Source organism: Hordeum vulgare, chromosome 6H (assembly GCF_904849725.1).
Source record: "Hordeum vulgare subsp. vulgare chromosome 6H, MorexV3_pseudomolecules_assembly, whole genome shotgun sequence".
NCBI lineage: Eukaryota > Viridiplantae > Streptophyta > Magnoliopsida > Poales > Poaceae > Hordeum > Hordeum vulgare.
In genome coordinates, this window is record NC_058523.1 from 536,566,305 (window position 1) to 536,638,393 (window position 72,089).

The 72,089-nt window shown below is 44.6% G+C and overlaps 1 protein-coding gene and 1 pseudogene across 1 annotated transcript; one reads left to right on the plus strand and one right to left on the minus strand.

The window, feature by feature from the left end:
* Positions 1–18,687: 18,687 nt before the first annotated feature.
* LOC123405793 lies at positions 18,688–19,383 on the minus strand (annotated as a pseudogene).
* A 4,105-nt stretch (positions 19,384–23,488) lies between these two features.
* Positions 23,489–38,186, plus strand: LOC123406275 (nudix hydrolase 3). Its single transcript, XM_045099760.1, has 21 exons — positions 23,489–23,827; positions 23,928–24,107; positions 24,649–24,726; positions 24,983–25,079; positions 25,661–25,794; positions 32,010–32,091; positions 32,166–32,252; positions 32,434–32,540; positions 33,291–33,462; positions 33,628–33,869; positions 33,953–34,034; positions 34,228–34,293; positions 35,116–35,193; positions 35,261–35,356; positions 36,041–36,147; positions 36,269–36,437; positions 36,839–36,922; positions 37,122–37,216; positions 37,320–37,410; positions 37,491–37,637; positions 37,764–38,186. The coding sequence occupies exons 1-21, from the start codon at positions 23,751–23,753 to the stop codon at positions 37,821–37,823; spliced, it is 2,331 nt and encodes a 776-aa protein (XP_044955695.1). The 5' UTR covers positions 23,489–23,750; the 3' UTR covers positions 37,824–38,186.
* Positions 38,187–72,089: the final 33,903 nt, after the last annotated feature.

Below are 72,089 nucleotides of genomic sequence, written 5' to 3' on the forward strand. Positions count from 1 at the left end.
GGTGGTGGAGATGTTCGTCGGGGCGGCAGAGTCGTCTGTTGGGTGGATGCTGACCTTCTTCGTCTCTCCCACCGACTGGAACGCGGACTCAGAAACTGGTTTCTTTGAGCGCATCAGGTTGGCAGGGTCGACTGTCTTCTTGTATTCGTCGAGCTCGAGTACCGCCATCTGCTGGTCAACGATTCTTGATCCCTCCTGCAGACACTCCTCGACTCGCTGGCGGTTGCCCGTGATGGTGATAACTCCTTTTGGGCCGGGCATCTTCAGCTTCAAGTACACATAGCATGGACGTGCCATGAAACTCATGTATGCCGGGCGGCCCAGAATTGCATGTTAAGCGCTCTGGAAATCCACCACCTCAAATGTGAGCCTCTCCTTGCGAAAGTTCTTGTCGGAGCCGAAGATGACGTCCAACGCGATCTGGCCGAGTGACTTGGCCTTCCGTCCAGGGACGACTCCGTGGAACTGCATACTGCTCTCCCTGAGTCTGGACATCAGAATGCCCATTCTCTTGAGAGTGTCAGCATACATGATGTTCAGTCCGCTAGCGCCGTCCATGAGGACTTTGCGCAGTCGGACTCCTTCCACCACCGGGTCGACGACCAGAGCCTGTCTTCCTGGGGTGGGGACATGCGTTGGATGATCCGACTGATCAAAAGTGATCACAGTCTGAGACCATTTAAGGAACTTGGGAGCAGTCGGAACGGCCATGTTGACCTCTCTGTTCACCAACTTCAGTCGACTCTTGCTTTCGACGTCAGCAAAAATCATGAGGGTTGCATGGACTTGGGGGAACGCAGCCTCCTTGTCCTCCTCATCTTGTTCAGGATTCTTCTCACCCGGTTGCCCTTCGCTGAATCCCTGGATCAGGAGACGACACTGTCGAGTGGTTGCTTCGCGTATATGGGGTTGCCTTCTTCGTCCATCTTCGTGTGAACCGGACAAGGCTGGTCCAGGATGGGATTGTTGAACGGCTTCTTCTTGGGGGCAGACTGCGCTTTCCCTTTGCCCTTGAACTTGGCGCTGGTCACAGCTGCAGCTTCTGCCTGCGGTGTGGGAGGAACTTTCTGTTTTTGCTTCCGAGTGTTACTTCCGTCGGCATCGCCGACTGTCTTGTGTTTGCCACTCCGGATGCGGTCCTCTTCCTCGCCATTTGCATAGCGAGCCACTATCTCCATCATTTTGCTCATGGAGATGTCGCCTGTCCGGCCGAACTTTAGGTACAGCTCCCTGTACCGTACGCCTGCCTTGAATGCGTAGACCGCTTGATGCTCGGTGACGTTCTCCACCGTGTGGTAGAGAGTTGTCCATCGCTGGATGAAGTCGCGCAAGGGCTCATTCGGCTTCTGGACACAGTGCTGAAGCTCCACAAGGCCTCTAGGGCGTTTGCACGTCCCTTCGAAGGTCCTGACGAACACTTGGGCCAGATCTGCCCAACTGTAAATGCTTGAGGGGGCCAACTGGTTCAGCCAAGCTCGCGCCGAGCCGTCGAGCATCAGAGGGAGGTGCTTCATAGCGACATGGTTGTCCCCTCCTCCGATCTGGACTGCCACTCGGTAGTCATCTATGTTGGAATTATGCCCTAGAGGCAATAATAAATATAGTTATTATTATAATTCCTGTATCAAGATAATCGTTTATTATCCATGCTATAATTGTATTGAATGAAGACTCATTTACATGTGTGGATACATAGACAAAACACCGTCCCTAGCAAGCCTCTAGTTGGCTAGCCAGTTGATCAAAGATAGTCAGTGTCTTCTGATTATGAACAAGGTGTTGTTGCTTGATAACTGGATCACGTCATTAGGAGAATCACGTGATGGACTAGACCCAAACTAATAGACGTAGCATGTTGATCGTGTCATTTTGTTGCCACTGTTTTCTGCGTGTCAAGTATTTATTCCTATGACCATGAGATCATATAACTCACTGACACCGGAGGAATACTTTGTGTGTATCAAACGTCGCAACGTAACTGGGTGACTATAAAGATGCTCTACAGGTATCTCCGAAGGTGTTCGTTGAGTTAGTATGGATCGAGACTGGGATTTGTCACTCCGTGTGACGGAGAGGTATCTCGGGGCCCACTCGGTAATACAACATCACACACAAGCCTTGCAAGCAATGTGACTTAGTGTAAGTTGCGGGATCTTGTATTACGGAACGAGTAAAGAGACTTGCCGGTAAACGAGATTGAAATAGGTATGCGGATATTGACGATCGAATCTCGGGCAAGTAACATACCGAAGGACAAAGGGAATGACATACGGGATTATATGAATCCTTGGCACTGAGGTTCAAACGATAAGATCTTCGTAGAATATGTAGGATCCAATATGGGCATCCAGGTCCCGCTATTGGATATTGACCGAGGAGTTACTCGGGTCATGTCTACATAGTTCTCGAACCCGCAGGGTCTGCACACTTAAGGTTCGACGTTGTTTTATGCGTATTTGAGTTATATGGTTGGTTACCGAATGTTGTTCGGAGTCGCGGATGAGATCACGGACGTCACGAGGGTTTCCGAAATGGTCCGGAAATGAAGATTGATATATAGGATGACCTCATTTGATTACCGGAAGGTTTTCGGAGTTACCGGGAATGTACCGGGAATGACGAATGGGTTCCGGAAGTTCACCGGGGGGGTAACCCACCCCGGGGAAGCCCATAGGCCTTGGGGGAGACACACCAGCCCTTAGTGGGCTGGTGGGACAGCCCACAAGTGCCCTATGCGCCAAGGAGAAGAAAATCAAGAGAGAAAGAAAAAAAAGGAGGAGGTGGGAAGGAAGGGGGACTCCCTCCCACCAAACCTAGTCCAACTCGGTTTGGGGGGGGAGAGTCCTCCCCCTTGGACTCGGCCGACCCCCTTGGGGCTCCTTGAGCCCCAAGGCAAGGCCCCCTCCCTCCCACCTATATATACGGAGGTTTTAGGGCTGATTTGAGACGACTTTCCACGGCAGCCCGACCACATACCTCCACGGTTTTTCCTCTAGATCGCGTTTCTGCGGAGCTCGGGGGGAGCCCTGCTGAGACAAGGTCATCACCAACCTCCGGAGCGCCGTCACGCTGCCGGAGAACTCTTCTACCTCTCCGTCTCTCTTGCTGGATCAAGAAGGCCGAGATCATCGTCGAGCTGTACGTGTGCTGAATGCGGAGGTGCCGTCCGTTCGGTACTAGATCGTGGGACTGATCGCGAGATTGTTCGCGGGGCGGATCGAGGGACGTGAGGACGTTCCACTACATCAACCGCGTTCACTAACGCTTCTGCTGTACGGTCTACAAGGGTACGTAGATCACTCATCCCCTCTCGTAGATGGACATCACCATGATAGGTCTTCGTGCGCGTAGGAAAATTTTTGTTTCCCATGCGACGTTCCCCAACAGTGGCATCATGAGCTAGGTTCATGCGTAGATGTCTTCTCGATAGAACACAAAAGGTTTTGTGGGCGGTGATGTGCGTTTTGCTGCCCTCCTTAGTCTTTTCTTGATTCCGCGGTATTGTTGGATTGAAGCGGCTTGGACCGACATTACTCGTACGCTTACGAGAGACTGGTTTCATCGTTACGAGTAACTCCGTTGCTCAAAGATGACTGGCAAGTGTCAGTTTCTCCAACTTTAGTTGAATCGGATTTGACCGAGGAGGTCCTTGGATGAGGTTAAATAGCAACTCATATATCTCCGTTGTGGTGTTTGCGTAAGTAAGATGCGATCCTACTAGATACCCATGGTCACCACGTAAAACATGCAACAACAAAATTAGAGGACGTCTAACTTGTTTTTGCAGGGTATGCTTGTGATGTGATATGGCCAATGATGTGATGTGATATATTGGATGTATGAGATGATCATGTTGTAATAGAAATATCGACTTGCACGTCTATGGTACGGCAACCGGCAGGAGCCATAGGGTTGTCTTTATACTAACGTTTGTGCTTGCAGATGCGTTTACTATTTTGCTAGGATGTAGCTTTAGTAGTGATAGCATGAGTAGCACGACAACCCCGATGGCAACACGTTGATGGATGATCATGGTGTGGCGCCGGTGACAAGAAGATCGTGCCGGTGCTTTGGTGATGGAGATCAAGAAGCACGTGATGATGGCCATATCATGTCACTTATGAATTGCATGTGATGTTAATCCTTTTTTGCACCTTATTTTGCTTAGAACGACGGTAGCATTATGAGGTGATCTCTCACTAAAATTTCAAGACGAAATTGTGTTCTCCCCGACTGTGCACCGTTGCTACAGTTCGTCGTTTCGAGACACCACGTGATGATCGGGTGTGATAGACTCAACGTTCACATACAACGGGTGCAAAACAGTTGCGCACGCGGAACACTCGGGTTAAGCTTGACGAGCCTAGCATGTGCAGACATGACCTCGGAACACATGAGACCGAAAGGTCGATCATGAATCATATAGATGATATGATTAGCATAGGGATGGTTACCACTGAAACTATACTCAACTCACGTGATGATCGGACTTGAGCTAGTGTAAGTGGATCATGAACCACTCAAATGACTAGAGAGATGTACTTTTTGAGTGGGAGTTTAGCGAATAATTTGATTAAGTTAAACTCTAATTATCTTGAACATAGTCTAAGTCCACTTTGAATATATTTGTGTTGTAGATCATGGCTCACGCGACTGTCATCCTGAATTTTAATACGTTCCTAGAGAAAGCTAAGTTGAAAGATGATGGAAGCAACTTTGTAGACTGGGCTCGTAATCTTAAGCTAATCTTACAAGCTGGGAAGAAGGATTATGTCCTTAATGCTGCGTTAGGAGATGAACCACCCGCTACGGCTGATCAGGATGTTAAGAACGCTTGGTTAGCACGTAAGGAGGACTACTCAATAGTTCAATGTGCAGTCTTGTATGGCTTAGAACCGGGACTTCAACATCGCTTTAAGCGTCATGGAGTATTTGAGATGTTCCAGGAGTTGAAGTTTATCTTTCAGAAGAACGCCCGGATCGAGAGGTATGAGACCTCCGATAAATTCTATGCTTGCAAGATGGAGGAAAACTCGTCTGTCAGTGAACATGTGCTCAAAATGTCTGGGTACTCAAACCGTCTAGGTGAGCTGGGGATTGAACTCCCGCAAGAAGCTATCACTGACAGAATCCTTCAATCACTGCCGCCAAGCTATAAAGGCTTTGTGTTGAACTACAACATGCAAGGGATGAACAAGTCCCCCGGCGAGTTGTTTGCGATGCTGAAAGTCGCAGAGTCTGAACTCCGTAAAGAGCATCAAGTGTTGATGGTGAGCAAGACCACTAGTTTCAAGAGAAACGGCAAAGGCAAGAAGGGCAATTCGAAGAAGAGCGGCAAGCCTGTTGCCAATCCGACGAAGAAACCCAAAGCTGGACCTAAGCCTGAAACGGAGTGTTTCTATTGCAAGGGTATGGGTCACTGGAAGCGCAATTGCCCCAAGTATCTGGCAGATAAGAAGGCGGGCAAAGAAAAATCAGGTATATTTGATATACATGTTATTGATGTGTACTTAACCAGCTCTCGTAGTAGTGCCTCGGTATTCGATACCGGTTCTGTTGCTCATATTTGCAACTCGAAACAGGAACTGCGGAATAGGCGAAGGCTGGCGAAAGATGAAGTGACGATGCGCGTAGGAAATGGTTCCAAGGTTGATGCAATCGCCGTCGGCACAGTGTCACTTCAGTTACCGTCAGGATTAGTGATGAACTTAAATCATTGTTATTTAGTGCCTGCGTTGAGCATTAACATTATATCTGGATCATGTTTATTGCGAGACGGTTACTCTTTTAAGTCAGAGAATAATGGTTGTTCTATTTCTATGAGTAACATCTTTTATGGTCATGCACCGAATGTGAGAGGATTGTTCATATTGAATCTTGATAGCGATACGCATATACATAACATTGAGACCAAAAGAGTTAGAGTAAACAATGATAGCGCCATATTTTTGTGGCACTGCCGCTTAGGTCATATTGGTGTAAAGCGCATGAAGAAACTCCATGCTGATGGACTTTTGGAGTCACTTGACTTTGATTCACTTGACACGTGCGAACCATGCCTCATGGGCAAGATGACTAAAACTCCGTTCTCCGGAACAATGGAGCGTGCAAGTGACTTATTGGAAATCATACATACCGATGTGTGTGGTCCGATGAGCGTGGAGGCACGCGGCGGATATCGTTATTTTCTCACCTTCACTGACGATTTGAGTAGGTATGGCTATGTCTACTTGATGAAGCACAAGTATGAAACATTTGAAAAGTTCAAGCAATTTCAGAGTGAAGTGGAAAATCATCGTAACAAGAAGATCAAGTTCCTACGGTCTGATCGTGGGGGTGAATATCTGAGTTTCGAGTTTGGTGCTCACTTAAGACAATGTGGAATTGTTTCACAGTTAACACCGCCTGGAACACCACAGCGTAATGGTGTGTCCGAACGTCGTAATCGTACTTTATTAGAGATGGTGCGATCTATGATGTCTCTTACTGATTTGCCATTATCTTTTTGGGGCTATGCATTAGAAACAACTGCATTCACTTTAAATAGGGCACCATCTAAATCCGTTGAGACGACACCATACGAACTGTGGTATGGCAAGAGGCCAAAGTTGTCGTTCCTTAAAGTTTGGGGATGTGATGCTTATGTCAAAAAGCTTCAGCCTGAAAAGCTGGAACCCAAAGCGGAAAAGTGCGTCTTCATAGGTTACCCAAAAGAGACAGTTGGGTACACCTTCTATCTCAAATCCGAGGGCAAAGTGTTTGTTGCTAAAAACGGAGCTTTTCTCGAGAAGGAGTTTCTCTCGAGAGAATTGAGTGGGAGGAAGATAGAACTTGACGAGGTTGCCGAACCTCTCATCCCTCTGGATGGTGGCGCAGGGCAAGGGGAAACCCCTGTCATTGCGACGCCGGTGGAGGAGGAAGTTAATGATGATGATCATGAAACTCCAGTTCAAGTTTCTGTCGAACCACGCAGGTCGACGAGACCACGTGCTGCTCCAGAGTGGTACGGTAATCCCGTCTTGTCAATCATGTTGTTAGACAACAATGAGCCGGCGAATTATGAAGAAGCAATGGTGGGCCCAGATTCCAACAAATGGCTAGAAGCCATGAAGTCCGAGATAGGATCCATGTATGGGAACAAAGTGTGGACTTTGGAGATACTACCTGAGGGCCGCAAGGCTATTCAGAACAAATGGATCTTTAAGAAGAAGACGGACGCTGACGGTAATGTGACCGTTTATAAAGCTCGACTTGTGGCAAAGGGTTTTTCACAAGTTCAAGGAGTTGACTACGATGAGACTTTCTCACCCGTAGCGATGCTTAAGTCCGTCAGAATCATGTTAGCAATAGCTGCATTTTTCGATTATGAAATCTGGCAGATGGATGTCAAAACGGCGTTCCTTAACGGTTTCCTTAAGGAAGAGTTGTATATGATACAACCCGAAGGTTTTGTCGATCCTGAGAATGCTAACAAGGTGTGCAAGCTCCAGCGATCCATTTATGGACTGGTGCAAGCATCTCGGAGTTGGAACAAACGCTTTGATGAGGTGATCAAAGCATTTGGGTTAATACAAGTGGTGGGAGAATCTTGTATTTACAAGAAAGTGAGTGGGAGCTCTGTGGCGTTTCTAATATTATATGTGGATGACATATTGCTGATTGGAGACAACGTGGAGTTTTTGGAGAGCGTAAAAGATTACTTGAATAAAAGTTTCTCTATGAAGGACCTAGGAGAAGCTGCTTACATTCTAGGCATTAAGATCTATAGGGATAGATCAAAATGCCTGATAGGACTTTCACAAAGCACATACCTTGATAAAGTTTTGAAGAGGTTCAAAATGGAACAGTCCAAGAAAGGGTTCTTGCCAGTTCTACAAGGTACGAGATTGAGTAAGACTTAGTGCCTAGCAACTGATGAAGATAGAGAGCATATGCGCTCCGTCCCCTATGCTTCAGCCATAGGTTCTATCATGTATGCGATGATGTGCACTAGACCGGATGTTAGCCTAGCCATAAGTATGGCAGGTAGGTTCCAGAGTAATCCAGGAGTGGATCACTGGACAGCGGTCAAGAATATCCTGAAGTACCTGAAAAGGACTAAGGAGATGTTTCTCGTGTATGGAGGTGACGAAGAGCTCGCCGTAAAAGGTTACGTCGATGCAAGCTTTGACACAGATCCGGACGACTCTAAGTCGCAAACCGGATACGTATTTATTCTTAATGGGGGTGCAGTAAGCTGGTGCAGTTCCAAGCAAAGCGTCGTAGCAGATTCTACATGTGAAGCGGAGTACATGGCTGCCTTGGAGGCGGCTAAGGAGGGTGTCTGGATGAAGCAGTTCATGACGGATCTTGGAGTGGTGCCAAGTGCATTGAATCCAATAACCTTGTTCTGTGACAACACTGGTGCCATTGCCTTAGCAAAGGAACCACAGTTTCACAAGAAGACTAGACACATCAAACGACGCTTCAACCTCATCCGCGACTATGTCGAGGGAGAGGACGTGAATATATGCAAAGTGCACACGGATCTGAATGTAGCAGACCCGCTGACTAAACCTCTTCCACGGCCAAAGCATGATCAACACCAGAACTGTATGGGTGTTAGATTTATTACAATGTAATTCACATAGTGATGTGAGGGCTAGATTATTGACTCTAGTGCAAGTGGGAGACTGTTGGAATTATGCCCTAGAGGCAATAATAAATATAGTTATTATTATAATTCTTGTATCAAGATAATCGTTTATTATCCATGCTATAATTGTATTGAATGAAGACTCATTTACATGTGTGGATACATAGACAAAACACCGTCCCTAGCAAGCCTCTAGTTGGCTAGCCAGTTGATCAAAGATAGTCAGTGTCTTCTGATTATGAACAAGGTGTTGTTGCTTGATAACTGGATCACGTCATTAGGAGAATCACGTGATGGACTAGACCCAAACTAATAGACGTAGCATGTTGATCGTGTCATTTTGTTGCCACTGTTTTCTGCGTGTCAAGTATTTATTCCTATGACCATGAGATCATATAACTCACTGACACCGGAGGAATACTTTGTGTGTATCAAACGTCGCAACGTAACTGGGTGACTATAAAGATGCTCTACAGGTATCTCCGAAGGTGTTAGTTGAGTTAGTATGGATCAAGACTGGGATTTGTCACTCCGTGTGACAGAGAGGTATCTCGGGGCCCACTCGGTAATACAACATCACACACAAGCCTTGCAAGCAATGTAACTTAGTGTAAGTTGCGGGATCTTGTATTACAGAACGAGTAAAGAGACTTGCCGGTAAACGAGATTGAAATAGGTATGCGGATACTGACGATCGAATCTCAGGCAAGTAACATACCGAAGGACAAAGGGAATGACATACGGGATTATACGAATCCTTGGCACTGAGGTTCAAACGATAAGATCTTCGTAGAATATGTAGGATCCAATATGGGCATCCAGGTCCCGCTATTGGATACTGACCGAGGAGTCTCTCGGGTCATGTCTACATAGTTCTCGAACCCGCAGGGTCTGCACACTTAAGGTTCGACGTTGTTTTATGCGTATTTGAGTTATATGGTTGGTTACCGAATGTTGTTCGGAGTCGCGGATGAGATCACGGACGTCACGAGGGTTTCCGAAATGGTCCGGAAACGAAGATTGATATATAGGATGACCTCATTTGATTACCGGAAGGTTTTCGGAGTTACCGGGAATGTACCGGGAATGACGAATGGGTTCCGGAAGTTCACCGGGGGGGTAACCCACCCCGGGGAAGCCCATAGGCCTTGGGGGAGACACACCAGCCCTTAGTGGGCTGGTGGGACAGCCCACAAGTGCCCTATGCGCCAAGGAGAAGAAAATCAAGAGAGAAAGAAAAAAAAAGGAGGAGGTGGGAAGGAAGGGGGACTCCCTCCCACCAAACCTAGTCCAACTCGGTTTGGGGGGGGAGAGTCCTCCCCCTTGGACTCGGCCGACCCCCTTGGGGCTCCTTGAGCCCCAAGGCAAGGCCCCCTCCCACCCACCTATATATACGGAGGTTTTAGGGCTGATTTGAGACGACTTTCCACGGCAGCCCGACCACATACCTCCACGGTTTTTCCTCTAGATCGCGTTTCTGCGGAGCTCGGGCGGAGCCCTGCTGAGACAAGGTCATCACCAACCTCCGGAGCGCCGTCACGTTGCCAGAGAACTCTTCTACCTCTCCGTCTCTCTTGCTGGATCAAGAAGGCCGAGATCATCGTCGAGTTGTACGTGTGCTGAACGCGGAGGTGCCGTCCGTTCGGTACTAGATCGTGGGACTGATCGCGGGATTGTTCGCGGGGCGGATCGAGGGACGTGAGGACGTTCCACTACATCAACCGCGTTCACTAACGCTTCTGCTGTACGGTCTACAAGGGTACGTAGATCACTCATCCCCTCTCGTAGATGGACATCACCATGATAGGTCTTCGTGCGCGTAGGAAAATTTTTGTTTCCCATGCGACGTTCCCCAACAGTCTAGCCATGTTTCAGGCTTGGATTCCCCCGTAAATTTACCGATTCCCGCTGCCAATCGGAAGTTGGGCGGGATGTCAGCCGAGCGGATGGCTCGACTAAAACACTCGGGGCCGGACACGATGGTCCTGCTGCCACTTGGACGATCCAGATCGTGACCATCGCGGTGGGCTCGACCCCTGTCGACTCTTCGCTGGGCGATTCGCCCTCTTGCATCGGGTCTTGGGTCGTAAGTGTCGCCGACTGAACGACGATCATCATGATGTCGGGACCCATAGGGCCCACCCCGCGGAGGGGTGCGCGAGCGGCGGCGATCTTCACGGATCATGGAACGGCTGCCTCCCCTGTGGTGTTGATGGGAACCGGGGCTGTGAACCGACCGATGTGTGTTTGCATGGACGGAACTATTGTAGGTCCGATTGTGCGACTGGGAGACTGCCGAATTCTGCTGTTGCGCCGTGTGCAACAGAGCACGGATCTGCTCGATTCCCCTTCCTGCCTCTGAATCAGTCGGCTGGAGGGAATCAGCGATCTTGGCAGCCGCAGCCAAGTTGAGGAGAGGTGTGCGGAACAACTCCACGTTGCTCCGTCGGGTGTGCCGACTGGCAGAACGATGAGGCGGACGGCGTGCACCGGATGCTTCACCGATTTCACGCTCGCTCCGGCCGGTCTGACGGGGATCTTCATAGTAACAACAATTCTAAAGTTAAATCAAATGATGTTGTTACTAGTAGCTCTCTTGATTCCAGTAATGATTCTCTTAGCAAAGTTACACTTGAGCAAGAAAACAATTTATTGAAAGGGATTGTAGAGAGAGGTGTCTTCAAGAGTCTTGCCAGAAGTAAGAAATTTAAGGAAATTGTGAGCAAGCAAGGAGGACATCAAAAGAAGCAAGGTCCATATCCCATCCCGAACTCAAGGGGAGAAGTATGATCCTACTCTCCCCAAGGGAACAAGATCTCAAGATGACCTCCATCACAAGACCACAAGGGCAAGGGAAAGATTCAAGAGGAGATTGACTCATTTGAGGAAGAACCTCAAGCCAAGGTTGAGTGGATTCTCAAGGACACTTCTAGCACCACTTTAACTAGTGATACCACAACTCCAAGGATACCCATCAAGTTGATGTGGGTCCCCAAGAGTAAGAACTAGAAGAGTGCTTGAGGGGTGACTCCGCCAATGAAACTCACTCTTATTCATTTTGGCAAGAACTATATGGAATCAACTCCACCCATATGCATTAGTTCAAGGAGTCACGCTTTCCCTCAAACGTAATCAAGGGACAAGGTAATTAATGTATCTTTGGACATCATATCATATGTATTTCATTCTATGTCCATAGATATTCTTGCACATGTTCCTTGTGCTTTGGAACTAACTCATGTAGGTGAGAAGAGTAAGAAACAACAAGGATTGCTCCCAACTCAAGATGACCTTCATCAACAATGAGAATCCACCACTACCACACCTACATTAAGTCTTCTACGACAAAACACAAGGTTAGTTTATCCCTTTTAGGAGGGATGCCACATCAAGGGGGAGCTTTACTCTAAGACTTGAGTATAACCATCTCTTAAATATGTCAACACATTAAAGCTTTACTAGCTGGATACCCGTGTGTTGCAACGGGGATAAACACCAAATGCCTCAAATATCTACCTTTAAGATCCGCACTAATGCCATTTACAATATTTTTTAACTGATTTTCATGATAACTAATTCACATTTGGGTTACCATGGCACATTATATTCCATTCATCTGCAATGTAGCCAAAATTGAAAGGAAATGCAACTAAAAGAGCACAAGGAAAGGAATATATTGTGCTCAAATTCTCATCCCTGCGTTAATTGCAAACTTTGACATATAAACGAACATCTCTATCCCATTGGTAATTTATGTTGTTTCATCTGCCACCCTATTGCTATATCATTTAAATCTCGCACAGATTTCCTGTGAACAGACCTAAATCGGATACACCACCAAGCTTAACAAAGCAAGAAAATGCACAAAACTGAAATTATATTCTATATAAGCAGATTATAAGATAATTTTAAGGGGTTATATACAAACAATTTAAAGCAGCACATGCATGTCGGATGAACATATACTACGTACTGAACAATTAAAAGCAGCACATGCATGTCGGATGAACATATATACTACGTACCGACGAATACACAACACAGTACTCTGAAAGTCATTGTTGTCGCACTCACTTATTTCCTCTTACCGTTCTTCTCCTAACTTATTCCATGAACTAAATACATACTGACATATTAATAAGCGACATCTTTATTTTAGTTCATATGTTCTGTTTATTAATTGTAGGAACATGAGAAAATGAGACTAAAATAGTTCGTTCGTGCCATTGCAAACCTAGCTAGGTCTCTTCTCTTCAATAATCAAAAGAGAATACATGCATACAAATAAAGCAGGTACACACCTCCAGTTAAGTTCATCTAAACCATTTCAACACAAATATACATAGCCATGGATCAGCTATACATACCTGATGCGCCGCATGTCTTCGTATTCCGTGTTTTCCTCCGCTTGACCGTCGGCGCCACTGCCCACCATTGCCTACACACATATCTATCAGCAAACTTGTCAGTGCTTTGCAACGGGAGAAAAAAATTAACGTCGTCAGTTGTTCCTCATTTTACAAAACATTGTCATTGGGCGCCACTCCCTTTCTCAATTCTTTACTAAGCTACGTAATCCCATTAGGCTTACAAATAAAAGGCTCACACTATGTATAGTAGAGCATCTTAGAATGGTGTGAAAAGAAATCAATATGCAAGATGCAAAACATGGCTAATATACTTTATTTGTAGCCGTAGAATCATAATAAGACTTCACTGGACCATTTAGTATGTTACGAAAATTCCATCAATAACATGAAAATATATGACGACGTCTCATTTTTGGAGCATACATCTCACTTATTGTTAAGCATTTGTGCTACATAAACATGTGTTTACAGAAAAATAATTGTTAGTAAGCAGACATGTGTCTGGCTGCACATTTATCATGTATGAGCTCATATGGCTGTAAATTTCAGAAAAAAACAAATTTTGGAACATTTAATTAGCGTCATTAGTTGTTCCTCATTTTACAAAGCATTGTCATTACGCGTCACTTCCTTTCCAATTCATTACTGAGTTACGTAACCCCATTAGGCGTATAAATAAAAGCAGACTGCTCACACTATGTATAGTAGAGCATCTTACAATGGTGTGAAAAGAAATCAATATGCAAGATGCAAAATATGGCTAATATACTTTATTTGTAGCCGTAGAATCATAATAAGACTTTACTGGAACATTTAATATGTTACGAAAACTCCACCAATAACTTGAAAATATATGACGACATCTTATTTTTGGAGCATACATCTCACTTATTGTTAAGCATTTGTGCTACACAAACATTTGTTTACAGAAAAAGAATTGTAGTAAACAGACATGTGTCTGGCTGCAGATTTCTTATGTTTGAGCTCATATGGCTGTAAATTTCAGAAAAAACAACAAATTTTGGAAGTCATTGAAACATGCTAACTATACAACACATTTAGTTATTCATAGACATCCTATTTTATGTATCCCAGTGTGAAGATTTCAGCTTGATCATAGTTTTATGATACATTTTCTGTGGCCTGCATTCTTTTAGAAGGAACTCAAAGGTAGTATAGCTCATCTATCCTTGTGGCTGGCATCCTCAACATCCAAAAAAAGATATCATATATGCAGTGGAGTATGTAATTTTACTGTAGGGCGAAAAGAAATATGATAATATATTCCTTGTATCTATATACAACACATATGTCATCTAGTGAATGAACCGCAAAAAACTCCGTATGATTAACACACTTATATAATCTAAAAGGCACTATGATGGCAACATCTTCACTAATTTATCTACAATCGCAACGGGATGGGGTGCAGCTAGGTGTTTTGCTTGACCTAGATAGTTAACACCTACGGCGAGACAAACGCCGCCTATGAAGACATGTTGTATTGGTTTAGGTCCAATATGTTAGTGGATAGTTACCTGACCCACCCATCGCATGCACCACCACATCGTCCGCCGCATACTTGCAGACCAGCGAGCTCTCCTTCTCCGCCGTGTCGTACTACTCGTACTGCATCCCCATCATGTTCATCGCCTTCTCGTAGCACCCGCGCGCCACCCGCGGCATGCCCAGCGGCGCCACCTGGAGCACCGCGGTGCAGCCCGGCCAGAGAAAGAGGAGCTTGGTTAGGTCAGCACCATCCACGCCCGCCAGCACGTCGCACGCGTTCACTGCCGCGCACTCTGATGTCAGCTGTGCTTCCCTTGCAACGGCGCCAAGAATAGTCGTGTCGACGGCACCAGGAATCCTTCTGTTGCGGCTACGCCTTAAGGGACTTCCTAGGCAAGTATGAAAAGGATTTCCCCCGTGGCCTTGGAGCCTTGCGTTGGTGTTCCCTCGAAGCGAAAAGGGGTGATGTAGCACAGCGGTGGTAAGTATTTCCCTCAGTTTGAGAACCAAGGTATCAATCCAGTGGAGGAGTATCACAAGATCCTGCACAAACACAAAAGCTTGCTCCCAACGCTATGAAGGGGTTTTCAATCCCTTATAGATTGTTCGCCAAGTGAGAACTGAAAGCAACAAAGTAACAAAGCAAAGTAAAAGCGGAGGTGTAAACGATGGATGTGAATAGACCTGGGGGCCGTAGTGTTTACTAGTGGCTTCTCTCATGAAAGCAAGTAGACGGAGGGTGAACAAATTATTGTCGAGCAATTGATAGAACCACGCAAAGTCGTGACGATATCTATGGCAATGATTATATCTATAGGCATCATGTCCAAAACAAGTAGACCGATACTTTCTGCATCTACTACTATTACTCCACACGTCGACCACTATCCAGCATGCATCTAGTGTATTAAGTCCAAAAGAACAGAGTAACGCCTTAAGCAAGATGACATGATGTAGACGGACAATCTCATATCAACGACAGAGCCCATCTTGTTACCCTTGATGGCAACTACTTAATGTGTGCCTTGCTGTCCCTACTGTTAGTGGGAAAGGTCACCACATGGTAGAACCCAAAACCGAGCACTTCTCCCATTGCAAGAATCATAGATCTAGTTGGCCAAACAAAACCCAAGACTCGGAGAGACTTACAAGGATATCAAATCATGCATATAAGAAATCAGCAAAGACTCAAATATATATCATAGATAATCTGATCAAAAATCCACAATTCATCGGATCTCGACAAACACACCGCCAAAGAAGATTACATCGGATAGATCTCCATGAAGATCATGGAGAACTTTGTATTAAAGATCCAAGAGAGAGAAGAAGCCATCTAGATACTAACTACGGACCCGTAGGTCTGAAGTGAACTACTCACGAGTCATTGGAGGGGCGATGATGATGATGAGAAGCCCTCCAACTCCAAAGTCCCCTTCGGCAGGGCACCAGGAAGGGTCTCCAGATGAGATCTCGCGGAAACGGAAGCTTGCGGCGGCGGAAAAGTATTTTCGAGGCTCCCCTGATTTTTTTGCTGCATTTTAGGGAATATATAGGCCAAGGATCTAGGTCAGGGGGCGGCCAGGGAGGCCACAAGCCCTGACACCGCCGCCTCCCCCTGGTGGCGGAGTGGGAGCTTGTGGGCTCCCTGGAGCCCACCTGGCTTGGCCCAGAGGCCCCCTGATCTTATTCCATTCGGGAAAAAATCATTTCGGGGTTTTTATTCCGTTTGGACGGAACTCCGTTCCAAAATCAGATCTGAAAAGAGCCAAAAACACAGAAAAAACAGGAACTGGCACTTGGCACTGAATCAATAAGTTAGTCCCAAAAAAGATATAAAAGATACATAAAACATCCAAAGATGGCAAGATAACAGCGTGAAAACATCAAAAATCATAGATACGTTTGAGACGTATCACACTCCGACGCCAGCATGCAGCGCCTCGTTCACCGTCTCGAGGATGGACACGTCGAACCCCATTGTAACGACCAAGATGCGGTCCTTTCCGATCTGGGGGTCGAGGCCCCCGAATAGGAAAGAAGCGCATCTAAGCGTTTTGCAAGCAAGTAACATAGCACAAAATAATAATACAAGCAGACAATTCGGGATTCAACTGTCTTCTTGTTAATAACTCAGAGTACAACACAAATACAATCAAGGTAGTTCCGCTACGGACTACAAAACATGGAAAAAAAGCTATGCTACCCTGCTGCAGCTCCACCTCCCGATCGCCTCCCCTTGATCATGTGGCTCCAGCGTCTTCCCCGAGGTGATATAAGGTGGAGGGAACCCTCCTCCTCCCCTAGGGTTCCCTCTCCTTCTCCCCAGCGCCGCCACCTCCCTCCTTTCTCCTCTTTCGTCTCTGGTAAGTCTCCTGTAGACAGTAGCAGAGAGAAGCAGAGGAGCTTCGCCGCGCCTACGCCGTCCTCCCGTCGTCTCCGGCGCCGGTGGCCATGTCCACGGGCTCGGGGAGACTCCCCGCGGCCCATTCCCACCAGCGTTGAGGTCGAGGGGCGACCACAACGACGGCCAGGAGCGCGCCATCACCTCGGCCCCGAAGTTCCCGTCGTCTTCCTCTACTTCGTCGGCAGCAGCGAACCGCCAACGTCTTCCTTCGAGCGGCTCCTCCTTCTTCCCCCGAGGTGAGCAAGGCCCTCTCTTCCCTTCTCCCTAGTTTGTTCCGACGAGCCGGTTGCAGGTAGCCGTGCCGTGCGTTTGCAGCAAGTGTACGTGCAGTCTGGAGCTTTACGTGGTGCATGCAGTAGCAGTAGCAGTAGGAAGTCGCCCTCCTCGTGGTGCAGCAGCGTAGCGCCTTGATCTCCCCGCGCACAGCAGCGGCAGCAGCAGCAGTGCGGTGCATCGGCGACCTCCCTGTTGCCGGTGCACCTCCGTGTAGTAGCAGTCTCGGTCGAGAGCAGCAGCAGCAGTTCGTGTGCGTGGTGGTTTCGGCGTTGCAGGGTAGCAGGGCTCCCTCCCCGCATAGCCGTCGGGTAGTAGCAGGCTTGCAACAGCAGCAGGTTCAGCTCCGGCCATCTCTCTGTCGCTGGCGCCTGTCAGCTACCGTGGTCGCGACTGTCTGCAGCAGTAGTTATCTTGTTCGCGTCCCTCCTTTGTCAGTAACCATGTCGTAGCGCAGTGGTATAGCAGGTGTTTGTCTTAGAGAGGGTGTGGGTTTGAATCCCAGCTCGCCCCCTTTTTAATTCCTGCTTCTTGGCATAGTGGCATGCAATAGCTGCACTTGCTATATAACTTGATCTTTCCCTTGTTGCTGTCGAACTAGAGACTGCAGTAGAGTGGTAATGTTGTTGGGGGTGCTAGCAGAGGGTGCAGGGTTCAATTCCCCTCACCCCCTTTTATTTTTTGCTGTTGTTGTTTCCCTTGTTGTTTTCTCTTGTATTGCTAGATGTGATGCCATGTTATTGCTACATCATGTGGCAGTTATTTTTTTCCTCCTCTCTGTTGCAACTTGTGTAGCCTAGTATATTTTGGTGATGGTCATATATGTAGTGTGTGTGTGGTGCTTCCCTTGTAGAGAAGTATGTGTAGGTGGCTTGATATATACTTGCTTATGAGGCTAGATATATGGCAGATTGTGTGTGTGTGGTGTTGCACACCATGTGGTGGTGCTAGTGTATGTATGCATGTGTGTGTAAGTGTCATATGCATGTGTTAGCATTCTTTTGTGTTGCTAGCATGTGTAGGTGGTGTGGTTTCTACTAGATGACATGCATATGAGTAGATGTGAGTGTGTGGGAAACAACCCCATTTGCAACTTGTGCACCTCCTCATGTTTAATATGAGAGAGGGCATGATGTTTGTGTGTGTGGGTGACATAGTGAGAGAAGCATTGGTGTGTTGATGTGCATGACACAAACATGGGGTTCAAACCCCCATGTCACTTTGTCATTGTGCACGTGAACTCTACCTTTGTAGTTGTTGTCTTAGAAGAGTACTTTATGTAGTTGCATATTCAGATTTGTTGCAAGTTTGATCTTTGATTCCATGGAATAGATGGAGCCCAAGGGCATGAGTTTTTGTGTGATGGTAGTAGGGGTTTTGCTCTACACTATAGTGGTGTCAATTATCACTTAGTGTTATGTGTGTGCAAACTATGCCTAGACAAAGTGGGCATGTGGCTGAAAAATTCCAGATTAGTGAACTCTGAAATTTCACTAAGTCACCGCTGCCTCGTTCTTGATCACCCGGTTCCCCTTGCGCGAGCAGCCCCAGCCTCAGTCGACACGGTTGTTGCTGCTGCGGCGGCTGCTGGGGCTCCGGCCTGCTGTTGTCGTCCTTGTAGGCCCCGAGGAGGAAGTTGTGGAAGTCTACAAAGGTCTGGTTGTCTCGTGTCCGAGTCGGCTCGACGGCGAGGATGTCGTGGAAGTGCGTCCCAACGATGACACCCGGGAAGTAGTGCGTGCGCTTGTCGTGTAGGAGGTTGATCACGTGGTGGTCCGAGAGCCCGACACGAGCTCCCCGAACGTGTCGACCCACCATGGTTTGTACGCGAGAACAGCGAGGACCACGCGACGTCGGAGGTGCTGCACCGTGAGCCACGCCGGTAGGAACCCGTCGTTGAACGCGTGGAACATGCTCCCTGTGTACCCGCCCGCCGTCATCACCAGCGCCGGGGCATCGTGGCGCACGTCGCACTGGTGCGCGTCGGCCTCGTCCGGCCGTGCCGCGCGGATGCGCATCTCGTGGATGTAGGGCCGCATCAGCTCTTCCTTCTCCGCCACGGTGGCTTTGGGGCTGGCATTGGCGTTGGGCGTCTCGAAGAGCAGGAACGACAGGGACGCTGCGTCCGTGCGCACGTCGTCGGCCATGAAGCACACATCGGTGTCCGTCGCCAGCGCCGCCCCCGCAGGGGATTAAACTCGACTACAACCGGGAAGGTTAGTTAGAGGGGATCGTGCGTGGGTGAGTTGGAGAGATGGCTCGTGGCGGCTATTTTAGGGTTGCTTTTTTTTCTTTCTTTCTGTGGTGAATGGAGGAGCGATGGTAGGATGGTGCGATCGTGGCTAGCGTGACCCGGTCTTTTTTTTATCGATGCTTATCGTGGGTGAAGGAAGAGGTCGAACCATCTATCACGAGGTAGAGGGTTTCCTGTGAACCGCTTTTGTTCTATATTAAATCGGTTGGTTTTTGGAGGGATAAAAAAATCGGTGGTACTGCTAGCGGTGGCAGTGCTAGCAAGGGGGGATCGGTCGTGGTCGAACCATCACGACAGACAGGAGATCCCCCTTTAATAGTAGAGATGTAAAAGTGGTAACCCCACTTGTGCTTAAACGACGAGTATGACCTGTGATCAAGTATTCTTGCTTGGCTTCTAAGTCAATATACTCATATATAGATGACTTCATCATCACCAAAATGCTTGGTAGATACTAGAGTGTTTGTGCATGTTCACCATGTTTCATTTGACATCTTATTGTGTGAGCATGTTGGTATGCATATTTTTCCCATTTGAGGCTATCTAATTGTTGTTATTTGGCTTTCTATTTTATTTGTCCAATTGGATATACAAGAATGCCTAAGTACCTCTCTATAGCTATTTATGCTTTCTCGTCTCAAATTCTATTCATGCTACATCACAAATTTTTAGCAAGCACTCTAGGGACACTCTATGTGAGGAGCACTTGGAGATCTGCCTCGACAAGGGCTAAATTCCAAAACCTCCCAAATTACATCTCGGTGTGACCAACCTCAAAATCTCAGTGCACCGAAGCTTAGAGTTGATCAGGTTTTCTTATCTCGGTACCACTGAGTTGTCATTTTCGGCCTCACCGAGTTTCACTGTCTGCTCATTGTCATGGAACTCGGTGGCACCGAAAATTCCATCTTGGTGTCATCGACAGCCAAGGGGTATATATATAGTCAGTGGACCCGATGTATGAAACAACCTCCTCAAAAGTCACCTCCCGCACCTCCTCGTTGTCGTGCTCAAGTCCACAGGACATCGCTTTGACTTTCTCGTGCGCCCTCGCCGCCAGAGTCTTCACCATTGACGGTAATCTTCACCGTCGTTGTCGCCGTAGCGGATCCGTCACCAAGCTAGGGTATGGATCTGGCCCCTCTTTGCGCTCCTATTTCTGATTCTTGTGCAAATAGGCTTTGATGGATTCTGTCCATGATTGCAAAATTCCTATCCAGTAGATAAATCTCGTAGAATAGAGAACGATGGAAAACTTAGGATTAGTCGTCCGCAAAACTGAATCGCGGTGTTACCGAGTCAGAAAAGTTGGTATTACTGATTTTGTTTTAGGGTTATTGAGAACGTTCTTGGTGGAACAGAGTTTTCCTTTTCGGTGAAACCGAAAAGGGTTGCCAAGTTTCTATTGATGAGAGCGTCAGTCTCAGTGGCTCCGGAAATTTTGACTTAGTGGAACCAAAATCCCTTTTTGCTGAATGTTAAACCTAATTTTGCAGAGTTCAAATATTTGCAAAACTTATGAATTTTGTGATGCTTATCTTTTCCAGCTCTTCTAAATATTTCCATAGAGTCTGCTTGTCTGTTTGGCTTTTTGACAGTATGTTAGGATCACCGGATAGTCAAAACAACTTCAGTGAGCCCAGTGCTAACACAGATTTAGGCACTAGTCCACAGAGGACGGATTTTGACCCAGGAACATCTAGCTCCCATTGCTTGCCCAAGGCATCTACCAAGTCCACGAAGAAGCTAAATTCAGATGAAGAAGATGCTGGTTTTATCCCAAAGGAGATTTCTTCTCAGAAGCAGAAAGAGAAGATCATAGTCAAGAAGACTGTGAGGAAGGAGTATGCCAGACTTGCTGATATGAAAGCCCCAGAGGCTAGGCTTGCTAAGAAGTGAGGTCAGAAAAGAGCTAGAAAGAGAGTAGTGTGTGTTCTTGGAAGGCCAACTTCTATGTATGAGGACCCAACAGAAGCTGCTGAGGAGGAGGAGGACGAAATTTCAGTTGATGTCCCTCCTGCTAAGAAGAAGAAGCTTATGGTTGATGTTATGCCAAAGAAGTCTGCGCCCAAGTCTTCAGCTCCTAAGAAGCCTGTAGCTCCCAAGAGGACTACCAGGGACATTCCTGCAGCTGAGAAAAACAAAGGTTGTGCATCACGAGAATTTGCTACAGAGGAGGAAGGAGATGGACCTGCGCTAATGAAGCTAAGATCTCATATGTCATTGCACAATGCTGCTCATCCAGTTCTTGATGATATGAAGAAGAGAAGGGATCAAGGATTGAGAAAGTGGAGTCTGATGATCCATATGCTATCCAGAGAAGGACTTCTTTTGACCCTCATTTTCACACTAAGGAGCAACAAGATTTCTATGAGACCGTGTTGATTGACAAGATTCCTGCAGTCGGTGACATGCGATATGTTGATTTAGAATATATCAAGGCCAATGAGGATTATTTTCCCCATGTGAGAGAAAATTTCAAGCTAATTGACATAGAAGATTTTGTTGGCAAAGAGATGACTGCCTGAAACGATGATATGATCATGCAATTCTATTTAACTGCTCATTTTATGCTGATGTAAGGATTGTTTGGATGACAGAAGGTCACCGATATGAGTCTACCGTCGATGAGTGGGACACTATCATTGGTGTCCCAAAGGCACAAGAGGGAGACTTGGATGTGTACTCAGAATCCAAGATGAATCATAACTTCATGTCAAATATGTACAATCCAGTGCCCCATAAGTATGTGCAAACGCACAAGTTCAACTCTGTCTACTTGTAGAGGGTGGTGCTTCATAGATTGGTTAGGTGTCGCTTGATAGCCTCCTACTTCGTGTTGTCGAGTTGAACCAAAAAGTTTGTACATGCAATAAGATCGCCTACTTCGTAAAGATCTACTATGAGTGAGGCTAGTCCTGTGTGGACGTAAGCCATGGTGGAATAGACAAGGCCACTTCTTCATGGACCCCTTGTGGGTGAAGCCCTCCGTGGACTCTCGCACCGTTACCCTCCGTGGGTTGAAGTCTCCACTAATGTGGACGCACGATATCACCACCTATCGGAACCACGCCAAAAATCCCCGTGTCAACCTTTGCGTTTGATATTCCTACCCTACCCTCTACAATTAGATGTGCATGTGCATGATGAACTTGACTAGTCATAATTGCTAAAACTGACCCTCAACTAAAATTAGGAAAAAACTAAGTTTTTATTTTATCAAGTAGTCTAATCACCCTCTCTAAACATACTTCGGATCCTACACCAAATGATAACGTCGATATGTGTGGCATTTTTATACTTCGTTCACATGCCTTAATCTTCGTATGTTCTAGTTTCCACGAATCTTGATGATTTCTGATGAAATTGAAGTGTCACGTAGGTGTAGTGTGATGTGTGGGGGTTAGAGTGCTCGCCCATATGACCCGCATCGCGAGGTTGCCGACTGCGTCGTGTGGGTGAACCAGTACTCGCCCACACAGACACCATCCAGTCCATGTCGTGTGGGTGAACTGTTATCCGCCCACACGACGCTCGTACAGTGATAGATGCAACTACAGTTGTGTATATATGACAACTAGTTAATCACACATGACAACTATGATTGATCATACATGAAAACTATGGTTGAACCACACATGACAACTAGTTAATCACATACAACAAATATGGTTGATCATACATGACAACTATGGGTTGGCCACACATGATAACTAACTATAGCTAACCAAAACAAAGAAATTGTCATGCTTTACAACTAAAGTTACCATTTCCAGGTAACTAAAGTTGCCATAAAAAAAATGTCAGGATGAGATTGCTTCGTGTCACACGTGCAGAGTATGAATGAATAGTTGTTATTGGTCGTACGACACAAAGTATCTGCTTCCGGACGTGTAGGCAGTTTTAATATTGGTCCACACAAAATCGTGTGTGCTGCCTCATATGTACGTCACATATAATCGTTTAGTCGGATGACCATTATGTCACAGTGTGATGAATATCGCGATAAAAAAGAGAGATCTACACCTTGCACGTACTTCATCCAAACAAGCAAAGTATTTTCTCCCTTTGACAGGACAGGAGCATCGTGTTCCATCCAAGCTGCGACGCACCGACGACGAAAAGCAGAGCATCCCGTCGGAGCAGAGTTTTCTTTTCTTTTCCGGTCGCTATCTGTTCGTTTGAAACTTGCACAAACATCCCGACCAATCATCCCTCACAAGTCACAACCCACCCCAGAAAACGATCCTCCGAAGCTTCCCAGGCGCGCTTCCCCGCCGCCTGCCGCCCGCCGCCGCCTCGATGGCCGCCCAGGCGCCGGAGGAGCGCCTCGACGTGCTCACCGCCGCCGGCGACAAGACGGGCGTCTCCAAGCCCAGGCGCGCCTCCGATCCCAGCCCTCCGCCCCCGACTGGATCGCCCTACCCCCCTGCTCCGATTCGTGAGCTTAACGCCGCTCGTTCCTCCCCCGCACCGCAGGTCGGAGGTGCACCGGGACGGGGACTACCACCGCGCGGTGCACGTGTGGATCTACTGCGAGAGCACCGGGGAGCTGCTGCTGCAGCGCCGCGCCGACTGCAAGGACTCGTGGCCCGGCCAGTGGGACATCTCCAGCGCCGGCCACGTCTCCGCCGGGGACTCCTCCCTCTCCTCCGCGCGGTGAGTGAGCCCGCTCGCCTCGCGCTCGCTTCTGTTACTTGCTGCAGCGGGCTCGGATGATTGCGCCTGCACGGGGAATCTTACTTCTGTCACAGATATATAGTCAACTCATGGGATGTGTGGTTGCGCATGCGTTCCACATTGTCACAGAGTGTCTGCGATAATGCCTGTCGATTTCTCCTTACTCCATGGGGTCACTGAACTGCCTGCCGATTGCTCTGTAGTGTGATTCTGCTGATGATGGGTTCTAATTTGTACTGACATTGATCACCAGGAGGGGTTGTATTGCTGTTAAAACTTTATTTTAGAAGGTAGGTATAACTCATCACTTATGGGGTGAGGGGTTGTCAGATCAAATGCGTTCTATGTTGTTACACAGAGTCTGCGATGTTGTTCATAGTTCTTATATTTGTTATTATGTGTGGTCACTGAGTTGCTTAAATTTGCTGGCCAAGTACCATGTAGTGCTGTTCTATGCTAGGTAACTTCTGTATCAAAATCAGGGTTCTAATCTTTACTGGTATCTGCCATGGATCAACAGGAGGGAGCTCCAGGAAGAACTAGGCATCAAGCTTCCAGTCGATGCTTTTGAGCTCATCTTTGTTTTTCTTCAGGAATGGTTAGTAGGTTTACATTGCTGTTTGTTACCTTCTTGCTACCTATGTGAGATAGCGTGCTCATCAGTTGAAGATGGTAGGGCATATTCTGGTAATGACCGCGTTCGATCTATTACCAGTTTATAAGCACCAGTAACCTAAGAGATGCTAATCTTTATCTCTTGATATTGATTTTTGTTCACATAAATCTCACAGCATCATCATCTGCATCTTAAACACCTTAGAAAAGACATGCTAATCTTAGACTCTTCGCTGCAGCGTTATCAACAATGGGACTTACACCAACAACGAGTACAACGATGTTTACCTTGTGACGACTTTAACTCCAATTCCACTCGAGGCCTTCACTCTCCAAGTGAGAATTCAGTAGTGGCCTATTCACTTAGGTTTTATTATGCTCATTGTTCTCAAGATCAACAATCTTATGCATTAGAAGAAAGTATGTACTTTGTAATTTATGTGTCACTGCTGTTTTGTTATAAGAAAAATTATTAAAGCAACTAATGACACTATGGTATAATAAACGGTTTCTAAAAAAGTCATAACAAAACCTTTAGGTATGGCCAATGTTGAATTATTTGTTATTCCTTACTCCCTCTGTCCGGTGAAGAATGTACGTTCGGCCTTAAAATTTGTCCACAAAAGAGTGTATTTTTATCTTTTCAATGCACTTTAAAGTAGAAAAAATGCTTCTCTCTCATCACACGGTAATCAAGACCAATAACATTCTACACATAGTCTCCTTAATTTCTACATGCACTTAGCTCATTGGGGGAGATGGTGGCTTGCACCTTTCCAATGCATTTTTTACTCCACTTCATAATTTGTCCTAAAATGTCTATATGTACACTTTTCACCGGACGGAGGGAGTATCACCGTTTCACTGCTTGCACAGGTTTTTATTTTCAAAACTGACTCTAAATATTTAATATGCAGGAAAGTGAAGTATCTGCAGTTAGGTATATGCACCGTGACGAGTACAAGAGCTGCCTTGCAGCAGAAAGCGGAGAATATGTGCCTTATGATGTGAATGGGCAATACGGTCAACTGTTCAGTATTATTGAGGAAAGGTAAGCACTAAAGCAGTCATCTCTTTTTCTGTATTATTCTGACCAAATATGGGCCTTCATCATTCTATGTGATAATCCTATTCTTTTATGTAAAAGTTAAAATGCAATCTAGGTGAACTTTACTATTATCAACATGCTTCCGATTAACCAATAATCAGTTTGGTGTTCATGACACTTAAATCCATACCAGGACCCATTTGCCTTCCAGATTTAGGTTTTAACACCAAGAAGCTGGAATGGTGGATTCTGAATCTTGGTATTGTCGTTACGTCAAACCTAGGTTCTTAAAATTTATGGTCTATGTTTTTACCACCAGGTGGTGCTGTAGGAACGGGAGGGAGAGAGGAGTACGGGAGGGAGAGAGGAGTACCTCCAGCAGCTGTGTTTTGTGTGTGGCGGCTGAGTTAGGAACGGGATGGCTGGGAGCATCCTTTTTAGGTCAGTCCCACTACATGGGCCTGGGCCCTAAGAGATAACTTGTATGGGCTGGGCCATACCGGTTCAACACTCCCCCTCAAGATGGGTGGTAGATATCTATCATTCCCATCTTGTCACATGCCAAGTTACAATCCTTTGTTCCCAGACCCTTTGTCAAACAATCTGCAAACTGCTGCCCAGAACTGACATGAGTAAGGCTGATGACCCCGGCATCAAGCTTCTCCTTAATGAAGAACCGATCAATTTCCACATGCTTTGTCCTATCATGTTGAACTGGGTTATTAGCGATGGCTATAGCTGACTGATTGTCACACCACACCTTCAAGGGCCCCTTCCTCAGAAGTTTCAACTCGCTCAGTAGGTACTTCACTCAGAGCATCTCACACAACCCTTGAGATAATGCTCTATACTCAGCTTCTGTCGTTGATCTAGACACAACCGGCTGTTTCTTGCTTCTCCATGATACCAAATTTCCTCCCACAAACATGCAGTAACCAGAAGTTGATCTTCTATCATCTTGACAACTGGCCCAGTCAGAGTCACTATAGCCATCCACCTCAAGATGTCCACTCTTCCCAAACCACAACCCTTTACCCAGAGTCCCCTTCAAGTATCTCAGGATTCTGTGCACAATATCAAGATGCCCACTCCTTGGTTCATGCATGTATCTGCTCACCACCCCCGTAGCATACGTAATGTCAGGCCTGGTATGACACAAGTACAACAACCTTCCAACCAGTTTCTGATACTCTTCCTTATTCACTAGCTCTCCTGATTGTGCTGTCACTTGGTGATTTTGTTCAATCGGAGTAGGGGCAGTACGACATCCCATCATGCCCACGTCACTCAAGAGATCCAAGGTGTATTTTCGTTGGCACAAAGAGATTCCCTTCTCTGTCCGAGCCACTTCAATGCCAAGAAAGTATTTTAGGTTACCCAAATCCTTTACCTCAAACTCCTTGCTCAAACAACCCTTCAATCTCTCTATTTCCTCCTCATCATCTCCAGTGATGATAATGTCATCCACATAAACAGCAAGAATGGTGATCTTCCGATCAGAGTGCTTGTAGAACATCATGTGGTCACCGTTACACTGACCATACCCCATACCACGGACAACACGTCTGAACCTATCAAACCAGGCCCTTGGTGATTGCTTCAGTCCATGCAAGGATTTCTTCAGCCTGCATACCTTCCCCGTAGTCTCTGAAGTACCAAAACCTGGTGGTATTTCCATGTACACTTCTTCTTGCAACTCACCATGCAAGAAGGCATTCTTGACATCTAATTGATGCAACTTCCACCCAAAGTTTGCGGCACAGGAGACCAATATCCTTACTGTGTTCATCTTTGCCACGGGAGCAAACGTCTCATCATAGTCAATTCCATAAGTTTGACTATATCCTCTGGCGACCAATCTGGCCTTATACCGTTCCACCTTCCCTTCAGGATTCTGCTTCACTGTATAGATCCACTTACAACTCACTGCTTTCTTTTCTGCCGGCAATGTGGTTAGCACCCATGTCTTGTTTTTCCTTAGTGCTTCCAACTCTTCTATCATCGCTTCACGCCACCTCGGATCTTGCTTTGCAACCTTCCAATCCTTTGGAATTGACACAGTTTGAAGGGAGGCAACAAACGCCTTATATGTGGGTGATAAAGCCTTATAAGACACAAAATTGCCAATATCAAGATCATCACAAGCATCATCCTTCGGTAGAGCCTTTCTTGCTACTTCACCCTTTCTTGCTGCTTCACGTGTAGCCTTTCGCAATGTAATGGGCAACTCCACTGTGTCAGATGAGCTCGTCTCACTATCTTGCTGCTCCCCTGCACTCTTGCCTCATTGCCTTGCTGCTCCCCTTGCACTCTTGCCTCATTTCCTTGTTGCTCCCCCTGCACTCTTGCCTCACTGCCTTGCTGCTCCCCTTGCACGTGTGGTTGCCGTCGAGAGTACACTAGGGTGTTCGTCTGCCATCGATCCCGAACAGGAACCCGAAGAGCACCAATCTTAAGTGTATCGACGGTTGGCTCGACAGGAACCTGCACATCATCATCAGTGAGAGTACTAACCGGAATTGTTCCCACTATTGGTTGGACCTGAACTTGCACATCATTAGCAGTGTTATTGCCCACAGAATCACCCTGAGTATGGGACACATCCTTCTCCCCCTCTTGACCATCGTGCACATGATGTAGGTGGTCAAGCTCTGCAAATAGCAGACTGAGATCAGTCGGCGTACCATAGAATGGCTCGGACTCCCTGAAGGTAACATCCATACTCACGAACCTGCGTTTTTCAGAGGGAGACCAACATTTATACCCCTGCTGACTAGAAGAGTATCCCAGGAAGACACACTTCACTGTTGAGGATCAAGCTTTCCAACAGATGGTCGGTGATCACGAACAAAGCAAGTACTGCCAAACAACTTTGGGGAAACAACAAACTTATTATCTCCAATGAGCAACTCAGACGGAGATTTCATACCTAATATCCTGGAAGGTGTCCGGTTGATCAGGTACGTGGCTGTCATAACTGCTTCATCCCATATAAGAACTTAGGCACATCCATGGTAAACATTAATGACCGAGCAACCTCAAGAATATGACGATTCTTCCTTTCGGCCACTCCATTCTGAGGTGGGGTGTCCGGACATGAAGTTTGATGAAGAATTCCTTGGTTAGCCATGAAATCCCCAAAAATATTGTTCACATACTCTGTACCGTTGTCAGTCCTGAGCACGTTGACCTGCACCTGAAACTGGTTCTTTACAAGAGCATGGAAGTTCTGAAAACAGCTAAACACCTCATCCTTGTGACGCATCAAGTAAATCCAAGTCATACGAGAATAGCAGTCAATGAAGGTAACAAAATACTTCTTTCCATTCATTGACACTACTGGGCTAGTCCATACATCCGAATGAATGAGCATAAAAGGAGATATGCTCCTAAGCCCCTTACTCACATATGAGGCTCGTGTGTGTTTTGCATATTCACAAGCATCACATGTCAACTTGCCCTTGCCTATTCCACACATAACATCCGGAAAGATTCTACTCATCTTATCAAAAGATACATGACCCATTCTACAATGATGGATCATCGCCTGCTTCTCCTTGTCCTCCATGGTCGCAGCACACACCAAGTCCGGTTGCACCTCCTGGTCCATGTACCAGAGCCCCCTACGCCTGGTGCCAGTACCAACCGTCTGGCTCGTCTGTCGCTCCTGAATCAAGCAACCGAACTTGTCAAGGATCACACGACAGTCTATTTGATCAATGAGAGCACTGAAAGAGACCAAATTGACAGGAAAAGCTGGCACATGCAAAACTGACGATAAGGAGATGGCTGAAGTGCATTTGACTGTGCCAACCCCTACGACAGGCTGATTGGTACCATCGGCAGTTTGTATAGTGCCCTTGTGAGTAGGAGCATGCTTATGGTAAGACTCAAACACAGGAATTACCCGCAACATGCTTAGATGCTCCAGAGTCTAAGACCCACTCTGAAGCACTCTCATTAGGAGTAAGAAATGCCTTCATCGAATTACCTTCATCAGTGGAGGCCAAGTGAGCAAAGTCTCCATAGGCAGCCTCATCAACTCCCTTGCCCTGTGACGTCCCAGTGTCCTCTTCAACTACCATATGCGCCCTGCCCCCTGAGTAGCCACCTCTGCCCCTAGAAAGTTGACCCCCTGAGTTCCATGGGTATCCACCTCTGCCTCGAGCATACCTGCCTCTGCCAGTGCCCCCTCTGTTGTATCCCCTGCCTCTACCACGAGTTGGACATTCCCTCTTCCAATGACCTACCTCCCCACAAATATGACATGTGTTGGGATCTCCCCACTCCATGCGCTCAGTGACTGCAAATGTCGAAGCCGGCACAAACTTCACGTTTGCATGCTCAAGAGATAGCCTCACCTCCTCTTGAGACATTGCTGCAATAGTGTCCTCAATAGTTGGCAGGAGAGGTTGCTGCAACAGGGAAGCCCCCCTGCCATGAAAGCAACCTCTGAGGCCTTCCAACAGTTTCAGCACACGCCTGCGTGCAATCCACTTGCGCCCTGACTCGATGCACGCCGCATCATAGAGTTCCAGAGGATCACAGTTATCCTGCTCTGCCCACAAAGCCTGCAGCTCTGCTACATATGCCATCACTGACATGTCATCGCCTTGGCGTAGCCGACTGATCTTCCCCTCAATCTGAGCAATTAGCATGAAATTACCCTTGCCTGAGTATTGGGTGGATAGAGTCTTCCATATCTCGGCGGACGTGGATAGTCCCTCCACAGAGCGACCAATGGAGGGCACCACTGAGTTCAACAACCAGCCAACAAGCACAGAGTTTATGACCTTCCACCGCTTTCCCTCTGCGGTAGTCTTGTCTCCGGGTTCATCAACCGCACCCAATAAGTGCCCATCAAGTTCCTTCTGTTCCACAGCCAGCAATGCCCTTCTGGACCAGCTCAAATAATTTGTGGCCCCCTCTAGCTTCATGTCCAGGGGTGACATTTCGAGCTTCTGAGCCACTTCCTGTCGAGGAACGATGGCCCCAGAGTTGGAGTTGGACTCCGCGAGGATCTTAGCGAGCTTCTCGAAAGCAGCAGCGAGAGCATTTGGTTCAGCCATCTTTGGTGTTCCAGCAGCACCACAGCCTCACTTCTTCTCCACAGCAGAACCAACACACAGCAGCAAAAACAGCAACTCAGATGCACAACAGCAGGAACATCACAACAATAGCTCCACTAACAGCACAGCAGCAGCTCCAGGAACAGACCACCACCAGCACCTTCTCCTCTAGCAGCAGCACCCAGCTCCCGGTCTCCCCTGTAGTGCACACCACCACCAGCAGCTGCAACCTCCTTCTCGGGCAAACAGCAGCAGCCGCAACCCCAGACTCCAGCAGCTGCCCTTCTTTCGCTTCCTCCTCTCTCCTTCTCCCTTCCACCTCCAGAAACACAGCAGAACAGAGAGAGATAAGAGAGCCGGGGCAGGAAGGAACCAGCACCAGCCGTCGCCCTGTCGCCCGCGCAGCCGCTTCTCCTCCTCGCGCGCGCGCACAGCCCGTGCACAGCCGCCTCCTCTCCAGCGCGCAGGGCCGCCGTCGATCCCCACCGGACCCCGCAGCCACGCCGGCCGGCGCCGTCGTCCGTCAGGCCTTGCCGGACCTGGCCTCTGATACCATGTAGGAACGGGAGGGAGAGAGGAGTACGGGAGGGAGAGAGGAGTACCTCCAGCAGTTGTGTTTTGTGTGTGGCGGCTGAGTTAGGAACGGGATGGCTGGGAGCATCCTTTTTAGGTCAGTCCCACTACATGGGCCTGGGCCCTAAGAGATAACTTGTATGGGCTGGGCCATACCGGTTCAACAGGTGCCTTAAGTAAAAAAAGTGATGTAATATTGTTTACATCGTAGGCAAAGCTAATGTTCTAACTTGAAGGAAAATTTGAGGATTTCGTCACCTAAATGGCACTCTAACATCTCTTGATCGAGGCCTTTCCCAAAGAAGTCATGTGATGGAGTTATCCTATTTGACCACTCTAACCAAGATCTCCCCACTTGGTCAAACAAGCCCAAAGCACTATATGTTTCAAGCAGTATGTGCTCCTTGCTAACTAATTGCTAGATTTAGAACTTGAAAGAATGATTTCTTTGTCTTCCCTCTATTGCCAATTGCCGCTTTAAAGTAATTCAGTTCAATAGATCCTAATTCTTTGGTGAACCCTGCTGCATTACATTTCTCTTAAATTATTTTTCTTAAACTTTCATGCCTTCTTTAGGTACAAAGACAACACGGAGTCTCGCAGCTTAACCTTACAAAAGCAAATTAGTCGTTATGCCCCCATCCATTTGGAACCAGAGGTAAGTGAGTCTATAAGTCAGCATGTACCTTTTGGTCATTGATTTGATTAACATTTGTTAATTCATTTTGACAGTTGACTACTCTATCTGAAGGAGACAGAGAAGCCTTGGGATATATTCTTAAAGCATCAATGGTTATTGATGAAATATTTTATGAGCAGGTTAATTCTTGCATAATATACTGTTCAGATATTAGTTCTATTTCATATTGCTTAGATGTCTCATGTATAGTTATGATAGCTTTTCTTGATAACATGCCCATTAGTTTTGCACTGTATAGTTCTTACGTAATCATCATTTAATTTAATTCTACAACTTCTTACTACTTTTTTTCTCGAGTAGGTATGGAATAGCAACACAATGCTAAGAGACTGGCTAAAAGCACATGCTGACTCCTCCTCCCTTGATACCCTGAAGTGGGCATATTACTCTATTAATAAAAGTCCATGGTAATATGTTATTCTCAAATCGAGCTTTTTTTCATTGATTGGAATTTACTAGCATGTTCACTGAAAATTTCACTTTGAGAAGTTGCTATCATCAACTATATGTTTTTGTCTTATACTTTTCTCATTCCTTCCTTGTGGCTGTATACACAATTAAACAATTTCTTGTTATAAGTTAGGCTCTGAGATAGGTGGATAACTGGAATGGAAGATATGCATTGTGGCCTTGTGGGAATTAAAGCAGGGGACTTGGGTTTATTTGCCATCAATCATCACTGAGGTGTTGCCAGTGCCACCACCTTTTTGAGATGTTACCACAGTGTGCCAGTATTACTGTATTTCACCCATGAGATAATTATCCACAAGTTTTTTGCAATGTCAACATGCACCACCACAACTTAAAGTCTTGCAGTGTAGATAGCCAATTTCTGCGAACAAAATGATCATAGTTAATGCAGCATACGCCCACATGCTTTTTGCTCGAGTCGTGATTTTATCAGCTGTGGATATAAATGAGAAAGTACAACCTAAAGCTAAAATGCACAGAGAGAGCATATATAGTTACTCATGTTGATTTGTTTCGTCTCCTTTTGTTGACACCAGGTTCTGCTATTAAACAGTCAGTCTAATTTCATGGATTTGTTATCCTTTGCATATTTTTTAACCTATCCTTTTCTAACTAGATTTCTTTATAACTATTTTGTATTTCTTAGCGTGCTGATATTTGTTACCGCTTTGGTATTTCCCAAATAGGTCCTGCCTTGATGAAAATAAGGCTTTTCTATCCACTGCCGATTCGGCTGTGAAATTGCTCACAGATGCCACCAAGCCAATTTCAGGATGGAAGGGGCTTGAGTATCGTGCAGCATTTCCTCTAGATAAGCCTCGTGGCGCGAACTTCTATCCTGCTGACATGGACAAAATGGTACCGTCATATTTAGTCACTTCTCAGTGCTTAAAATATCCAGTAGAGAATCTTTCCAGTGTATACTAAAACTTCAGTGTAATTTCGGCTTATGATAGTTGGACCTCCATTGTGTTCTTTCTAACTAATATTGAACCGGTTTCCACATTCATTATGTGGCTGTAGGAGTTTGATTTATGGAAAAGTGGACTGACTGATAAGGAACAAAAAGATGCAACTGGATTCTTTACTGTCATAAAACGGCCTGACGCTTTATTGACTACATCAGTAGCACAGTCAGATGGACCAAATCAAACCAATACTTCAGATGATCTTTTTATTGTTCCATATTCCAAGGAGTATAAAACATCCCTTGAGAAAGCTGCCGAGCTTCTTCTTAAAGCATCAGATTGTTCTGATTGTCCAAGGTAAGCTAGTGACCTAACATCTTTCAATTCGTGAAAGGTTTAGTTCGTTTATGTAAAGCAGTGTTAGCTTTGTCTTGTTGTAGCCTGAAGAATTTGCTCAAAACCAAGGCAAATGCTTTCCTTTCAAATGATTACTATGAATCTGACATAGCTTGGATGGAGTTGGTTAGTATCCTCATTCTCAGTTTTATTAGTTCATTTGTTTCTCTTTAAATGCATTATTTGAGTGAATATAGCTGTTAACTTTGTTAGAGAAAAATGGGATATACTTGTTGTTCTTAGCAGTAAAAATTCTTTTCTATTTTACTTTATATAATACTGATGCTACCTCTATTTGGCATGCTTGTCATGTTTCCAGGACTCCAACATAGATATCACCATTGGCCCATATGAAACATATGAAGATGGTCTTTTTAGTTATAAGGTATTTTAGGATCCTTGTCCCACCTGTTCTTGCATCTCTTTGTCTATTGGTGAGTCTAGCAATGAAGGCGCACTAAACAACAGACACAAGTTTCAAGTTTAAAAAAAACCCATAAGTTTGAAGTTCTGTCATGTGATGTGTCTTTTTTTGGATACACTTCAAGTTTGTGCAACTGATGCTAGCAGATTAACATTGGCTACAAACACCACATGTTGCCAACTTTCTCCATACTCAATTTTATTTTCTTACTTAGGCTACCATCTAGGCAAATTTGCTAAAGCATGTTCTTCATTAATGTACATAAAGTCAGTAATATTGCTGACTAATGGGCTAATTGTCATGTATTCAAATGTAATGTAATTTATGTGTATCTTCTCTGGGTTGTGATTATCTGTTCTTCTATTAATTGTGAACTCATGCTGAGACTGCCAATGTTATTTGGCTAACCACTTGGATTTTAGTATCAAGTAGTATCAACTAGAGGCACCAGCCATCACCACAAGGCAATATTAGCATTTATATGGCAAAACTGATGGAAAGGGCTAAGCAATCCACATATACACTTCAATAGTGGTCACGCTGTCCAGTTAGAGTAGATTGCATTTCTCTATTGTAGGGGATTTCTCTGTATATTTCCCTCCATGCAATGTTTGCCCCACTGTGGCCAATACAACGAGTCATTGCATAACAAAAAAATATGCACATATAGAGAAGGGGGAAATCTTGAATTAGGTCTGTTCATCTATGTACTATGCGGAGACCTAGAGTTCAATAAAGTATCTCATTTGTTTTACTAGTAATAATATTTCTACTATTTCAAAGGCAACCTTTGAAGCATTTGTTGGGGTGCGGGACGAAGTTGCAACTTCTCAAGTTAAACTCTTTGGTGATCAACTCGAGGTAATTCTGATTGATTTTTCAAGGAAATATTAAGCTTTGATTTACACCAACTTTGATCTGGGTTCAGGATTTGGAGAAAAATCTTCCACTGGACAATATTTACAAATCAGACAATGTATCTGCTGCTCCAATTCGCGTGATGAATCTTCTTTACAACTCTGGGGTATGTTTCTATGTTGATATTTTCACATTCTCTTGCTTCTTGTAGACAAATAAAAGCCCTAGTTCAGTCAGTGTTTGGTAAAACAAATCTCATGACCGTCCATACCTTTTCCTTGCAATTCAGTTGGTGTGAACTCATTATTACCAAAGCATCCGTACATTTGTATACAAGTAAAATTAAGCTTGTCTTCTCATTCTGCTTCGTGATAGATGAAAAGCTGACAAGAACCTTATGTCCTTAAATCCTTGAGAGAAGTAAATAATTCTTTTTTGTTCTGTAATACTGTAAGATTTAATGAGTGAGGAAGCACTAGGATTTCGATTCGTGTAGACTCCATGCTTTCCTGCCTACTGTCTGAGTGTCATGGTTGTCATCCAAGTGTTTTAACGTGTTAGTGTCAACAACCATTGCACAAGACTGTTATAGGGAGATCTTTAGTATTTCCGTCCTTTTTGTGGTAGATTAATAGTTATTTTGTGTCAAAATTTATTGGAGATCTGGTATTTCTGTCTCTTGTGGTAGAAGTATATTTATTTTCATCCAGGCTACAGGCTACTTTAGGCAATTGGTAGGCTGAAAAAGCTCAAGAACTTATCTATGTTATTGCAAATGAATTGTTTATCCACATTTTTCATATCCTTGGCCAACAGCGTCATGTGAACTAAACAAGTGCTTCTGTGGCAGGATGTGAAAGGTCCTCAAACTATAGCTTTCAATTTGCCAAATGATGAGCGGATTGTGAATGAGCGAGGAACTTCAATGGTTATGCTTAAGAACGTCTCAGAAGCCAAGTATGCCTTCACTGATTTTTATTTATTCATTTTGGCTGGCGTTATATAGTTTAAACTTGTGTCAAGCGAAGTAAGGGAGTTCATGCTGACATTGGCAATTCAAATTTTATTTATCATTCAGGTTCAAGCATATCTTGAAGCCTATTGCCAATGCCTGCATCAGAGAGGAGCAGAAAGAATATGTTGATTTTGAGCCTTATTATACACATATTGTTTGCCATGAGTGCTGCCATGGAATTGGACCTCATTCCATAACCCTTCCTGGTGGTAAAAAGTCCACAGTTAGAATGGTACGTATGCAAGTATCAATGTAGATAAAGACTTGCTCAATTAGGTGGTATGACAGAAAAAGAAGAGTGATACTCCCTCCGTCACGGTTTAGAAGGCACGCTTGGAAAATCTCTGGGACCAAGGTGGTCATCGATTGGTTGTGAGATGTAGCAGGTGTAAATACTAATGCGCCTAATCAACTGAAAAAATACTAGTACTAATGTGTGAGCAGCAAATTGGGAGGGCACATGCATGAGTAGTACCAGTACTAATTAATAGGAGTAATTGCTTTCGCGCCTTAAACCTTGTCTATTTTGGAAATGCACGCAAGTTTAACTGCGCCTTCTAAACCGTGACGGAGGGAGTATATCCTATGTGATGCCCCTTGTTGACTCTCCTTTCTTTTTTGATAAATGTACAGGAACTTCAAGAATGTCATTCAGCATTGGAGGAGGCAAAGGCTGATATAGTTGGTCTGTGGGCGCTGAATTTTCTTATAAACAAGGTCAGTTACTTCATCAGTTATCAGAAGAGCATCATGGCACTTGTGTTAGAGCCCAGTGTTCTGGCTCCCAAGCCAGACATTCAAATCCTGTTATTTCTGTAGGGAATATGTTATTTATTTCCTTGTATCCCTTTTATGCAATCATTTCGACTACTTGAAATGGAATCACATAATCTCTCATTTGCATCTGTTATGTCAGGGGTTGCTTCCTAAGAGCCTATCAAAATCTATGTACGTCTCTTTCCTGGCTGGATGCTTTAGGTCAATTCGCTTCGGCCTGGAAGAAGCCCATGGGTAAGTGTGTATCTGCCCACCTAGGCCACAGCAAACTACCGAAAACTGAAAGCATACTTCTCATGGTTCAGGTGATAATTTAACTGTTATTACGTGGATGTAGGAAGGGACAGGCATTGCAGTTTAACTGGTTGTATGACAAAGGAGCTTTTATCTTGCATTCTGACGGAAAATTCTCGATTGACTTTACAAAGGTAATTTCATTAAAACAGGATATGTACTTATTGTTTTTTTCTTTGGTTATTGCTACTCACTATATTCTGTGTCCTCAAAGGTCGAGGAAGCTGTGGAAAGCCTTGGCAGAGAGATCATGACGATACAGGCAAAGGGCGACAAGCCTGCTGCGCAGTCTCTCCTTCAGTCCCGTGCAACCTTGACACAGCCGTTGCGCGTGGCATTGGAGAAAATCGAACATATGCAGGTACTAGTCAAGTTTTACTGTTTTCGATAGCAAATTTAAATTCTTAATAATCTACTCGCTGAATGATGATCATATGTTAAGTTGCTGAATGGAGTTTTACTTGTTCTTATGTATGCTCATTTTCAGGTGCCCGTTGATATAGCCCCTATATTTGGCACAGCCAGTAAGCTGCTCGCAAACAATTAAGCACCAGAGGACGCGATTCAGAAAGTTTTGTGCCACCTACCGTGTACCTGAGAAACGACAACCTGTATTTTTATATGAGAAAGTAGAAATTGTTGAGACAAGACGAAGCACCATCCTGAGCGACACAAATGGAAAATAACACAAATAAATGAATGACCTTTTAAAAGGATGGTGTTAGCATCACTGCCTAAATGGATGAACTTGTAAAGGATCACTGTCTATTTACCGAGGTGTTTTTAGAAAGCAATGTTTGCTGTAATCTTTGAACATATTCACTCGGGAAGGAGCAACAGAGACTATCAGTATGCCGCTGAACTTTTGCTGGTACACATGGTTTGTTCCTTTAAGTGAATTTTGCAATTATATGCCCCACTCTGATCGCACCCTATTTCAAACTTGTAGTTTTACTTTCGTACAGAAAAATGCTCTTTCATCTTACCATATTGCATACCAGCAAAAAAGTTATCGACGCTCGTCAGTCCTTTTTGCCTAAGCTAATAATGAGCTGGTGAGCCGAACAGAAGCAACATCCCAGACCAAGGCATGAAACACTGAGTTGTCCACAGGTAACAAGCTAATTGTAGTCTGTTGAAATCGTACATGAGATGGAAGAACAAATTCCCAGGCGGGAGAAATGGTTCGGTGACGCTCGGGAGATTTCAGTTCAGTAGATCGACAAGAACAAAACTTAAAATTAATACAGGTAAATTCTTCCTATATAAACCTCGACAAGAACTAAAATTAATACAGGTAAATTCTTCCTATATAAACCTCGCTTGTCAAGCGGTGGAGACACGCGGCAGTTCACACTCCCAGTGTTAATCCGCAGTCGAAGCTTCATGCATCGAAGCTGTTACCTTCTGTGGAACATGATCAGGCACCCTTGCATAGCATGCACACCCTCAAAAGTGAACAGAGACTTGTAAAAAACAGATGTCATCTCTTCCATCCCTCTCACCCTCAAAATAATTATGTACATTGGATTTATTTACACATATCCTATATATATACATAAGAAGTTGATCCTCATTATCTTATTTATCTCAACATGCACATATGTTACCTCACCACACATGCCACCTCATTAGTTACTTTTTTTCCTCTTTCTTAATTGCATGATCTACCCAACTACTCTCTTTGTACCATAATATTTATTGTTGGGAAGAACTAGTCTGGTTTTCTTCAACAACAAATATTTAGGAACAAAGAGAGTAACATACTTAATGCACATGCAACCATCCATGCATGGGAAAAAATGTTTACCTCAATACAACCATGAACGGGTTATTAATTTACATATTTATGCTCCATACAACCAATATCATTAGAATATATTGCAACCACTTCTGGCCGCAACGTGCGGGTATCATCTAGTAGCATACAAGAATTTAGATAGTTATCAATATTTTTGGTCAGAATAGCACTTTGTGAAGGAAGTGTTATTTATGTTTTCTTGATTGCCCTCAAAATTTTTGGGCACTCTTGCCTATACAATTTTTTATCTCATGAAAAAATTCATCTTCATTTGCCTATTAAATCTTTCTCAACAAATTTTCAAAGTTTGTGTTCAACTAGAAGTTTTGTGAAGGAAGTACTAGCTAGGAATATCCTAATGAGTTGAATTTTTGCCACATATTCTATATGCCCAAACCCTAACTCTCCACAAAATTTGAACCCCATCTAACAATCCATGTAAGCTCATCGTCCAATCTTCGTTTCCTGTAATTTTTTTAGCTTGTGAAACAACTAAATTTTATATTACTTTATAGTTTATGAAAAATTACCACGACATGAAACTGACCATAGAACCTCCCTCCACCAAATTTCAGCTCATTTAATTTAGCCAATTTCCCGCAATATTTTTTCTAACGTTTTTTTTTCTTCAGTGGAGAGCATTGTAAAGGAAGTACAATTTTCATTTATCCAAATTTTATGAAATTTTACAGTGCCTTAATGTGCCAAAATTATCATCCTCCTCCAAAGTGGAGCTCAATCCAATCAAATATGTGAGCCCAGCTTCAATTACCATTTTCTATCCAGATTGGCACATTGTGAAGGAAGTGTCACTTTGACATGTCCAAATGGTATACTTTTTTTACAGTGCTTTCCTATTTCCAAATGAATATCATCCACCAAATTTCAGCTCAATCCATTCATTCATTTGAGCCAAGCTTCAACATACATATTTCTGCCCAATGTGATACTTTGCAAAGCAAGTACCACCTAGGAACATCCATTTGAGCTAAAAATTTGCCAAGAGAGTCTCCTTAGTAGATGATCATCCTCAGCCAAAATTTAGGCCCATTGTCCATGTGCATTTCCCCCACCGCTAATCAAACACTTGGCTGCTAATGCATGTTTGAGCTTAGTTCAGTCTCCTCGTGAGATTCTTTTATTGTATTCTTCTTCTTAACGCCATGGTCAGGTGGTGACCACGCCGCTCGCATGCCAATATACACGCTCTGGAGTTGGGGCCCTCGCCCACCATCCAAACCTCGATGTCTCGCCACCACACCATGTATTTATGATTAAATAGATACTTATGTACCTATAAATGATTTTTGGGGAAAATAAAGAACAAACTATAATGCACCTGCAATTCAAATTTAACCCACTTCCAACTGAATCGATAGAAATTTGTCTTTTTCACGAGAGCTGGATAAAATCTTTTAACACCCAACCATTTGGTCGATTGTACATGAAATATGTCCTACTATTTTATAAAAATGATTTGGTCCAATTTTACAACAAATATATGGTAGGTCCTTCACAAAAAAACCTCATTTTGGGCACTTGAAAAATGGAAAATGAAATTTTCATCAAAGGAAAATGAAAACTTTCTTAATCAACATTATTTGCCATTATAATATTCACCCTTGCGCACAATATTAGATCATTTGAACAAACTACGCCATGAATATGACCATAAGATTGATCATTTGGCTTGAAAGCCATGAATCTTCACACATGATAGCTCATTTCTAAGAACATTTTTTAAAAATAATTTCCATATTACAAGTTTATTATTTTTCCTCGTAACTTGGTCACAATTGATGACACAATGCAAAGGTTTTCCAATTTTTTGATTTTTTTTAAATTTTTCATGTCCGCTTCAAAATGCGTCAAAACAACGGACATGACCGTTCCTAGCTAGGGGTTGAATATTGAAAACTTTTGGTGTTTCTCTGATTAAATAGATACCTATCTAGCTATAAATTGTTTATGGAAAAAATCATGAGCAAACTATGAGGGGGCTACAGTTCAAATTTGACCCGCTTCCTACTAAATCGACGAAAATTTGTCTTTTTCACGAGAGGTGGCTCGAATCTTTTTACACCCAACCATTTGGTCAATTGTAAATTAAATATGGCCTAGTATTCTAGAAAAATGATTTGGTCCAATTTTGCTACAAATATATGGTAAATCCTTCACAAAAAACTCATTTTGGGCACTCGAAAAATGGAGAATGAATTAACCGTCCAAAGAAAACGAAAACTTCCTTTGACAACATTGTTTACCATTCCGAAATGCACCCTTGTGCACAATATTAGATCATCTGAACAAACTATGCCATGAATGTGGCCATAAGATTAATCATTTGGCTTGAAAGCCACGAATCTTCACACATGATAGCTCATTTCCGAGAACACTTTCTAATAATAATTTCCGTATTACAAGTTTTTTTCCGTAGCTTGGTCACATTTAATGACACAATGTGAAGGTTTCTAATTTTTTGATTTTTTTTGAATTTTTCATGCTCGTTTCAAAATGCGGTCAAAACAACGAGCATGACCGTTCCTAGCTAGGCATTGAGTATTGAAAAACTTTTGGTGTTTCTTTGATTAAATCTTTACCTAATAATAAAGAGGCTATGGCTTCTGTTGGAAAACCCGTTGCGGACGTTTTGCAAAAAGAACCTCCTGTTTTTGAGAAATCAACCCGCAGTCCCTGACCACCATGGTGGAGCTGCTCCAAATCTCCAATATGGTTCTGTGGCACGGGTGGGGATCCCGCCAGATCTGAGGTCGAACCTAGACCCACAGTTGCTACGGCGGTGGTGCCACCGGCCTTGCTGCGCACGCCGGCGTCCTTGGCTAGCATGAACGCCGGTCCTGCAGCAGCGGTGCCCCATAGGCGAGGGAACATCGTAGGTCGTGGTTGGGCTGGACGCTGCTCGCACGAACGCTGCCGGATCTGAGATGGAGGGTACTGCCGTGGCTGGGGAGGCCAGCGCCATCGTGGGAGGAGGGTGACGCCACGTCTCCGGCATAACAAGTCCACCGGAGTTGAGCGCGGCGGACGGGACACACGGCCGCGCGCGCTGTTGCGGGCCCTAGCCGGATCCGGCCTCCTTTAGCACACACGCGGCAACCGATCCCCTCCGAGCACGGGATCCTAGCGCCGCCCCTCCTAGCATGGAATTCGCCGCCCCCTCATAGCGTGTCGGACACCTCAACCATGCCTCAGTCTGGATGGGGGCAACGGGAGAGCTCCGTGGGGCAACTTCATGAGGAGCCTCTCCGTGGTCGTGGGGGAGGCACGGGGCGGCGGGTGGCCTCTTTGTGGCCGTGGTGGCCGGACGCGGTGGTGGAGGCCCCGCCGGAGCTGGTGGCGGTCGGATCCTGCCATGGACGTGGGAGGCGCCGACGGTTGGAGGGAGGTGGGGCGCGCTGGTCATGGGAGTTAGGTGAGGGCGTGCCTACCGTGGGAGGGTTTTGGGGCACGCCGGCCGTGGATGGTGCTCGTAGTGGAGTCGGGGCGGGGATTCGATCTGATTCGAGCGTGTTGGACGTGCAGAGGAGAAATGAACTAATTTTCTTATAACGATACTACTAATTGTATGACAGAAATTATATGATTTCAGTACTATCAGTGATCTAATAGATGCCCTAGAGAGTGACGATAGCAGTGAGGGCACAACGAGCTTGGTGACATTAGGTAGTGGATGTGTGTTTGGGTTGGCTTGAATGGCTATTTTCATTATTTTTTGTTGGTTTTCAGCATGGTTTTCCGTAGAAATTGGCCAACTCTATATTTTTTCTTTTTTATCTTACTTATGAAATCAGCACCTAGCTTGTAAGAAATAAGTACTTGCTTGCAAAAATAGATAATAATTGCAACATTTGGAATTCAAATACTTTTACTTGAACAATGTAGTCGATTGGAAAGGGGTTAGCCCGGTTCAAAAAAAAGAATTGCACTCAATTGTACTCCGTAGTGCATATTTGCTTAAATTTAATACACTTTATGTATTTCTTCCATCTTATGACAGTGGGGAGATGAAGTAGAGGCCAATGAAGGCATTAGGGTGGCTCCTTCACATCAATACTTCATGATCTAGAAAGCAATAACTAAACCTGTGGTAATGCATGATGAGGATAACTATTTTTGACGTTTGATAGTTAGATATGAGTGGTGTGAAGTGTAGTGACAGATTTTACGATTTTTTAGCCCGTTGCAACGCACGGGCATGTGTACTAGTAGATACCTATGTACCTAGAAATTATTTTTGGAAAAAGTCATGAGCAAACTATGAGGGAGTTGTAGTTCAAATTTGACCCGCTTCCTATTGAATCGACGGAAATTTGTCTTTTCATGAGAGGTGGCTGAAATCTTGTTACACCCAACCATTTGGTAAATTGTAAATTAAGTATGTCCTAGTATTCGATAAAAATGATTTGGTCCAATTTTACAACCAATATATGGTACATCCTTCACAAAAAAACTCATTTTGGGCACTCAAAAAATGGAAAATGAATTTTCCGTTCAAAGAAAATGAAAACTTGCTTAGGCAACATTATTTTCCATTCTAAAATGCATCCTTTTGCACAATATTAGGTCATTTGAACAAACTAAGCTAGGAATGTGGCCATAAGATTGATCATTTTGATTGAAAGTCATGAATCTTTCCACAAGGAAGCTTATTTCCGAGAACATTTTTTTAAATAATTCCCATATTACAAGTATTATTTTTGCTGGTAACTTGGTCACATATAATGACACAATGCGATGGTTTTACACTTTTTTGATTTTTTCAAATTCTTTATGCCGGTTTCAAAATGCGGTCAAAATAGCGTGCATGACCATTCGTAGCTAGGGGTTGAATCTTGGAAAACTTTTGATGTTCTCTAATGATATAGCTATTTTTGTACCTAAAATTATCTTAGGAAAAATAATGAGAAAACTACAAGACATCTATAGTTCAAATTTGACCCGCTTCCTTTTGAATCAACAAAAAATGTCTTTTTTGCAAGAGGTGGATCAATAACTTGACACCCAATCATTTGGTAAACTGTACATTAAATATGACATAATATTTTAAAAAACTGATTTGGTGCCATTTTGTAAAATATTTTCGATAGATGTTTCACAAAATTCCTTATTTTTACAACACTAAAACTAGTTTCAATGCCACATATCTTCAACCAATCGGGAGGCAGAAATGAGTCTCCGACAGATCACCCCACGGACCACCCTAAACACCATTGTATACTCCTCGATCCGACGACAACATTCACCCCCTCACCCTCTCTCCCTTCGTCCCGCTCATCCCGCTCATGGGGCAACACCTCTCCCTCTCATTCCCATCGTCCAAACCCTAGCGGCGGCGACACTGTCCTCCATCTCCCTTGCGCCGGAACCGATTCCCGCGGGTTGAGGTGGCTTTCACCGGCGCGTAGTACACCCCCAGGATCCCCTCGTGTCTCTCTTTCTTTCCCTCCCGTCAGATCCTCCGGGCGATGGCAACAACAACGATGGCGGAGGCGGAGAGGGAGGTCGCCGTGTGGAGGACACTGGTGCAGCGGAAGCCTGGCTTCGGGCTCCCCACCGCTTGCCCGACCTGCCTCCCCGTCCTCCTCTTCACCGGCTCCCACTTCGTCGACGCCGGTGAGCCTCCATCCTGCCTCCGCCGCATCCCTGTTTTCTCGTGTGGGTCGTTGTTACATCTCCGTCGTATCTACTTTTCCGAACTCTTTTGCCCTTGTTTTGGACTCTAATTTGCATGATTTGAATGGAACTAACCCGGACTAACGCTGTTTTCAGCAGAATTGCCATGCTGTTGTTTTTGTGCAGAAATAAAAGTTCTCAGAATGACCTGAAAATTTACGGAGATTTTTTCTGGAATTAATGAAAAATAGCTGCGCAAAGATCCACCAGAGGAGGTGAGCCAGTGGGCCACAAGCCCAGGTGGCGCGACCACCCCCCTGGCCGTGCCTGGCAGGCTTGTGGGGCCCACGAGGCTCCACCGCCTCCAATCTCATCTCTATATATTCCGTTTCGCCCGGAAAAAAAAATCAGGGAGAAGGATTCATTGCGTTTTACGATACGGAGGCGCCGCCACCTCCTGTTCTTCATCTAGAGGGCAGATCTGGAGTCCGTTCTGGGCTCCGGAGAGGGGAAATCGTCGCCATCGTCATCATCAACCTTCCTCCATCGCCAATTCCATGATGCTCTTCACCGTTTGTGAGTAATATCATGTAGGCTTGCTGGACGGTGATGAGTTGGATGAGATCTATCATGTAATCGAGTTAGTTTTGACGGGGATTGATCCCTAGTATCCACTATGTTCTGAGATTGATGTTGCTACTACTTTGCCATGCTTAATGCTTGTCACTAGGGCCCGAGTGCCATGATTTCAGATCTGAACCTATTATGTTGTCGCCAATATATGTGTGTTTTAGATCCTATCTTGCAAGTTGTAGTCACCTACTATGTGTTATGACCCGACAACCCCGGAGTGACAATAGCCGGAACCACTCCCCCAGATGACCATAGTATGAGGAGTTCATGTATTCACCAAGTGTTAATGCGTTGGTCCGGTTCTTTATTAAAAGGAGAACCTTAATATCCCGTAGTTTCCATTAGGACCCCGCTGCCACGGGAGGGATGGACAATAGATGTCATGCAAGTTCTTTTCCCTAAGCACGTATGACTACATATAGAATACATGCCTACATTAGATTGACGAACGGGAGCTAGTTACATATCTCTCTGTGTTATAGCTGTTACATGATGAATCACATCCGACATAATCATTCATCACCGATCCAATGCCTACGAGTCTTTTACTACTGGTCCTTGCTACGTTACTTTGCCGCTACTGCTGTCACTGCTGCTGCTGTTACTCTATTGCTACCGCTGTTACTTTGATGCTACTGGTTACTGTTGCTACTGCTGCTATCATACTACCTTGCTGCTGATACTTTGCTGCAGACACTAAATATTTTAGGTGTGGTTGAATTGACAACTCAACTGCTAATACTTGAGAATATTCTTTCGCTTCCCCTTGAGTCGAATCAATAAATTTGGGTTGAATACTCTACCTCGAAAACTGTTGCGTTCCCCTATACTTGTGGGTTATCAAGACTATTTTCTCGCACCGTTGCCGGGGAGGCACAACTATATTCTCTGAGTCACTTGGGATTGACGTTTGCTGGTCATTATGAGGAATCCGAAAGATCCAAGAACTGAAATCTTGCCCTCAACTACGAGGACAGGTAAGGAACTGTCATCTAGCTCTGCACTTGATTCACCTTCAGTTATGAGTAAGTTTGTGACATCACCTCCTGCTAGAAATCTTGATATGTCGCATGTGCTTGATGATGCTACTTCTGCTGCCCATGATGCTTATGATGATGCTATGCTTGATACTGCTTTGCCTGATGATGCTATGCTTGATACTGCTTTGCCTGATGATGCTATGCCTGATACTGCTTTGCCACTAGGTGCATTCCTTGATGCAAAAATTGCTAGAGTTGCTGCTAGATGTGATGATACTTTCGAAACTGCTGATACTATTGAAGTAGAACCTGTCACTATGCCGTAATTGCCTGTTATGCCTGAGCGTTATGTTATGGAGGGAGAGATAGCTGAGGACTTTCTTGCATGTAAGGATAGCTATGATGTTGAGAAATTACTGCTCAAGTGGAAAGAAAAATCTTTGAATGCTAGGATGAAATACGACCCGAAGTTTGCTACTTCGCCTATCCTTGTGACCGATAAGGATTATGAATTCTTTGTTGACCCTGAGCTAATCACTCTGGTCGAATCTGATCCTTTTCACGCTTATGAGTCTGAAACGGTTGTAGCCCATCTTACCAAACTACACGATATAGCCACCCTATTCACTAGTGAGGAAAAGATCCGCCACTACTATATCCTCAAGCTGTTTCCTTTCTTGCTAAAGGATGATGCTAAGACCTGGTTCACTTCTCTTGCTCCCGGTTGTGTTCGTAGCCCCCAGGATATGGTCTACTACTTCTCTGAAAAATATTTCCCTGCCCATAAGAAGGAAGCTGCCTTGCAGGAAATATACAACTTTGCTCAAGCTGAGGAAGAGAGTCTCCCACAAGCTTGGGGGAGGCTCGTCCAGCTGCTAAATGCTTTGCCTGATCACCCTCTTGAGAAGAATGAAATACTTTATATCTTCTATAATGGACTTACCGATGCTTCCGGAGACCACCTAGATAGTTGTGCTGGTTGTGTTTTTAGGGAACGAACCTAGAACAAGGTGAGATCCTATTGAATAACATCTTGTGCAATGAGAATGCTTGGACTATTCCTGAACCACCTCCTAAGACAACTTCGAAGAAACGAGGTATTCTATTCCTCAGTCCTGAAGATATGCAAGAAGCTAAGAAATCTATGCGAGAGAAAGGCATTAAATCTGAAGATGTCAAAAATCTACCACCTATCGAAGAGATCCATGGTCTTGATAACCCGATACAGGTAGTAGAAGTAAATTCTCTGCGTAGGTTTGATGAGAGTGATATTCCTTTTGATAAACCTGCTAGCTTATGCCTGGATGAATTTGATAACTTTGTTGCCAAACAACAAAGTTTCAATGATCATGTTAGCAGACAATTGGAACAGAATGCTCGTATGCTTAGTCATTTAAGTGCTTGTGTGGACAGAAATGTCAATGATCTTAAGCTTCTGAGTAAACATGCCTCTATGGTTACTACTCAAGTAGAACAAGTACTTAAGGCTCAAAATGACTTGCTCAATGAGTTGAATGACAATTCCGCCAGAGTCGTCACTAGAGGTGGTAGAATGACCCAGGAACCTATGTATCCTGAGGGTCATCCGAAGAGAATTGAACAAGATTCTCAAGGAGTTAGCACTGATGCACCCAGTCATCCTAGAAAGAAGAAGAAAGATGATAGGGATTTGCACGTTAGCAACCCTGTTGCTGCTACCCATGAGAGTCCAAATGATGTCTCTGTCACTGATGCCGAAACACAATCTGGAGATGAACATGAGCCTAATGATAATATCAATAGTGATGTTCATGATGATGCTGAACCTAGCAATGATAAGGATGTGGAGATTGAACCTGTTGATCTTGATAACCCACAGCCTAAGACTAAGAGATATGATAAGAATGACTTCACTGCTAGGAAGCATGGTAAAGAAAGGGAACCATGGGTTCAGAAAAGCCCTTTCCTCCCAAACCATCCAAAAAAAGGATGATGAGGATTTTGAGCGATTCGTTGAAATGATCAGACCTATCTTTCTGCAAATGCGTTTGACAGACATGCTCAAAATGCCTCCGTATGCTAAGTACATGAAAGATATTGTGACTAATAAGAGGAGGATACCTGAGGTTGAGATTTCCACCATGCTTGCTAACTATACCTTCAATGGTGGAACTCCTAAGAAACTAGGTGATCCCGGTGTGCCCACTATACCTTGCTCCATTAAAGGCAACTACGTTAGAACTGCTTTATGCGACCTTGGAGCCGGTGTTAGTGTTATGCCTCTCTCTCTTTATCGTAGACTTGAGCTGGATAAGTTGACACCCACTGAAATCTCTCTGCAAATGGCCGACAAATCAACTGCTTTCCCTATCGGCATTTGCGAGGATGTGCCTGTTGTGGTTGCTAATGTCACTATCTTAACAAACTTTGTTATCTTGGATATTCCTGAGGACGATGCCATGGCTGTCATCCTCGGAAGACCCTTTTTAAACACTGCAGGGGCTGTTATAGATTGCAACAAAGGCAATGTCACTTTCCATGTTAACGGTAATGAGCATACAATGCACTTTCCGAAGAAACAATATCGAGTACATTGCATCAATGCTATCGAAAAGACTTCATCGATTCTTATTGGGAGCTTTGAATGTCCTATACCTCGTGTCAAGATGAAGTATGATTTTCTTGTTGGGGAGATACACATCCCCATTGAGGTGACTGTTGGGGAACGTCACATGGGAAACAAAAATTTTCCTACGTGCACGAAGACCTATCATGGTGATGTCCATCTACGAGAGGGGATGAGTGATCTACGTACCCTTGTAGATCGTACAGCAGAAGCGTTAGAGAACGCGGTTGATGTAGTGGAACGTCCTCACGTCCCTCGATCCGCCCCGCGAACAATCCCGCGATCAGTCCCACGATCTAGTACCGAACGGACGGCACCTCCGCGTTCAGCACACGTACAGCTCGACGATGATCTCGGCCTTCTTGATCCAGCAAGAGAGACGGAGAGGTAGAAGAGTTCTCCGGCAGCGTGACAGCGCTCCGGAGGTTGGTGATGATCTTGTCTCAGCAGGGCTCCGCCCGAGCTCCGCAGAAACGCGATCTAGAGGAAAAACTATGGAGGTATGTGGTCGGGCAGCCGTGAGAAAGTCGTCTCAAATCAGCCCTAATTGCTCCATATATATAGGAGGAGGGAGGGGGACCTTGCCTTGGGGTCCAAGGGACCCTCAAGGGATCGGCCGAGCCAAGGGGGGGAGGACTCCCCCCCAAACCGAGTTGGACTTGGTTTGGTGGGAGGAGTCCCCCTCCCTTCCCACTTCCTCCCTCTTTTTTTTTCTTTTCCTTTGATTTCTTTTTCTTGGCGCATAGGCCCCCTTGGGTCTGTCCCACCAGCCCACTAAGGGCTGGTGTGTCTCCCCAAAGCCTATGGGATTCCCCGGGGTGAGTTGCCCCCCCCGGTGAACTCCCGGAGCCCATTCGTCATTCCCGGTACATTCCCGGTAACTCCGAAAACCTTCCGGTAATCAAATGAGGTCATCCTATATTAATCTTCGTTTCCGGACCATTCCGGAAACCCTCGTGACGTCCGTGATCTCATCCGGGACTCCGAACAACATTCGGTAACCAACCATATAACTCAAATACGCATAAAACAACGTCGAACCTTAAGTGTGCAGACCCTGCGGGTTCGAGAACTATGTAGACATGACCCGAGAGACTCCTCGGTCAATATGTAGAGGTGGGAAGGAAGGGGGACTCCCTCCCACCAAACCTAGTCCAACTCGGTTTGGGGGGGGGGGAGAGTCCTCCCCCTTGGACTCGGCCGACCCCCTTGGGGCTCCTTGAGCCCCAAGGCAAGGCCCCTCCCTCCCACCTATATATACGGAGGTTTTAGGGCTGATTTGAGACGACTTTTCCACGACAGCCTGACCACATACCTCCACGGTTTTTCCTCTAGATCGTGTTTCTGCGGAGCTCGGGCGGAGCCCTGCTGAGACAAGGTCATCACCAACCTCCGGAGCGTCGTCACGCTGCCGGAGAACTCTTCTACCTCTCCGTCTCTCTTGCTGGATCAAGAAGGCCGAGATCATCGTCGAGCTGTACGTGTGCTGAACGCGGAGGTGCCGTCCGTTCGGTACTAGATCGTGGGACAGATCGCGGGATTGTTCGCGGGGCGGATCGAGGGACGTGAGGACGTTCCACTACATCAACCGCGTTCTCTAACGCTTCTCCTGTATGATCTACAAGGGTACGTAGATCACTCATCCCCTCTCGTAGATGGACATCACCATGATAGGTCTTCGTGCGCGTAGGAAAATTTTTGTTTCCCATGCGACGTTCCTCAACAGTGGTATCAGAGCTAGGTTCATGCGTAGATGTCTTCTCGAGTAGAACACAAAAGTTTTTGTGGGCGGTGATGTGCGTCTTGCTGCCCTCCTTAGTCTTTTCTTGATTCCGCGGTATTGTTGGATTGAAGCGGCTTGGACCGACATTACTCGTACGCTTACGAGAGACTGGTTTCATCGTTACGAGTAACCCCCTTTGCTCAAAGATGACTGGCAAGTGACGGTTTCTCCAACTTCAGTAGAATCGGATTTGACCGAGGAGGTCCTTGGATGAGGTTAAATAGCAACTCATATATCTCCGTTGTGGTGTTTGCGTAAGTAAGATGCGATCCTACTAGATGCCCTTGGTCACCACGTAAAACATGCAACAACAAAATTAGAGGACGTCTAACTTGTTTTTGCAGGGTATGCTTGTGATGTGATATGGCCAACGATGTGATGTGATATATTGGATGTATGAGATGATCATGTTGTAATAGAAATATCGACTTGCACGTCGATGGTACGGCAACCGGCAGGAGCCATAGGGTTGTCTTTATACTAACGTTTGTGCTTGCAGATGCGTTTACTATTTTGCTAGGATGTAGCTTTAGTAGTAATAGCATAAGTAGCACGACAACCCCGATGGCAACACGTTGATGGATGATCATGGTGTGGCGCCGGTGACAAGAAGATCGTGCCGGTGCTTTGGTGATGGAGATCAAGAAGCACGTGATGATGGCCATATCATGTCACTTATGAATTGCATGTGATGTTAATCCTTTTATGCACCTTATTTTGTTTAGAACGACGGTAGCATTATGAGGTGATCTCTCACTAAAATTTCAAGACGAAATTGTGTTCTCCCCGACTGTGCACCGTTGCTACAGTTCGTTGTTTCGAGACACCACGTGATGATCGGGTGTGATAGACTCAACGTTCACATACAACGGGTGCAAAACAGTTGCGCACGTGGAACACTCGGGTTAAGCTTGACGAGCCTAGCATGTGCAGACATGGCCTCGGAACACATGAGACCGAAAGGTCGATCGTGAATCATATAGTTGATATGATTAGCATAGGGATGCTTACCACTGAAACTATACCCAACTCACGTGATGATCGGACTTGGGATAGTGTAAGTGGATCATGAACCACTCAAATGACTAGAGAGATGTACCTTTTGAGTGGGAGTTTAGCATATAATTTGATTAAGTTGAACTCTAATTATCTTGAACATAGTCTAAGTCCACTTTGAATATATTTGTGTTGTAGATCATGGCTCACCCGACTGTCATCCTGAATTTTAATACGTTCCTAGAGAAAGCTAAGTTGAAGGATGATGGAAGCAACTTTGTAGACTGGGCTCGTAATCTTAAGCTAATCTTACAAGCTGGGAAGAAGGATTATGTCCTTAATGCTGCGCTAGTAGATGAACCACCCGCTACGGCTGATCAGGATGTTAAGAACGCTTGGTTAGCACGTAAGGAGGACTACTCAATAGTTCAATGTGCAGTCTTGTATGGCTTAGAACCGGGACTTCAACGTCGCTTTGAGCGTCATGGAGCATTTGAGATGTTCCAGGAGTTGGAGTTTATCTTTCAGAAGAACGCCCGGATCGAGAGGTATGAGACCTCCGATAAATTCTATGCTTGCAAGATGGAGGAAAACTCGTCTGTCAGTGAACATGTGCTCAAAATGTCTGGGTACTCAAACCGTCTAGCTGAACTGGGGATTGAACTCCCACAAGAAGCTATCACTGACAGAATCCTTCAATCACTGCCACCAAGCTACAAAGGCTTTGTGTTGAACTACAACATGCAAGGGATGAACAAGTCTCCCGGCGTGTTGTTTGCGATGTTGAAAGTCGCAGAGTCTGAACTCCGTAAAGAGCATCAAGTGTTGATGGTGAATAAGACCACTAGTTTCAAGAGAAACGGCAAAGGCAAGAAGGGCAATTCGAAGAAGAGCGGCAAGCCTGTTGCCAATCCGCCGAAGAAACCCAAAGCTGGACCTAAGCCTGAAACGGAGTGTTTCTATTGCAAAGGTATGGGTCACTGGAAGCGCAATTGCCCCAAGTATCTGGCAGATAAGAAGGCGGGCAAAGAAAAATCAGGTATATTTGATATACATGTTATTGATGTGTACTTAACCGGCTCTCGTAGTAGTGCCTGGGTATTCGATACCGGTTCTGTTGCTCACATTTGCAACTCGAAGCAGGAACTGCGGAATAGACGAAGGCTGGCGAAAGACGAAGTGACGATGCGCGTAGGAAATGGTTCCAAGGTTGATGCAATCGCCGTCGGCACAGTGTCACTTCAGCTACCATCGGGATTAGTGATGAACTTAAATCATTGTTATTTAGTGCCTGCGTTGAGCATGAACATTATATCTGGATCTTGTTTATTGCGAGACGGTTACTCTTTTAAGTCTGAGAATAATGGTTGTTCTATTTCTATGAGTAACATCTTTTATGGTCATGCATCGAATGTGAGAGGATTGTTCATATTGAATCTTGATAGCGATACGCATATACATAACATTGAGACCAAAAGAGTTAGAGTAAACAATGATAGCGCCATATTTTTGTGGCACTGCCGCTTGGGTCATATTGGTGTAAAGCGCATGAAGAAACTCCATGCTGATGGACTTTTGGAGTCACTTGACTTTGATTCACTTGACACGTGCGAACCATGCCTCATGGGCAAGATGACTAAAACTCCGTTCTCCGGAACAATGGAGCGTGCAAGTGACTTGTTGGAAATCATACATACCGATGTGTGTGGTCCAATGAGCGTGGAGGCACGCGGCGGATATCGTTATTTTCTCACCTTCACTGACGATTTAAGTAGATATGGTTATGTCTACTTGATGAAGCACAAGTCTGAAACATTTGAAAAGTTCAAGCAATTTCAGAGTGAAGTGGAAAATCATCGTAACAAGAAGATCAAGTTCCTGCGTTCTGATCGTGGGGGTGAATATCTGAGTTTCGAGTTTGGTGCTCACTTAAGTCAATGTGGAATTGTTTCACAGTTAACACCGCCTGGAACACCACAGCGTAATGGTGTGTCCGAACATCGTAATCGTACTTTGTTAGAGATGGTGCGATCTATGATGTCTCTTACTGATTTGCCGTTATCATTTTGGGGTTATGCATTAGAAACAGCTGCATTCACTTTAAATAGGGCACCATCAAAATCCGTTGTAACGACACCATACGAACTGTGGTATGGCAAAAGGCCAAAGTTGTCGTTTCTTAAAGTTTGGGGATGTGATGCTTATGTCAAAAAGCTTCGGCTTGAAAAGCTGGAACCCAAAGCGGAAATGTGCGTCTTCATAGGTTACCCAAAAGAGACAGTTGGGTACACCTTCTATCTCAAATCCGAGGGCAAAGTGTTTGTTGCTAAGAACGAAGCTTTTCTCGAGAAGGAGTTTCTCTCGAGAGAATTGAGTGGGAGAAAGATAGAACTTGACGAGGTTGTCGAACCTCTCATCCCTCTGGATGGTGGCGCAGGGCAAGGGGAAACCTCTGTCGTTGCGACGCCGGTTGAGGAGGAAGTTAATGATGATGATCGTGAAACTCCAGTTCAAGTTTCTGTTGAACCACGCAGGTCGACGAGATCACGCGCTGCTCCAGAGTGGTACGGTAATCCCGTCTTATCAATCATGTTGTTGGACAACAATGAACCTGCAAATTATGAAGAAGCAATGGTGGGCCCAGATTCTAACAAATGGCTAGAAGCCATGAAATCCGAGATAGGATCCATGTATGAGAACAAAGTGTGGACTTTGGAGATACTACCTGAGGGCCGCAAGGCTATTCAGAACAAATGGATCTTTAAGAAGAAGACGGACGCTGACGGTAATGTGACCGTTTATAAAGCTCGACTTGTGGCAAAGGGTTTTTCACAAGTTCCAGGAATTGACTACGATGAGACTTTCTCACCCGTAGCAATGCTTAAGTCCGTCAGAATCATGTTAGCAATAGCTGCATTTTTCGATTATGAAATCTGGCAGATGGATGTCAAAACGGCGTTCCTTAACGGTTTCCTTAAGGAAGAGTTGTATATGATGCAACCCGAAGGTTTTGTCGATCCTAAGAATGCTAACAAGGTGTGCAAACTCCAGCGATCCATTTATGGACTGGTGCAAGCATCTCGGAGTTGGAACAAACGCTTTGATGAGGTGATCAAGGCATTTGGGTTTATACAAGTGGTTGGAGAATCTTGTATTTACAAGAAAGTGAGTGGGAGCTCTGTGGCGTTTCTAATATTATATGTGGATGACATATTACTGATTGGAAACAACGTAGAGCTTTTGGAGAGCATAAAAGGTTACTTGAATAAAAGTTTCTCTATGAAGGACCTAGGAGAAGCTGCTTACATTCTAGGCATTAAGATCTATAGGGATAGATCAAAACGCCTGATAGGACTTTCACAAAGCACATACCTTGATAAAGTTTTGAAGAGGTTCAAAATGGAACAGTCCAAGAAAGGGTTCTTGCCAGCTTTACAAGGTACGAGATTGAGTAAGACTCGGTGCCCAGCAACTGATGAAGATAGAGAGCATATGCGCTCCGTCCCCTATGCTTCAGCCATAGGTTCTATCATGTATGCGATGCTGTGCACTAGACCGGATGTTAGCCTGGCCATAAGTATGGCAGGTAGGTTCCAGAGTAATCCAGGAGTGGATCACTGGACAGCGGTCAAAAATATCCTGAAGTACCTGAAAAGGACTAAGGAGATGTTTCTCGTGTATGGAGGTGACGAAGAGCTCGCCGTAAAAGGTTACGTCGATGCAAGCTTTGACACAGATCCGGGCGACTCTAAGTCGCAAACCGGATACGTATTTATTCTTAATGGGGGTGCAGTAAGCTGGTGCAGTTCCAAGCAAAGCGTCGTAGCAGATTCTACATGTGAAGCGGAGTACATGGCTGCCTCGGAGGCGGCTAAGGAGGGTGTCTGGATGAAGCAGTTCATGACGGATCTTGGAGTGGTGCCAAGTGCACTGGATCCAATAACCTTGTTCTGTGACAACACGGGTGCCATTGCCTTAGCAAAGGAACCACGGTTTCACAAGAAGACCAGACACATCAAACGACGCTTCAACCTCATCCGTGACTACGTCGAGGAAGAGGACGTAAATATATGCAAAGTGCACACGGATCTGAATGTAGCAGACCCGCTGACTAAACCTCTTCCACGGCCAAAACATGATCGACACCAGAACTGTATGGGTGTTAGATTTATTACAATGTAATTCACATGGTGATGTGAGGGCTGGATTATTGACTCTAGTGCAAGTGGGAGACTGTTGGAATTATGCCCTAGAGGCAATAATAAATATGGTTATTATTATAATTCCTGTATCAAGATAATAGTTTATTATCCATGCTATAATTGTATTGAATGAAGACTCATTTACATGTGTGGATACATAGACAAAACACCGTCCCTAGCATGCCTCTAGTTGGCTAGCCAGTTGATCAATGATAGTCAGTGTCTTCTGATTATGAACAAGGTGTTGTTGCTTGATAACTGGATCACGTCATTGGGAGAATCACGTGATGGACTAGACCCAAACTAATAGACGTAGCATGTTGATCGTGTCATTTTGTTAATACTGTTTTCTGCGTGTCAAGTATTTATTCCTATGACCATGAGATCATATAACTCACTGACACCGGAGGAATACTTTGTGTGTATCAAACGTCGCAACGTAACTGGGTGACTATAAAGATGCTCTACAGGTATCTCCGAAGGTGTTAGTTGAGTTAGTATGGATCAAGACTGGGATTTGTCACTCCGTGTGACGGAGAGGTATCTCGGGGCCCACTCGGTAATACAACATCACACACAAGCCTTGCAAGCAATGTAACTTAGTGTAAGTTGCGGGATCTTGTATTACGGAACGAGTAAAGAGACTTGCCGATAAACGAGATTGAAATAGGTATGCGGATACTGACGATCGAATCTCGGGCAAGTAACATACCGAAGGACAAAGGGAATGACATACGGGATTATACGAATCCTTGGCACTGAGGTTCAAACGATAAGATCTTCGTAGAATATGTAGGATCCAATATGGGCATCCAGGTCCCGCTATTGGATATTGACCGAGGAGTCTCTCGGGTCATGTCTACATAGTTCTCGAACCCGCAGGGTCTGCACACTTAAGGTTCGACGTTGTTTTATGCATATTTGAGTTATATGGTTGGTTACGGAATGTTGTTCGCAGTCCCGGATGAGATCACGGACGTCACGAGGGTTTCCGGAATGGTCCGGAAACGAAGATTGATATATAGGATGACCTCATTTGATTACCGGAAGGTTTTCGGAGTTACCGGGAATGTACCGGGAATGACGAATGGGTTCCGGGAGTTCACCGGGGGGGGGGGGGGCAACCCACCCCGGGGAAGCCCATAGGCATTGGGGGAGCCACACCAGCCCTTAGTGTGCTGGTGGGACAGCCCACAAGTGCCCTATGCGCCAAGGAGAAGAAAATCAAGAGAGAAAGAAAAAAAAAGGAGGAGGTGGGAAGGAAGGGGGACTCCCTCCCACCAAACCTAGTCCAACTCGGTTTGGGGGGGGGGGGAGATTCCTCCCCCTTGGACTCGGCCGACCCCCTTGGGGCTCCTTGAGCCCCAAGGCAAGGCCCCCTCCCTTCCACCTATATATACGGAGGTTTTAGGGCTGATTTGAGACGACTTTTCCACGACAGCCCGACCACATACCTCCACGGTTTTTCCTCTAGATCGCGTTTCTGCGGAGCTCGGGCGGAGCCCTGCTGAGACAAGGTCATCACCAACCTCCGGAGCGCCGTCACGCTGCCGGAGAACTCTTCTACCTCTCCGTCTCTCTTGCTGGATCAAGAAGGCCGAGATCATCGTCGAGCTGTACGTGTGCTGAACGCGGAGGTGCCGTCCGTTCGGTACTAGATCGTGGGACTGATCGCGGGATTGTTCGCGGGGCGGATCGAGGGACGTGAGGACGTTCCACTACATCAACCGCGTTCTCTAATGCTTCTGCTGTACGATCTACAAGGGTACGTAGATCACTCATCCCCTCTCGTAGATGGACATCACCATGATAGGTCTTCGTGCGCGTAGGAAAATTTTTGTTTCCCATGCGACGTTCCCTAACAAGGTGCCCGTGCCCGAGCCACCAGTCGAGTACCAGACGCCAGTTTATTAGTGGGAGCCAGAGGAGCTCACACAGCAGTGGCATCCTCAGTCCACTCCGGAGTACGCCGGAGCTGGTTATTTCCCTCCATGGGAGTAGACCAACTTAGGCCAAAAGCCTAAGCTTGGGGGAGTACGTGTTTCTCACCGACTTTACATTCTTGCTTACGCTTTCACTTTGTTTGTCGGTGTTCACACTTTGCCACTGTATCATCCATGCTAGTTTATTTTCCTTTTTCTCGTTTTCGTTTAGTGTGGGTGTCTAGTTTGAAGAAAACCCAAAAATATTTTCTTTTTCTTCTTTTGCTTGTTGGGAGCTTTCTCGTGTAAATAGTTTTCTTTTTCTTTGGGTCAAGGTAGAAGATCATGGTTACAATGTTTAGTGGCTCTCGGATGCATATCTGTTTGTGTGTTAAAGAGCCATATTACTTTGTCTTCTTCTTTGTGTTTGCCTGCAGATTCCAGCTTTAGTCCAATGCACGAGCACTCTTATTATTGTTCACATCGTTCGGTCGTGCAAGTGAAAGGCAATAATGACGATATATGATGAAGTGACTGAGCCTGGAAAAGCTGGTATGAACTCGATCTATTTTGTTTTTGTAAATATGAATAGCTCATCGTGCCTGATTCAGCTTTGTTGTGAGGGAAACATGTTTGTAATGACAACTTAGAGATCATAGTTGCTTATGCCATGCTTACTTAGCTAGGAGCTTATAATGGTTTTCTTGGATGCCCACATGAATGTTGAGATGACTGTGTTGTAGTATGATAGGATGGTATCCTCCTTTGAATGATTCAAGTGGCTTGACTTGGCGCATGTTCATGCATGTAGTTGAAACAAAATCAACATAGCCTCTATGATATTCATGTTCATGGTGATTTATGTCCTACTCATGCTTGCACTCAATGTTAGTTAATCTCAATGCATTTTGATGACCATCGTCGCTCTCTAGTTGGTCGCTTCCCAGTCTTTTGCTAGCCTTCACTTGTACTAAGCGGGAATACTGCTTGTGCATCCACTTCCATAAACCCAAAGTTGTTCCATGTGAGTCCACCATACCTACCTATGTGCGGTATCTAGCTGCTGTTCCAAGTAAATTTGCATGTGCCACTCTCTAAACCTTCAAGAAATAATCTGTTTTGCATGCCCGAACCGCTCATGTGGTGACAGGGGGCTATTAGTATCTTCCATGCTAGGCGTGTTATCCTCGATATGTGTTTATTCACTATCATTCATGAGAAAGGGGCCGGTAATTGGAATTCCCAGTTCCATGCTCAAATCGAAAACATAATTGCAAACAAAACTCCCCCATGATTGATGTTGGTATGGATGGTACCCGAGGATTCGGCTAGCCATGGAGTGTGATTGATTGGTGGTGGGGGAGTCAAAACTTTACTTTTCTGTTTGGGAACCGCCTATAGCATGTGTAGCGTGGAAGATGTTGAGAACTCTTATTCATTGCGTTGACAATGAAAGCATGCCACCCAAAATTATTATCTCTGTTTTCAAAGCTTGAGCTCTGGCACCTCTGTAAATCAATGCTTCCCTGTGCGAAGGGTCCGTCTATTTATGTTCCTGTTGAGTCATCCTCTTCTTATAAAAGCACCAATTAGAGAGCACCTCTGTCGTTTTTATGCTTTGCTTTTAACTGTGTTGAGTATGACTGTGACTGGATCTTCTTTGCCATGAATTAGAATGTTTAGTTAGCCCTTGGTCTTTGAAGGTGCTCTGCATTTATGTTTTGCGGTCTCAGAAAGAGCTAGCGAGATACCATCTGTTCGTACTGCTTCATGTTGTTTTGATTGAAGTGTTGACATTTGAGGCTTATTATTATTTGCTCGCTAGTTGATTATGCCATTGATATGAGTTTACCGTGAGACCTAGATGTCATTTGCTTATGTGGTTTGCTTGTGATCTTGCTAAAATTCTGGTTATGAGTTAGACATAGTTGCAACAACAAGATCAAACAGAGTTCGTCAAAGTTTTTCTTTCGTCTCTTTCAGTTTGTCAACTAAATTGCTTGAGGACAAGCAAGACTTTAAGCTTGGGGGAGTTGATACGTCTCCGTCGTATCTACTTTTCCGAACTCTTTTGCCCTTGTTTTGGACTCTAATTTGCATTATTTGAATGGAATTAACACGGACTAATGCTTTTTTAACAGAATTGCCATGGTGTTGTTTTTGTGCAGAAATAATAGTTCTCGGAATGACCTGAAAATTTAGGAAGAATTTTTCTGGAATTAATGAAAAATACTTGTGCAAAGATCCACCGGAGGAGGTGAGCCAGTGGGCCACAAGCCCAGGTGGCGCGGCCACCCCCCCTGGCCGCGCCTGGCAGGCTTGTGGGGCCCACGAGGCTCCACCGCCTCCAATCTCAGCTCTATATATTCCGTTTCGCCCAGAAAAAAAATCAGGGAGAAGGATTCATCGTGTTTTACGATACGGAGGCGCCGCCACCTCCTGTTCTTCATCTGGAGGGCAGATCTGGAGTCCGTTCTGGGCTCCGGAGAGGGGAAATCGTCGCCATCCTCATCATCAATCTTCCTCCATCGCCAATTCCATGATGCTCTTCACCGTTCGTGAGTAATCTCATCGTAGGCTTGCTGGACGGTGATGAGTTGGATGAGATCTATCATGTAATCCAGTTAGTTTTGACGGGGATTGATCCCTAGTATCCACTATGTTCTGAGATTGATGTTGCTACTACTTTGCCATGCTTAATGCTTGTTACTAGGGCCAGAGTGCCATGATTTCAGATCTGAACCTATTATGTTGTCACCAATATATGTGTGTTTTAGATCCTATCTTGCAAGTTGTAGTCACCTACTATGTGTTATGACTCAGCAACCCCGGAGTGACAATAGCCGGAACCACTCCCGGAGATGACCGTAGTATGAGGAGTTCATGTATTCACCAAGTATTAATGTGTTGGTCCGGTTCTTTATTAAAAGGAGAACCTTAATATCCCGTAGTTTCCATTAGGACCCCGCTGCCACGGGAGGGATGGACAATAGATGTCATGCAAGTTCTTTTCCCTAAGCACGTATGACTACATACAAAATACATGCCTGCATTAGATTGACGATCGGGAGCTAGTTACTTATCTCTTCGTGTTATAGCTGTTACATGATGAATCATATCTGTCACACTCATCCATCACCGATCCACTGCCTACGAGTCTTTTACTACTGGTTCTTGCTACGTTACTTTGCCGCTACTGCTGTCACTGCTGCTGCTGTTACTCTGTTGCTACTGTTGTTACTTTGCTGCTACTGGTTACTATTGCTACTACTGCTATCATACTACCTTGCTACTGATACTTTGCTGCAGACACTAAATCTTTCAGGTGTGGTTGAATTGACAACTCAACTGCTAATACTTGAGAACATTCTTTTGCTTCCCCTTGAGTCGAATCAATAAATTTGGGTTGAATACTCTACCCTCGAAAACTGTTTCGATCCCGTATACTTGTGGGTTATTAGCCTTGCGAGATGGATGCAACGGATGTGGGTGCCTTAGTGATTTTTATAATTCATGAGAACATACATTGTCTCCTGGACTAACACTTTTACCTAGAAATTTCAGAAAAAGTCCATAGAGAGCATTGGCTAAAGGTTTATGTGGAGACACCCATGGATGCAAGAAACGAATAATATTGGTCAAGCTTCAAGCTAGAAGACTCTTCAGTTTATATTTGTGAGAAATCACTTTTGAGTCCATAGGAAAGCCAATACTATTAAAAGGGGGTGAGGTAGTAAAATGAACTGATTGCTCAAATGCTCAAAGTTAGCCACCAAAACACTGAGTCATTTTTCCCACATATCCACTCTGTCAAGTTCCACATTCACAAATTCGGTGTGACCAACATCTCCATATCGGACCCACCGAGTTTGAACCTCAGACAGAACCCAATCCATTTCCACCAAATCGGTGCAACCGAAACTGCATCGGTGCTACCGAGTTCAGTGTGACAAACATTCTGTTGCTAAGATACACAAAATCGGAATTTCCGAGTTTGAGTATCGATGCCACCGAGTTTTGTCATCTGGCAGTTAGTCACCTTTTTTGTGCCACCGAGTTCTATATATCGATCTCACCGAGATTCGAAAGTTCACACCTTTTGTACTAGTTGGTTCCACCGAGTTGTCCACTTCGGTGTCACCGAGTTTGCACTTTTGTGTATTACGGTTGGATTTTGGCTGCTGCCTATATATACCCCTTCATCCACCTCTCATTCGTGGGAGAAGCACTCATAACACACACTTCATTTCCAGATCCATTTTCTGAGAGAGAACCACCTACTCATGTGTTGAGACCAAGATATTTCAATCCAATCATTTGAAACTTGATCTCTAGCCTGCCCAAACTGCTTTCCACCAGATCAACCTCTCCTACCCATGCATATTCTGTGAGATAGTGATTTGTGTTGAGGAGACTATCTTTAGAAGCACAAGAGCAAGGAGTTCATTGATCTACAACATCTATTACCTTTTGAAGGGTGGTTCCTCCTAGATTGGTTAGGTGTCGCTTGGGAGCCTCCTACTTCGTGTTGTGGAGTTGAACCAAGATGTTTGTAAGGGCAAGGAGATCGCCTACTTCGTGAAGATCTACCGTGAGTAAGGATAGTCCTCCGTGGACGTAAGCCGTGGTGGGATAGACAATGTCGCTTCTTTGTGGACCCTCTGTGGGTGGAGCCCTCCGTGGACTCTCGCAGAAGTTACCCTCCATGGGTTGAAGTCTCCACTAACATGGACGCATGATAACACCACCTATCAGAACAATGCCAAAAAATCGTCGTGTCAACCTCATGCTTTTGATCTCCCTACCTTACTCTTCTACATTACACTTGCATGTTTTACTTTTCGCTGCTATACTCTTAGAACTGCATGTGCAGGGTGACTTAGACTTGTTACAAGTGCTAGATTTCTTCCCTCCTAGAAATTAGGTTAGGCCAGATTTTTTAATCTTGACAAGTAGTCTATTCACCCCCCTAGACACATCTTCTATCGATCCCTCAATTGGTATGAGAGCAAGGTCTCCAAAACCTTGGTTTGACAACCATTGGCGGAAGATGAATGCGACTAGTTCCCAGATTTTTAGTTGTAGAGTGCCCATTCTTGATGGGGAGTACTTTAGACAATGGAAAGACGAAATGCTTGATATATTCGATGAGTTCCATTTGCGCAAGTATATTGAATATCCATATGCACCTCCCATTGACCCCATACATCCTTCTCATGATGATGAAGTTAATATGCTTGGAAACCTTAATATTGTCAATCTTATCGTTAGAGGTTTACCAAGAAATGTGCTTAATCAGTTGCAAAACTTTGAGTGTGCTCATACCTTGTGGAAAGACTTAGAGAAAAGATATCCAAATTATTCCTTGAAAAATCTTGATATCATTGTTCACAAATACATTGTTCCATAAGATGAAGCCAACCGTTACTAACTTTGATAAATGTCTATTTGAGCTTCGTGACCTCATGAGTGCTAAAGGAAATGTCATCACCACCAACAATATCATTGTTGAAGCCATTTGAATGCATAAAATTGAACATTGTAATAGTCAAATTTCTGATGAAACTTTTGTCTCTTACGAGGAAACTTCATGCGATGATGACTATGCGGAACGTGGCTACTAAGATGATGATGAGAACTTCGACACCGAGTATGAGAAGACCATGAAGAACCTTAGTATTATGGCTAAACTTAAGGACTACATGGCTGGTGGAAAGGAGTGGGTTCTCAACAATGGATGCACCGATCACATGACCGGAGATAAAGACATGTTCCATGAGATTACACCGAACCGTGGACCTCGGAAGTATGTGATTTTTGGAGACAACTCCAAAGGTAAGGTACTTGGTCTTGGTAAGGTGGCCGTATCTCATGACAGTTCCATTCAAAATGTCATGCTTGTTGAATCTCTTGGCTACAATCTTCTTTCCGTATCTAGACTAGCAGACTTTGGTTTCGATGTGCTATTTACGAAAGTTGAATGCCGAGTGTTTCGTAGCGACAATCATAACATCGCCTTTACTAGTTTCCGTAGTGGTGATCTATACATTGTTGATTTCTCTGAAATATCCAAACCCCGTACATGCCTTATTGCAAAATCTTCTAAAGGTTGGTTATGGCATAAAAGGCTTGGACATGTTGGTATGCGTAATCTTGACAAACTTATCAAAGGCGATCATATTCTTGGTGTTAAAGATGTTATCTTTGACAAAGATAGACTTTGCAGTGCTTGTCCAGCAGGAAAACAAGTTGGAGGAAGTCATCCCATGAAGAACATCATGACCATAAGAAGATCCCTTGAGCTGCTTCACATGGATCTTTTTGGTCCCAACGCTTATAAGAGCCTCGGTGGAAATTCTTATGGTCTAGTTATTGTTGATGATTTTTCCAGATTTACGTGGGTGTTCTTTCTCAATGATAAGTCGCAGGTACAAATGATCTTCAAGAACTTTGCTCGAAAAGCTCAAAACCAGTTTGAAGTGAAGATCAAGAAGGTTCAGAGCGACAATGGAACGGAGTTCAAGAACACTAATGTCGATACTTTTCTTGACGAAGAAAGTATCCTACGTGAGTTCTCCGTGATGTACACACCTCAATAAAATGGAGTTGTTGAGAGGAAGAACCGGACGCTCATAGAGATGGCGAGAACGATGCTTGACGAATACAAGATTCCAAGACACTTTTGGGCAGAAGCCGTGGAAACAGCTTGCCATGCCATTAACCGACTCTATCTGCACAAGCTTCTCGGTAAAACGACATACGAGCTACTCACCGGTAACAAACCCCAAGTTATATACTTTTGAGTATTCAGCTCTAAGTGTTACATTCTTGATAAGCATCATCGATCTAAATTTGCACCTAAATCTTATGAAGGTTTCCTTCTTGGTTACGTATCAAACTCTCACGCTTATCGTGTCTACAGCAACTTCACTCAAAAAGTAGAAGATATGGTAGATGTGAAGTTTGATGAGACTAACGGTTCGCAAGTCGAACAATTGCTGATTGATATAGGAGATAAGGAACCTCCGGAAGCTATCAAAGATTTGTCCATTGGCAAGATTCGTCCCATGGAGGTGGAGTAAAGCACTTCATCAACTCAAGTGGAAGCTCCTACTTCACGTCAAGGCGAACCGCAAAACGACATGGAAGCATCCACAAGCGGTACACGACATGATGAAGAAGAAGAGGAGAAACATCTTGATGATCCACCTCAACCTTCCTCACCACCACCTCAAGAATAAGATGATGCCAACGACAATGCTCAAGATGAATATGAAGAAGAATAAGCTCCTCCATCCAACAAGAAGAAGCTGTCAAGAGTTAGAGCAAGAGTGGACAGAGATCATCCGCTGAAACAAATCTACAGCGACATAAACAACAGGAGAATCACTCGCTATAAATATCGATTAGATAACTTTTGTGAGCATTGTTCTTTCATATCTAGCATTGAACCCTTTAAGGTAGAAGAAGCTCTCCAAGATCCAGATTGGGTGAATGACATGCATGAAGATATACACAACTTCGAGAGGAACCAAGTATGTACACTTGTTGAAATACCAGAAGGCGAGTAGAATATCATTGGTACAAGATGGGTGTTTCGCAACAAGCAAGATGAAGACGTACAAGTTGTACGCAACAAATCACATCTCGTAGCCCAAGGATACACGCAAGTCGAAGGTATGGACTATGGTGAGACTTATGCTCCTATAGCTAGACTTGAAGCCATTCACATTCTTCTAGATTATGCCAATCAACATGATATAACTCTCTACCAAATAGATATTAAAAGTGCCTTTCTCAATGGAGAAATTGAAGAGGAAGTTTATGTTGAACAACCTCCTGGTTTTGTGAACCTAAGAAACCTTATCATGTTTACAAACTTCGGAAAGCTTTATATGGTCTTAAACAAGCACTTAGAGTTTGGTACAAATGCCTAACAAAGTTTCTCATTGAAAAGGGTTTTGAGATTGGCAAAATTGATGCAACCTTATTCACTAAAAGAGTAAATGGCGAACTATTTCTTTGTCAAATATATGTGGATGATATTATCTTTGGATCTACTAACCCACATTTTAGTGAAAAGTTTGGAAAGCTGATGTCAGAGAAGTACGAGATGTCCATGATGAGTGAACAGAAGTTCTTCCTTGGATTCAAAATCAAACAATTGAGAGAAGGAACATTCTTCTCTCAAACCAAGTACACCAAGGACTTGATCACGAAGTTCAATATGCAAGAATGCAAAGGTACGAGAACCCCCATGCCTACTAGTGGACATCTTGACCTCACTAAGGATGATGCACCCGTTGATCAAAAGTTTTATTGATCAATGATTGGATCATTATTATATCTATGTGCCTCTCGTCCTGATATCATGCTAAGTGTTTGCATGTGTGCCCGCTATCAAGCAGCACCTAAAGAGTGTCATCTATTGGCTGTGAAAAGGATAGTGAGATACCTTATACATACACCAAACTTTGGCATATGGTATCCCAAGGGATCTTATTTTGATCTTGTTGGCTATTACGACTCGGACTATGCTGGTGACAAGGTTGATAGAAAATCCACCTCGGGTACATGTCAATTTCTTGGGAGATCTCTGTCTCTTGGACATCCAAGAAACAAAACTCGGTATCCTTATCAACTGCCGAAGCTGAATACATTGCCGCTGGATCATGCTGTGCTCAATTACTATGGATGTCTCAAATGCTTAAGGATTATGGCATTCATGTTAGAAAAGTCCCATTGTTGTGTGACAATGAAAGTGCTATTAAGATTGCATATAATCCTGTGCAACATTCTAGAACCAAACACATCCAAGTGCAACATCATTTCATCTGAAATCATGTTGCCAAGGGAGATATTGATCTTAGGCATGTTCGTACTGACAAACAGGTGGCAGATATTTTCACCAAACCACTTGATGAGAAAGTGTTATGTCATTTGAGGAGTGAGTTGAACATCATTGATGCTTCAAACTTGAGTTAGACTCACTCGTATGCGTGCAAGGGCATGAGCTTAACTGACTATTCCTTGATGCCATTGATATAACTATCTTATGTCTTGGAAAGTATGCTCCCTTATATTACATCTAACCGTTTGTAGGTACTTGGAATAAATACACTACACAAGATTGCAAACGAACTCTCATCAAAAGCAATCTTGACATGGCCAAGTATCAACAACCGTTTCTTCGGAGATGAAGGAAGAAGACAACAAAGTCATATCCTTGACAATTCTATGATATTGAATTTCACTCATGTCATTTGGATATATTATGTTCTTCCTTGCGTGACTAACCATTGTAGGTGAAAAGTGAACCAAAATGTCATGGATAGCTCCCAACTCAAGATGATCATCATCAACATTGAGCATCCACAACAAGTTCACCTACATGCTATGTCATTAACATCATTTGAAGGTATGTACTCATATCCTTGATAAATCTCTATACCAATTCATGGTGTACAACAACTCAAGTGATATGAATACATTGAAATGCTTAATCAAAAATGGCAACCCCATTTCGAGCTTAACGATGAGTATAACCTATGATCAAGCATCCTTGCTTGACTCCTCAAGTCAAATACTCTAATATAGGTGACCTAGTCACCGCCCCACATCTAGATGGAGAATATCGTATGGTTCACATTTGATCTTTCACATTCTTAGAACCATTACACTTCTTACTTTTGTTTAAATTGTCTCACTTGGAATTATCATTCTTTTGGACTCTTGACCTTTCGAAACAATTCCTTCAATCAACCTATTTTCTGTTAAAGAGTTGACTATCATTGCAACTCGGTTTCACCGAATTGGGAAACTTGGTCCAACCAATTTCTCCAAGAGGCCTAAATATCAATATCGGTTCTACCGAATCATTATGCCTAGGTGACTTTGATTTTTCTGACTTTGTTGCTCTGATAATTCTTCCGGACTATTGTCTGAGGGGGAGACAACTTCTCTAGGGGGAGAAAAATCTTAGTGATCCCATGTAATATAAGAGTGAGAATTCTCTAGGATCCCTAACTTAGGGGGAGATCATTCAAGGAACTCTTATCCATATCTAAGGGGGAGAAAAGACAAATTCCAGGAACCCTTACAAAAGAGAGAAGAATCCAGGATCCCTCTATTTACGCTCAAGGAGCCCTTACCCTCTGAACTTTGTTTTTGGTAATTGTGCCAAAGGGGGAAAAATATCATCAAAGCTTCCATTCAGTATAGGGGATAAATACTATCATATACTATCAAGAAGCTTATACAAAAGTGGGAGCAACAACACTAAAGGGAGATACTTGTATCATACCATATACATTAAGGAGGAGAGAGATAAATACCATTTTAATTGACTTTATTGGTTGACCTTATTTTCCCTACCTACTCACAATATCTACATGCCATGATTCAGGGGGAGAGGAAACTTTACATACTCATTTTAAGGGAGAAAAAGTTCTTATTCCTTGAAGACATATTCTTTCATCAAATCCTATCTTAGCTATGTCTTCAATTTCTTGGTACTTTTGAATTTCTTTGCATCTTTACAATAGGGTACTCTTGTGTTATCTAACATTTGTTTTACCAAGTGTACTCATATGTCAAGACGCTCAAGATACTCAAGGTAAGTATATGCATCATATACTTGTTCATGATGACCTCTTGTTTCTTGCACATATTGTTTGCAACAGGGACTTTTGAACATGGAAGTCTTTCATTCGCATATGTTTGATGCATATAGCCAAGATTCATATGACTTGTCTTGTCCTTCTACCTTGTGTGTTCTCATGCATTCCATAACAACTATCCTTTAAAGGGATTGCAAACATTTAGGGGGCCCTTTTACCAGTCATATTTCCTTCAAAGTTGTCATATCCTTATGAGTATCTTTATTTGAAGCTTTGATTGTATGTTGTCATCAATTACCAAAAACGGGGAGATTGAAAGCACATATGCTCCCTTGATGATTTTGATAATTTATGACAACATACATTGTCTCTTGGACTAACACTTTTACCTAGATATTGTTGGAAATATGCCCTAGAGGCAATATAAATTGGTTATTATTATATTTCCTTGTTCATGATAATCGTTTATTATTCATGCTATAATTGTATTGATTGGAAACTCAAATACATGTGTGGATACATAGACAACACACTGTCCCTAGTGAGCCTATAGTTGAGTTATATGTGTTGGTAACCGAAGTTTTGTTCGGAGTCCCGGATGAGATCCCAGACATCACGAGGAGTTCTGGAATGGTCCGGAAACGAAGATTGATATATAGGAAGTTGGTATTTGGATTCCGGAAGTTTTTCAGGCATTGCCGGTAGTGTACCAGGAGTGACGAATGGGTTCCGGGGGCCCACTGGGTGAGCCCACCACGCCTCAAGGGTTCCACGTGGGTTTATTGGATGCACAATAAGGCATAATGGGCTGAAAAAGTCATCCATGGAAAGCCCATGAGGAAAAAGTGGAAAATCCAAAAGAGGTGGGAAATTAAGGAAGTAGTCCTAATCCAAGTGGGATTGGAGGAGGACTCCTCCCTCCTCCACTTCGGCCGACCCAAGGGCTCCTCCCTTGTGGCGCAGGGCCTGCCCCCTCCCTCCTCCTACATATACTAGAGGTTTAGGGCTGTTTGAGACACAACTTTGCCACGTGCTGCCCTCTCCTCTAGATCATAGTTCTTCCTCTAGATCGATTTTCTGCGGAGCTCGGGCGGAGCCCTGTAGGAATAGATGACCACCACCACCGGAGCACCATCGCACTGCCGGGGAACTCGTCTACATTCCCATCTCTCTTGCTGGATCAAGAAGGCAGAGATCGTCATCGAGCTGTACGTGTGTGGGACGCGGAGGTTCCGTCCGTTCGGCACTTGATCGGGACGGATCGTGGGACGGTTCGTGGGACGGACCGTGGGACGGTTCGTGGGATGGATCGTGAAGATGTACCACTACATCAACCTCGTTTACTAATGCTTCCGCTTAGCGATCTACAAGGGTATGTGGATCCGATCTCCCTCTCGTAGATGATCATCACCATGATAGGTCTTCGTGTGCGTAGGATTTTTTTTGTTTCCCATGCAACGTTCCGCAACAGATATTTCAGAAAAGTCCATAGAGAGCATTGGCTAAAAGTCCATACTGGAGACACCCCTGGATGCAAGAAAGGAATAATATTGGTCAAGCTTCAAGCTAGAAGACTCTTCATTTTATATTTGTTAGAAATCACTTTTGAGTCCATAGGAAAGCCAATACTATTAAAAGGGGGTGAGGTAGTAAAATGAACTGATTTCTTAAATGCTCAAAGTTAGCCACCAAAACACTCAGTCATTTTTCCCACATATCCACTGTGTCAAGTTCCACATTCACAAATTCGGTGTCACCAACATTTCCATATCGGACCCACCGAGTTTGAACCTCACACAAAACCCAAGCCATATCCACCAAATTGGTGCTACCGAGTTCAGTGTGACCAACATTCTGTTGCCAAGATACACAAAATCGGAATTTCCGAGTTTGAGTATCGGTGCCACCGAGTTTGGCCATCTGACCGTTAGTCACTTTTTCGGTGCCACCGAGTTCTATATATCAGTCTCATCGAGATTCAAAAGTTCACACCTGTTGTACTAGTCGGTACCACTGAGTTGTCTTCTTCGGTGTCATCGAGTTTACACTTATGTGTGTAACGATTGGATTTTGGCTGCTGCCTATATATACCCCTTCACCCACCTCTCATTCGTGGGAGAAGCACTCATAACACACACTTCATTTTCAGATCCATTTTCTGAGAGAGAACCACCTACTCATGTGTTGAGACCAAGATATTCCAATCCAATCATTTGAAACTTGATCTCTAGCCTCCCCAAACTGCTTTCCACCAAATCAACCTCTCCTACCCATGCATATTCTGTGAGAGAGTGATTTATGTTGAGGAGAGTATCTTTAGAAGCACAAGAGCAAGGAGTTCATTGATCTACCACATCTATTACCTTTTGAAGGGTGGTGCCTCCTAGATTGGTCAGGTGTCGCTTGGGAGCCTCCTACTTCGTGTTGTGGAGTTGAACCAAGATGTTTGTAAGGGCAAGGAGATCGCCTACTTCGTGAAGATCTACCGTGAGTAAGGCTAGTCCTCCGTGGACGTAAGTCGTGGTAGGATAGACAAGGCCGCTTCTTTGTGGACCCTCCATGGGTGGAGCCCTCCATGGAATCTCGTAGCTGTTACCCTCCATGGGTTGAAGTCTCCACTAACATGGACGTACGATAGCGCCACCTATCGGAACCATGCCAAAAATCGTTGTGGCAACCTCATGCATTTGATATCCCTACCTTACTCTTCTAAATTACACTTGCATGTTTTACTTTCCGTTGCTATACTCTTTAGAACTGCATGTGTAGGGTGACTTAGACTTGTTACAACTGCTAGATTTCTGCCCTCCTAGAAATTAGGTTAGGCCAGATTTTTTAGTCTTGCCAAGTAGTCTATTCACCCCCCTCTAGACACATCTTCTGTCGATCCCTCACAAACCCTCAAGGGGAGTGGAGTGGAGGCGACGATGCTGGTGCGGCCGCCCTAGCCGCCGGAGCGCTCCGACCACCATCGGTTTAGATCTTACCAGACTTGCGATGCAGGGCGTCGATGTCAAGTGGTACGACCCTGTCCCCCTCTAACCCTCCCTCTGTCCCTCACTCGCTGGCTCCTTCCCATTCGTTCCACACTATTTTTTTCTACTGAATGATGAATCTACGGGCTGCAAGACGACGACTTCTTCCTCGCCATGCTCGCCACCAGCGTTTACGTCTACTCCGATTCCATTCCTGTTTCTACTCCGATTCCAGTCGATTTGGTTCCTCCAGCTCTGCAATTTGTATGTATGTATGCGTAAGTGTCGGATCCTTGCTTGGTTTTAGAATCACCATGTCCATCAACTCGAGGAGGTACCGGCGATATGTTCATGTGTGAGGCGACATCTTTTCATGGATAAATATTTGTAGGAGGCATCTTTTCTAAGAGATAGTACTGTCAGGTTATAGGTTTTTGGACAGTCACTAAATAATCTCTTCTTTTGATCGAATTAATTACATTGTTATAAAAAATAAGTTTACTTGACAACATCGCAATATTTTACAACTACTTGAGAAATAAGCTGATATAAACCTTACTAACCTATGTACATTTCTACTGAGAATTATTAGCCCAGCAATGATGATATGAGATTGTGTCAACAAAGGGTAAAATTAGATGGTGTCTAGTGTATGGTTGGGCT

Bases quoted from the DNA above. Each gene is read 5' to 3' on its own strand.
- LOC123406275 (XM_045099760.1), top strand. From the start codon at position 23,751: ATGGCCGCCCAGGCGCCGGAGGAGCGCCTCGACGTGCTCACCGCCGCC. The intron at 37,217-37,319 runs GTAAGTGTGTAT...ACGTGGATGTAG, and splicing joins GGCCTGGAAGAAGCCCATGG to GAAGGGACAGGCATTGCAGT. The intron at 37,411-37,490 runs GTAATTTCATTA...GTGTCCTCAAAG, and splicing joins TCTCGATTGACTTTACAAAG to GTCGAGGAAGCTGTGGAAAG.